The sequence below is a fragment of the Haemaphysalis longicornis genome, unplaced genomic scaffold (genome assembly GCF_048455015.1).
Source record: "Haemaphysalis longicornis isolate Haplotype H1 unplaced genomic scaffold, Haemaphysalis longicornis Haplotype H1 scaffold_4, whole genome shotgun sequence".
In the NCBI taxonomy this organism is placed as follows: domain Eukaryota; kingdom Metazoa; phylum Arthropoda; class Arachnida; order Ixodida; family Ixodidae; genus Haemaphysalis; species Haemaphysalis longicornis.
In genome coordinates, this window is record NW_027526361.1 from 191509281 (window position 1) to 191581369 (window position 72089).

Here is a 72089-nt window from a genome sequence, read left to right on the forward strand (position 1 = left end):
AAGGCGTGGCCTGAAATAACAAAGATGCAAATTTCAGTGAGATGCATAACTACGAAACGGCAGCAACTATCACTTTCTTATAGCTGTAGATAATTTCTATTGGTCTTAGAGAGTATAGCTGTAGGTAATTTCAATTGATCTTAGAGGGACCACTGGCCTGGTAATGAACTCATCATGAAGAGCAAGTGTGCATTTATGTGTGTACAGAGGTAAAAACTGCGAGAAACACGCAAATGCCTGGCCTTTGATGCATGAAGTGCAGCCAGCTGATAAGCGCTGTCGTGACAAGTGAGATTAAGGGGACAGCACTGCGGCAACTAGGTATGTGAGAAATATTTCCGAAGCTTCTGTGCTTTGCGGTCAAGGTTTGACTCCACCTTAGCAGACATTCTATGCATTAGCCGCACGTTCCCTCTCCTTCATTCAGGGCGTACGCGTCGCGAGCCAGTAGTCATTCAACAGTCGCAAACATATACACTGCACACACCCATTCAGCTCCATCTATTCCAACGCACGCCAGACACCCCTGTCCCACTCTGTCCCCACTGCCTTATTCCTCCTACCCAGGACCACATTCTGTGGTTGTGCCCCCGCAACCCGACGCAACCACACAATTACACCGGAAAGTGGCTGGCTGTTGCGGCTAGTCTCCAAGAGCAACGGGAACTGTCGGCCTACATCATCAGGGCACTCAGCGGCTGCCTGGACCGAGGCAGCCGATTCGCCCCCATCAAACCCATGAATAATAAAGTTTCTATCTATCTATCTGTCTATCTGCAGCCAAAGACTGCTGTATAAATTATTTTAGGCAGATAACTAGTGCAAATGATGTAACTCACGCTTCCGGTTGCTTGAGGTAGCGAGGCTTCATCAACACTTTGTTGTGAAGCCTCGGCTTCCGGAACCTCCTCACGGCTGATCTGCCCAGAAGGGACTTCTTCCAACACCTCGTCGAGCATTTCCTGCACCCCAACCAAGTCGCAGGCTTCGACTTGTTCGCCTGCCATTTGGAGGAGGAGAGCTGTAGCATAGTGGCGGGAACAAAAATATGGCTCAGTTTCCACTGAAACATAACAATGCCGGGAGCAACAAAACAGCATATCTTCGGCATTACCAACAGCTTGTTGTGTCCCGTCATCAACCAGTGCAGCATCAGCCGCGTGGGTACTGTCATATAGTTTCAGCCTACAATACATAAACGTGAGAATGCGTACGTAAGCGCTCAAGCTGCAGGTTTTGACAATGAGACTGTGTGACATGATGTCAGTGACAATTCAGTTCGGCATGAAGCACACAGTACCGGTGAACGCCCATTAAAACACTGCCTGTTTTGGAAACCTTTGTTTCTTCCACATATACCAAGATAGCTGCACACGGCCGATTTTGTAATGCCTATCGAAAATGTGAGATTTCACGGCTTGAATTGCTAGCATCAAACAAAACATAACGGAGCAAGTACTATCACTTACCTCCGGCTGACATGGCGTTCCAGGAATTTGTGGATTTTGAAGAGATACCACTCCTTTTTCTTCGTCTTTGGATCATTCGCTGAACCGCTTGGCATGTTTTTCTTCTTGGCCAGTTCCTTCGCGTACCTGTCGCGTAGGCTCTACCACTTCCTCTTGCACTCGTCGGCTAAATTATGGAGAAAAAGACGCCACACTCAGTGATAACACTTCAGACTCCCTGAACCATGAACGTGCGTCTTGTTGCGCGTCAGCTCTGAGATAAGCTTTGCATGTGACCCGTGCAAATTGGTTCTCCTGTGCTACACCAAGTCATGCTCAGTGACGTCCAACTCGCAAAACACTGGCAAACACATTGGAGTGAAGAGAGGGGCAATAAACTACATAACGACATATAATAAAGCCACACTTGGGACGACACACAACTTACACAACAAACACACCGAAGTGACCTTAGCAGGGTGGCGCATAGGCCACATACATGCAACACACCCCCACCTGCTCACTGGATCACCAAGACCCATAGGAGCGTGTGTGCAGGGCGTATCCGTAATGCACATGCTCATCCAATGCAAGGCACTTGACAACACGACGCAAACACTTCCCATAACTATACAGACAACACATCTCGTTACACCCATCACCCTTAGGAGACGAGCCTATGTTTTCAATGAAGCGCGGCTTTGGGTTTCTCAGTGATGTCAAATTTTTACATCTCATTTCTTATCATGCATCATGACAACCTGGTCCTTTACACCAGCCATCTTGACTGACTGTTGTTTTTTTTACGTTTATTTTTACCGAAATATTTTTAGCAGTCATATCACTCAAATGAACAGCTATTCTTTTGGCACTCTTCGCCCCCAGTCGGCCTTGCGCCATAAAAATCCAAACATCATCATCATGATTGCTCGCAAGACGGTTTTGTTGCCACCATCGGGAGCGCATGCGCGTCGGCGACATCAGAAAGCGCGCGCCGGCACGAATGACCGCGACCACCACTCATAAGCGTACCTGACCTATGTGTAAACCAAATGCGTGCCCACTTGAATGACCACGTGCACTCATGCGTGTACCCCAGCAATGTACAAGTCACACATCTTGCAAAAACACCACCCACTCGTTCAAAACGGGGTTGAATGTAGTCAAGTGCCCTTTGGCATATGCATATGTAGCGTCACGGAAACCACGGGAACCCTGCAAACACTCACCGCTAATGCCAAAATGCGCCCCAATGGTAGCCCACGTGTCGAAGCGTCTCTGCGAGTCCTTGTAGTTGCTAACCTGTGCGTTGTACAGATGAGGTTTAGCTTCGACAATGAGAATGAGGTCTTCGCTCTTGTCCGGCGTCCAGAAGTCTTCGTCGACCTTGCGCTAGGCCTGCTTTGCACTAGAAGCAGTGGGCGCCGACATTGCAACTCAAAGGGGGAGACAGTAGAAGCAGTGAAAGAATTTTTTCGAGTGTGCATTTCTTTATATATGCGGAGACTCGTACTCTCGGCACCCCAGCAAAACACACGAAAAACAAGTGCTCCGCGCCAGATGTGTAGGTGGCGTGACGCATCAGGTGTCTGCGATTCGATCGACATTTCCTTTTCGGCGATTAGTCGACGGAAAACTGTACACTCGTTCTGCACTAGGGCTGCATCCTCGGCATAGCGGGGAGACAAGTGCAAACTCTCCGCTGCACTAATATGTTGCACTATAGTGTTCTAGTACACTATAGTTGCACTGTCCAGTGTCCCAGCGAGGTTCGAGAGCAGCCAAGGATGGTGATAGTGGCTATGCCGCTGCCGCTGCTCCAAGCGCGAAAAAGCAAAAAAAAATGAGAGAGAGAGAGAGAGGGAGAGAGAGAGAGAGAGAGAGAGAGACAAAAGAAAGGACACGGAATCAAGGTGACCAGATGTGGCGGAGCTAACAAGCAAATATTCGTTCCAAAAATCAGAAACCAGCCGGAGTACTATAAATGCATAGTCTTAAAACGAGCTTGCTTGATTGCATGCTTATTTGTTTGTTTATATATTTATTTATATTTTTTTGGTTGTTTATTTCTTACTGCCACATTTTAAGAAGGGCGGAGTGGATAGAAAAAAAATGCGCGACATTTCACATCATACATGCACAGACAGGATAAACATCCGCCAAAAAATTAGCACAATGGGCAGAGAAAATAAGGAAATGTGCCATTAGCAGTGAAGAGCGGGTACTATCAGTATATGCAAAACAACCAGCAGTACCAAAAGAAGCATGTGATCCCAGGCCAGGCCTACAGTGATAGCACAGAAAACATCAATGGAAAGAGCATGGACAGTGAAATTTTTACATTTCGGAGATTGAAATAGTAACAGAGCCGAGGTGCACTGCAACAACAACAAAAAGAGATTTTAAACATGTCCATTTTACAGCTGAAATTCTTTATCTATTTTGAGTGATGTAATCGTGTGAAGTGCCTTACTAACCACGGCGCCTAAATTTCAGCCGCTCACGTTGACGTCTTTTTCGTAATGTATCCTGCTCTGATCTGTTCAAAAGCTGGGTTGCAGATATTTGCCAAGTCTTCCTTTAAAGAATTGCTTGTTTATCAATATTATTCTTTGTGCAAGGGTGCCAGATAACCTGCGCATATTCGAGGGAGCGCCTAATGAAGGTTTAGCGAGCTGTTAACTTTATTTCCTTTGCTGATTTTTGCAATGACCTGATCCAAGGTTACATATGGATTTATTTTAAATCTACGAAATGTCATTAAATCTTGCTGCACCCAAATTTTTGTACCTTTCTACAATGGAAGGAGTGTGATTATGTATTGAATATGGGAAGCTTAATGGATGCTGTTTACTTATGATTGACATGGCCACGGTCCTATCCCTAATGAAAGGGCTCATGGGTCTTTGGGACAGAAAAATTGCTCAAAAAATAATTTTTTAGGTATGACTTTTCTCTCAATTTGCACAGTTTTTTCTCCAAAAATATTATACTTGAAGCAGTACCACGTACTTATAAAAGCTACACAGGCCCGATTTCAACAAAATATTAACAATGAATTTTTTCACATGCACAACTTGCATTTTAGACTTCAGTAATGTAAACAAAGGCAAAAAGTATGAAACATGTTTGAAAAAAGTACACATTTTTATTTTCGATAATTCACAAATGTAAGAAGGCAATCTCACCGAGATGTGAACAGAAATTACTGGTGATCAACAAACCAAACAAGTGCTCTCACAACCGCAAAATGCCCAAGTTTTCTTCAAATGCCACCTAAGAAACAAAATTTTTGTGCAGCATTGTGGCAGAGACCTTGCTTTCCCTAACTGAGAGTGCTAAAGGGTCTTTCCAAACAAAAAGGCCGTTTCCATTCACAGGCATGCAAAACAAACATTCAAGTCACCGACGCAACCCCTATATTTTCAGACTTAGACAACTCTGTACCGCTGCTTCCACAAGTACTGCAGAGTGCTACCTATTAGGCAAGAATCCTAGCCACAGCAATTAGTGGCTAGGATTCTTCACTAATTGCCGTGGCTAGGATTCTTGCCTAGCCCCTGCACTCAGTGACATGTTGGTGGCCCGTTTCGACCGGAGGTTGGACTAGGCGACCTTGGTGTAGTGCGTGTTTTCAGGTTTCTTTTCAAGTCGTCAGCCGGCCCATTGGAGAAAGACTCTGCCAGACGGGTTCTGGCAGTTTTCAAAGGGGCGCTTGACTGCCTCACACTAACCATGGAGCTGCCACTTGAACGTCGCCCGAGGTTACTTGACCTGGAGCTGTCGTTCTTGGAGAACCACGTTTGCTAGGTGTACTCTCCTTACTCCAGGAAAGCCTTGCTTTCATTCGCCTCTGGTCACTCCAAGTTGGTGAAGCGGGGCATAGCGGTTGCTGCCTTAAGGAACGCCCTTGTAAGGTCCTACCAGCATGAGATACAGGTCAGTTTTGTCTCGCAGGTCAGGAAACTGTTCCAGACGGGCTTCCCTGCATCGATTCTATGCGGCTTGGCGGGAAAGCTTTTAAAGGAGCACTGACACCAATTTTAGGCGTTAATATTATTGCACAGTTCACTTCCTTCACTCAACAGAATACCCTGGCTGAAATAGGAGTGGCCTGCGACGCGAAGAACATAGTTTAATTGGATCTCGTTTATCGTGCCGACGGAGCAGTGCACGGAGCGGCACTCAGCAAATGGACATCAGCATGACAGCATTCAGTGAAAGCCAAAAGAAGTGACGCGGCAGCGCTCATCAAAAACTCGTGACGTCACTTCATGCGCGCGGCCCCACGAGCGGCGAGCGGGCGCAACACCCTCTCAAGCGGGCGCCGGTGACCTCCGCACAAAGTGGTGAGGTCAGGCAGGGAGTCTGTCATATGCGCCGTTCGGAATGAAAGCGCGGGAATTTGAAACAAACGATTTTCAGGCCGTTCAGTGTAATTAACTATCGCGCGCTGAAGTATTTGAAGTGCTGTTTCAGGTTCGCCAGGCCATTAAGCATCGATAAAAGCAATAAAAGTGTAACATAAAATTTTCGTGTCAGTGCTCCTTTAAGTGAGCAGCACTCCCAACAAACTCCCAACTAACTCGCAGATATGTGCAGGATAGTTAACCGCTGTGGACCTAGGCCACCTGTCTGCACGAAGAAGCATGCCACTACGTTTATGGAGTGTACAAAAAATGCAGTGTATGAAATTGCCTTTAAGTGCGCCCGTGTATACGTAGGACAGATCTCAACGACCTCATTGCTGCCGCAACGACCAGTTGCGGGAGCATGCGGCGACGCTAAAGACAGGAACAGGAAACGATTTGGTGCTTCACTGTAAGACGGAATGCAAGCCAAGGGGCCGCGTGCCAGCGTTCGGTAGGACCTGAGTGCTACCGTCGTACCGCAAAAAAGAAGAACGGGAAGTATTCGAGGCCTACGTCATAAAAAATGTGTGGGACCGGTGTGTCAGCAAGCTCTCAGTTGATCTTTCGAGCGAAGTGGAATATCTGGATGATTAGTAAGGAGAGTGCTGCAGCTGTACTCGTTTCACACGTAATGCAACCTAGTATTACTTGGTGTTTTTCGTGCCTTTATAATCGCTTTCAGAGTGAATAAAGCCCAGTTGTTAGTGCACCTCTTTCCTGTCAGTTTTCTTTCCTCAAGTGTGCCTGGCGCTTGCTCTGATTAGCGGGCTCTGCTCAACGCAGGTCACCCCTTATGTGACATGTGACAATCATGCTTTAAAACAGGGGTCTAAAATTCAAGGTTTGCAGACCTTTCAATTGCGGCCTGGCTTGCGAGTATTCACCCTGCTCGCATAGCCAAGGATGCAGACGACCAGAGACTGCTCAAAAACGCATGGAGGCCATGCAGGGAGGCCGCTAAACTGAGGCGCCATTAAGTTGGGTGCGCAATGTTTACACGCTACTGCAACCTATGAATTGGACAATCTAAAGTGCACACAGGGCTGGGCGAGCACAGGGTCTGTGGAAAGACTCCCCGCAGCGTTTTATGACCCTACAAATGAGGCTGCATGTTGCTAATGAAAAGCCGACGCTTTGACCGGAGTTTTCCAGGCTCCTGCAAAAATGCAAAGGTTTTAGTGCCTTGTGCGGTGTGCGTGGATATTTGTTTTCCTGTTTGCCGTTGTGTCAAATACTTCTACTGCGCTGCAAATGTGGCGAAAATGGCACAGCCGCACGTTGGGACTCTGGGTTGTGGCACCAACATGCCTCCTTGTCTGTTTAGGGGCATCTATGGCCTAGGAGAGAGGGACATCACACTGCTGAGGAAAAAACGGGCACATGGTACTTCGAAACTGTGCACTTCCACACACCAAACACCCCATATTTCTGCGTGCGCGCTAAATTGACACACCAAACTAAGTGCCTGTGCTTAGACTTGCAAGCTGTTGACAGCACTGTAGAAGGTAGGGGCGCCCTGAGCCAGTCAGGACAGAACGCACTGCATGATTGTGCTCCTACGCACCTGTTGCCCCCATAAATGCGACCGGTATGCTTGGTGTCTTTTTGATATATTTTTTTTGATGATCTGCAAACAACGAAGCTATATGCTGTAGAAGTCTAGCGGGCCGCAATGTTGTTGTCAAAGAAGACTGCAAAATGGAAAGTGGAATACGAGAAGAGGTGCTTTTAGGAGCGATGGAAAGTGTCTTACTCTCACAGAATCAAGAGACAAGGTGTTGTGCTTAGTCCGCCTCAAGACTGTGGCTGTGCCGAAGGATTACAATGTTTGATACCACTTCATGTCTTGCCATGACGAGCAGTAATTTTACTGGCAAGGTTCACAAGCACACCGTGACTCAACTAAAGGACACATTGGGAAAGTAGCAAAACCTATTAAAAAAGCGGCCAACGCAAGCGACGAAGCAGTAAGGTCAAACTTCGTTACTTCTGAACTTATCGCCAAATCGTCAAACGCCTTCAATGAAGGCCTATTCGTCAAACACTGCCTGCTTGGAGTCGCTAATGCTACCTTCCCAGCGTGACAAAGACATTTGAAATAAGCCTCTCCCCAAACACAGTCACCCACAGAACTAACGAGATCAGTGAAAACATTGAAAAAGGATAAATCGACCAATGCCACGAATTTGAAGCATTCTCAATTCCAGCTGAGAAAAGCACTAACATCACAGACAACGCACAAAGGGCTATTTTTGTAAGGGGTATAGACAAAAACCCCAACGTCACTGAGGAACTCCTGGACTTTATAACAATGAAAGGCACAACTACAGGTGTGGATATTCTTTCTGTTCTCAAAAGAGTGGTTGAACAAGCTGGACTACTGTGGGAAAAATTGGTTTGCTTGGCTACAGACGGTGTTCGATCTGTGGTGAGATGCGAGAGCGGGCTTGTTGGTTGATTGCGGACGAAACTCGCGGCAGTCGGCATCACCAATCAATTTGCCGTGGTTCACTGCATTTTGCACCAAGAAGCGATGTGCAGCAAGCTTCTTCGAATGGAAAACCTTATTAATACCAAGTTCAGAGCAGCAAACTTCATCCGTTCAAGAGCTCTTAACCACCGCTAATTTGTACCTTTTTTTGAAAGGGGCTGGCCGTGAATATGGCGAAATTTTGTGTCACACAGAGGGGCGATGGCGGAGTTGTGGAAGAGTGCCGAAATGACTTTTTGATCTCAGAGAGGAAATTGATGCCGTTATAAAGAGCAAGAACAGGGCTATTGCTGAGTCGTCAGACAGGAAGCGGCTTCACTCGCTTGCATTCCTCACTGATCGTTTGTGCTGCCTCAACGCTAAAATTCAGAGAAAAACCAAACTGATTACACAAACGTATTGCGACAATAGGGCCTTTTAATCTAATTGAAGCTTTGGGAGCGGCAGATGAGACGTGAGAAATCTGGTCAATTTCTAAACTGGATGGCACTGGAGGATGGGGATAAACTTTCCTAAAATAACTTCGGTGACCTCCTCCACGATCTACAAAAAGAATTTGAGGGGCGCTTCCAAGACATCACCAACCTCACTGATGATTTCTGAATTTTCTTGTTGCCGTTTTTGGTGCTGGCAGATGACGCTGTGCCCGAGCTACACATGGAACACCCAATTGAAGCAGACATTTCAGGACGTGGGTGTACCAGACGTTTACAAGTTTCTTGACGATTTAAGCTCCCCTGCGCCACGTCAACAGGCCGCCAGGATTATTGTCATTTTCGGAAGCACCTACTTTTGTGAACACCTGTCTCCTTGCTAAAAGTGAACAAGACAGCTCTCCAGTCAAGGATGACTAATGAACACCTGCGATGAACCATGAGGGTAGTCTCTGTGCAAAAAGTTTATATGAACATTTCTTCTTTCGTCGCAGCCAAGTGTTGCCAGGCATCAAGCCAGAATGGTTAGAATAGCAGCAGCTATATTGTGCTTCTTAAGGATTAAGGCTTGGTGACTTTTCTAAATGATACTCGCATTATTTTCTCGTCTGTTGGGATTAATAACGCTTTGTTCTGGCAAGCTACCCTCATTCATTTTTTCCGTAAGGCACCCATTGTGGTCAGCATGTGTTGAAGCATTACCGTGGTACAAAATTGTTTATATTTCAGGATCGGCATCCATATTTTAGTCATCCTGGAGACCAGTAGCAATATATTTCTGAAAGCCCGATGCGAAGTTCTATTCAGAAATGACTCGACATATTTACACAGATTTCGGAAAGAACTACTTGTTTATTTCAAAATGGCAGTGTTAGCTGTGCTTGTGAGACCCCCCCCCCTACCCCCTTCCACGTGTGTGAACCTTCTTCGCTGTCCCGGCCCTTGCGGGACTAATTTTCGTGACTGCAACCCTCTCATTGCTGTCAGTTTGAGACCCCTCATTTCAAACAATCTGAATGCTTCTAAATCAACAACAGCAGAGCTGGACAGTACCAAATGAAATGAGTAAATTCAATTGGGAAGGCGACGTTACACTTTCACCCCACTATTTTCCAGGATGCTCCCAATTTACCTAAGCAAGCCAGCTGTAGGATCTGGTTTTATTTAAAGGGGCCATGCAGACAAAATAAAAGTTTCTTTTATTCGAAAGATTTCATGTTTTATAGTGCCCCCAGAGCTTGTAAGGCAGGAAACAATTGACTAAGAAATTAACCAATTTACTTTAAAATGTTGATTCTCCCACCAAATCGTGTGTTTTCGTGACGTTTCCCATGATGTCACAGGGGCAGGTATTAAGACGAACTTCCAGCGCATTGTTAGGCTCTGGAGCATTGCTTACTGTCAACCCTCTCAAATGGTGCGACCATACGGAGCCGCTGACCGGTCTGCCTTTGCTTTATTTTTGACTGCATTTGCACCTGGCTTGCTTTTGTTATGGTAGAAAATAATCGTTTCGTAAAACATGGGGCACGCTTGACAAATAGGGTCACAGACAACGTCACTTACGCCAATCAGCCAGTATTGTGTAAGACAACTCCACAGCCGCAGACTGCTGTGCAGCTAAAACAAGCATAGTGCGCCCTGTACCAACAGCAGTGCGCATTGATACTTCAATGCTTATGTGTATTTTCATAACTTTCATTGTTTACCCCACCATTTTTATTGCTGTAAAATGAATATGACTTACATTTACGAGCAAATAGCTTCTTCAGCAAGCTTATCAGCCCTGCCTAACTTGCGTTTGCTTTTGCTGGCCTCAGCCAATCGCACAGCTGGGCACTATGACATCGTAGGTTCTGTTGTGCGAAATAAGCTAGTGGTTCATGGCCACTCCCTTTTTCCCTAATTATATCGCTTATTTCAGTGAGGTGTGCATTAAAATCAGTGTCAGTATAATTATAACGTGACAATCTTTCGAATGAACTAAACTTTTGTCTTCATAGCCTCTGAGTATAAACTGAAGGACAGCACTGAACAACTTGATCAAATAAACCAAGAACTGCAAGGCTAATCAAAATGATTTTATAAGGGCTCAACACAGCCAAAGCTATACAACATGTTCAAAAGCCCGTTTAGTATAACTGGCACATTAAACACCAAAATTTCGGACTGAGATGAATGCAGTCGCACTAAGTGGGCTAATCACATTGAATACAACTGGGCCTTCGTATCCAGACAAAACAACCTTGACTCAATACAAACAGGATGGCCAGGCGTGACTGAAACAATTACTGACCGCTTCACAATGAGCATGCTTTAACGTGTGACTTTTTACTTCAGCTTAAGTATGCTACCAGCAACACCCATGCCACCCAATACCGAAATAACAAGCTCTGTCTTTGGGGAACATCCTGAAATACACATTATTAATCCCATACTTTCAAGCTGCCAAGTTTCCTATACTCTACGAGACAGCAATCAGCAGGTTTTGAGCCTATTGCATATAATGGCCTCCTTCAGAGGAAACACCCCACAAGCATGTACAGCATGCACCAACCTATTGCGCAGCCAAGCCAGAAAGGCACACACCCGAGCCAGACACATCTCGCGACTTGACTTAAATCCAGCACGGTCCCCCAAGCTCCGTTACAAAATCTCAAGTTTAGTCCCTCTTTGCTGGAATAACTATTGCATCTGACTCAGGAAAATGCGCAATGCCACTTGCCCAGGGCGCAAAAGCATTGCATTGCAACCCAGACCAAAAAAACCATTGCAGGCACAAATGGTCGTGTACAAAGAACTGAACAAAACAGAAATGCTATTGGTTTCAAATGGGTCAATGGTGTTTTGCACAGGTCCAATTGGACTCCCAATGTTTTTTTTTTCTGCTGGGAAAAGTCTCGAAAAAGCACTGCCTTTAGTGTAAAACCATCGCAGGTCACCCGTAATGAAACTCTAACCAATTTCCATTGCAAGGAAAATTTTCATTGTTACCGTCACCGCGGCAAAGAGAAAAATTATACAAGGTGAAGCCCAATAATGAGATCAGTTACACTGAGAACACACCTGCGCCCACGCACAAAACACGACAGCATGGTAGTGACGGAAGAAAAAAATTGCTACTTGCTGCCACCTGCTACAATTTCTGTAGAGCTCTAGATTACATCAATAAATAGTTGCCATTGCAGCCGTAGACGCGGTGAAGAATAGTCACGGCGGCACTTGTCTCTGCACAAAACACGGCACATCACGATGATTCCTTGCTCGCGACACGATAAACGATGGTCGAGAGGTTTCCAGATGGGCTGCGCACGACCCCGCCTGTACAACGCATCGGCAGGAGACCGTGGTCGTAGTCGCAGCGGCACCGAGAACTCGCACTGTATATACCACGACATGACGCAATGATTCCTTGTTTGCTTCATTATTATTCGCGATCGGAACGTTTAGAAATGGGTCGCGCACAGAATCACCGGCACAACGCATCGGCGGGGACCCTGGCTGTAGTTGTAGCGGCAGCGAGAACTCACACGGACGTCCACAGCTGGTCCGCTTGCTGGTTCATAACTCCTTGATCCATTGTGGGCGCCAGCACGCACGAATGACGGTAGTGATTTCTTCAAACACATTCACGCACACACAAAAACAACGATAGGCCAGCCATCACCACAACAAACATCGGGGGGGGGGGTGTATGCTTGCTGCCTTGATGTTGCGGCACTGGACCTCAAACTAAGCTCCGTGTTTGTATGCTGCCGTCAGCACAAAGGAATGCTTCGGGAATTTATAACTCGATTAAAATAGTCACGAAATAGCCGCGCCGTAATACAATCTGCCGAAACTAGGCCTCGCGATTTTCCTTGGGATCGCCTCGACTCGCTTCGCTGGGGAACCGCCATGTTGTTGGGGCTGAAACATGCTGATAGCCCTGATTGGCCAGTAGGAGGTCGGTAGGAACCAATCAGGGTCTCGGATGATGGCTGGCGGAACGCGTCATCACCGCGGACCGGCAAAAAGTTGAAGTTGGGCAACTTCTGGCGGAGAGCGATTTTCGGCCGGAAGGCACCGCGTTCCGGCCGCCGGAATGATTTTGGCCGGAACGAAACGACCTCGCCGGAGGTACCGTTTATGGGCCTTTTAGGCCAACCAAGACTGCGAGGGAAATTCTTTTTTTCATACTCCTGCTCTGCATCGCAAGCCATTAGGAATTGCCTCCCGCCCACTCCCCCCCCCACCCAACGCCAAGTGTTTCTTCCTGCTTTTCCTTCCTCTTGTGATGCAATATATCAAACAGTGCGCGCAAACTGCTTCTCCGTGTTCGGTTTTTCTGTTCCAAGGTATCGAACAAAACGCGCTGAATATTTTTTTTTGCTTTTGTTCTTTAGAATGACGGGCTATATCCAGCTCATGGAACGCCAGGAAACGTGTTAGCAAAAGGTTAACAGCTGTCAACATTTTTTGCGGACGCTATACGGGTGGTTGCGCATTGGGTGGACGCCGGCCGGATGCGTTTTGTTCACTCAAGTAACAATTTCGCGTTAAAAAAGCCGCCTAACTGAGTTTTAAAAACATCGCGTTAAAAATTCTTATTCGGCAAAGACTGACCACAACGCACCGAGAGAAAGGCAAAATAACAACGATGGCAGACCGCGCAAACACGTCTATAGCGGAGAAGTGAGCATTAAATTCAGCGCCAGCCGGTGCAGTGGCATCGGAAAGAGCTAAGAAGAATTCCCCCGCACCTCCCCGAAGGGAATCGTGCAGAAATGCGAATGCATTGGGTGCACCGATAAGTGTGTTGCGAGTAATGGCGTAATTAATGACGAGAGTGCGAACATAATCATTTATTCATCAGCACCTGTTTGTGTTATCGTTGTACCTGACGGCCACAATCACTGCCTTGTGATCGCTAAAGTGCACGGTCAAAGGGTCTTTGAGAAGCATACGCGCGTCACAGTTTCGCGTAAAGACCAGATCAATGCAACTCCCGTGAGTGGTAGTGGGGCACGTGTCGAAGCCGGCAGAGAGACAATGCATAGAGTGCCTGGTTACACGCCCGAGCGAGCTCCTCCTCTCCCCTTGCCCTCCGCTACTCCCGCCCGAGCTACCACCTGCTCCGGTTGCTAGGCGCGCCACAGCTGTTGCTAGGGGCGAGGAGGAGCGCGGAGAGATAACACCTGCGGGCGCACGCCCACGGAGCACGACAACCCCCGACTAAGAAATGCATTCGCATTTACGACGACGATGACGACGGCGAAGTCAGAACTACGAGGCGCGCGCTCACGTGCGCTCGCGCTGGAGGAATGCAGGCGCACGCCGGCCAACGGAGCAAGACAACCCCCGGCTAATCAATGCATTCGCATTTAAAACAATGAATAACAAATTCGGCATGCGGAATCGGCGCGCACGGGGAGGTAGCTATGTATGAGGGTGGTCGTAGTTTTGGCACATACCAAATGGCGAGATCGGGCAGCATCAAGATTTTTCTGGGCCTAATTTGCCCGCGTTACGAAACTATGATTTGGAAACAAAAAAATTCGGATGAAGAAAAGCGTCCCTCCTCTAACGAGGGCCTCCTCTCCCTCTCGTCGTATTCTCTTTCTTGCATGGTCTAGTCGCCCCATTTCTGTTCATGACGATGATGGTGCCAGTACGTTATTCATTAGAATGCGGGGACACCATGCGGCTCGGTTTTCCTTTTTTGTTCTGTTATATTTCTGGAACTGATTACAATCACCCAGTTCAATATGCTCAAAGCAATGTATCGTGCATAGGCGAACTTCTACCAACTGGAAACATAAAGGACTGTATAAAAAGCAGTAGCTCCGCAAACAACCATCGTCCAGAGCAGGCCCACCTTAGGCAGCCCTGTATCGTTTCAATGGGCGATTGATTCAGAATATTGGTCATCAAGAAGATAGCTTTGCCCCCGTAATCATACACTAATTTTAGCGCACACTTCAAAAAAATAACGTACAGAACATGGGAAGCAGGTAAAGAAGTGTGGTTTCACAATATGTAACGTCGTCACAGGGTCATGATTGGGTAAGGAATAGCAACAGGACTAATCTACCACCAATAAACTCCGATCGTGGGAGCGCGTCTAGTAACTTTTGTACTTCCTGCTTGAATGTTAACATGCAGTAAACAAGCGCATTACGTGTTTTATGATTTATATTCCGTACCCCTGAGATTTTGTGGTTAGAACGTTCTAACAACGGAGGAGGCGTGTCTCAACATAAAGGCTGGAAGCAGGAAAACACTTACCCATTCTGCCCACCAACGACTTTTCTCCAGAGCCCACTTCCCCATCCGTTTGCTCTCACCCCGTTACCTTTAAGCTGCGATAAATGACACCATCGGCCCTTTGTCAACCTCCCTAGCATAAATTTCCCCAGCGCTCTCCTGATTTGTCACTATTATCCCTCGACTGGTTCACACTTCCCTGGCAAAATGTGGTGACTCTTGGCTGGCATGATTCTTGAATGCGTGTACTTTTCTGCATACGTGACGCCATGTTCTTTTGCTCTGTGAAGCCTCTGTAATCACTCGATGCGGTTCTGTATCTACGTATGCAAATGAATTTAAGGTTGCAAAAAAGTACAGACAGAAAAATTGGAACGATTTAGATAAGATTAGCATGCCCTGTACGCAAGGATGACACTTTAAATTGTGAAGTGAAGGAATTTTTTTTTCTGAGGGAGCAGCGCAAACTAGACAGGACAAAAGGGTAGGACACAACACGAGCGCTTACTAACAACTGAAGTTTTTATTAGAAATTGGAAGAACATATAAAGAAGCCTGCGTACTAACACCCCGTGACATAGGCCCATGTCATGGCCTATGTCACGGGGTGTTAGTACGCAGGCTTCTTTATATGTTCTTCCAATGTCTAATAAAAACTTCAGTTGTTAGTAAGCGCTCGTGTTGTGTCCTACCCTTTTGTCCTGTCTAGTTTGCGCTGCTCCCTCAGAATGAATGTATACCAACTGGCCCAGTTCTCGACCTTGTTGAATTTTTTTTTTTTGCAAATTTGATTGGCAACAAAATCTGATGATATTTTTTGGACCACGATCAGAAAATACATATACAGAAAGAAAAGCCAGCAATCGAAAACGCAAAGAAGGAACAGAGGATTGATTTTATCTTCGTTTTCCCGCTTTAAAGTACGCCGATATTTTTAAGTTAAAAACGAAAAGGGTGAAAATTGTTCTGTTTCAGTGGAAACCGATACCACAACCTTCCGTACACGCGTCGGATGCCATTACAATTATGCTGAAGTGTAGGCCGCGCTCCTTACACTTTGTGAGTATGGGCCAATGTAATTGCACTCCACGCTTAGGTGTGGTTACCAGTGCCGCTCAGACAAGTTAAAGTGAAGGGGACCTTTTTTTTTAACCCCCGGGCTGCAACTGGAGCCAAGTCGAGAAGTGATGAACTGAAAACTAGCAAAAAACTTACTAATGCTACCGCAGCACCTAGACTGCCAGAACCGAGAACAAATATGTGAAAGAGCGGTCAGTTGAATGAACACATAAAAAATGCACCCGTCGAGTTGAACAAGACGTAGGGAAACGAATCTGTTGTTTTTTCGTTTTGCGTTAGGTCGATTTTTTTAAAGAAAGAAAGTTGAGAAAAGCATGTACATCGGTTGGAATGGCCAGGTTCAGAAAAGCGAGTGGAAAAGACACCAAGAACGACATACGGGAAGTAATTTCCTGCTTTCGGCGAAAAATGTAAATCTGCAATTTGGAGGGAATTAATACATTTTAAGAAGCACGTTCTTGGCATTACATTCAAAACTTTAACGTGGTGGAGACGTAACTCAAATTACAAGCTGCGTGCGACTTTAATAGAGCGTTCTGTCAATGTCAATGGTGTTTTCGGTAGGTGTGAGAACGGTGTCCAAAATATACCGTGCATGCCACAAGCACATTGCATTATTTCACAGCGTACCTATTTCTCTGGTACCAGAAGGACGGCGTGCATAATAAAGACGTTCAGTAGTTACTGCTTTAGAACTCATAGGACCGAGCACAGGAACAGACCTGGTGTTAATACTAGCAGCCAGATATTTTCTTAGACAATACCTCACAAATGGATCAAGAAGTAAGGTATTAGATTGCAAGCGAATAAATTATGCCCAACAAATGCATGCTCTTAGAAACGACTAGACTTGGAAATAAAAGCTACTTAAGTTAAACAGACTTTGTCTTTTTGCTTCCTACAAGTGCATCTCAGAACACAAAACAAAATAAACATTTACACAAACAAAGTTAATAACAAAGCGAAAAGAAAAAAATATCAACCGCCCGACAAGAATTCGAACAGAAAAACAGGAAGGCAGTGCTTCGGAGGCAAACACCCCTTGTTGTGTGTTTGCGAACTGTGTGTGCTTAGTGTGTTTGCTCTGCGCGCAGGCATAAAAGAGAAACATCACGACGCCTCAGGCATGCGGAAGCTACTGTTTTCTCACTCCACTAAATTGTATTACGACGTTTCATTCGCAGTAAAAGTGCACTGCACTCACTGATTGCTACTGAGCCAGACAATTCCGCAAAGCAAGTGCAGACCTTCTCGTCCCACTACCCAAGCAGAATGAAGACTCGCCAAATACGTCAGCTTCCGAAGGACTAGAATACCGTTTTGCTCTTCAGCGAATTCGGAAGCAGAATCAAGATGTTGATACTACAGATGCTGATACTTCTTGCAAGCTGCACATTTTATTAACAAGAAAATTAGCGGTAATAATACAGGAGAGACAAAGATGAAACCGGAATGACTAGGGCGATCACCGCCTTTTTTTGGACAACTGAAATATGGCTGCAAACACACGATGACTGTTTTGATCAGTGGCCGTAGAGCGCTTCTACAATTTAGCGAACCTGTCACGAAGGAATGTGTTATAAGCTAATACACGCGGTAGGACGGTAGAGTCGTGCAAATGTCGCGCACGCTTTTTATAAATCGTAGAGATACTTAAGCTTGACAGCTTTTCCGGGGCTTTCCGAACTTCTAGTGAACCGGTAGCTTTTGTAATGCTATCTTTGGAGTTCACGATGCGCGAGTGAGGTATATTCTTCTTATCTTTGTTCATCTATTATATGTGAAGCGATACTTTTACTTGAACCCACAATCCCCGCAAATGCCTGTAGAGGAGGGCTCTAGGGTGAGAATTCATAATATTCAATATTACGAATTTTGCCAGGTCCCTCTTTTTTCGCAATACTTGTTGGTGTGTAGAGCAGTATGTACCCAAAAAAGGTGCCAGGAATGCGACCGTCTTGGTTACGGTGTGCATTGAATTGTAAAAGCGAGTTCCTGTGTACCACTTCATCCGTTACACAATAAAAAATTTTTACGCCCAAAAGGGTGCTTCAGCTTGTCGCCGCAGGATCACCCTAAAAACTCAAAATTTTGCACACTTTAGGGTGCTTGAATTCTGTCGCCGCAGGAGCACCCTTTGTGAAGCACCCCAGAAGACAGGTGCCTTATAACACCCTTTTCGACCTAAAAGTATCCTAGGGTGCTACATAGCACCCCAATCTGTAGGAGCATCTTCTGCAAAAGCACCCACCTAAAGGGGTACAAAAAGGGTGCGTCATCCTCGGTTCACAAATGGTGCAGCAGGTGTGAGACCACATATTGCACAATATGACACACGATTATGGTATGAAACGTTGGTGCTTTCCAAGCTCGGCTCTGTGAGACATTCTATTGAAGCTCAACGGCAGCTGATAATTTCCTTGAACTTGTGTCGCCGATTGTTAAAACATATATTTAAAGAGTCAGGAGCCACATCTCAGTACAGAGTTATGACTTTAGAGGTAGTTGATTATCCAAAACTTCGTAAAAAACCAATTATATTGTAACGTGGCGGCAGATGACACGAACCATGAGGCGATGAAGCGATGTATTTACAAGACTATTTACAGGCAGCCATAACCAAGCACGGCTTGGCTGCGCCGCGCACACAGCTCTTCGTCGTCATCATCCTTGGTGGTGGGCCATGGCGCCACGGGGATTGTCCGCCACGTCCCGTGACATCACCCCGCCGGTCGAGGACGACCGTCCCGGTCGACGCCGACGCAGCTTGGCGAATGAATGCGGATGAGTGTGTGATGAGAAATGCAGACGAATTGCTTGCCGCCACGGATGACGATGATGGTGTTGATGACGCCTGGCCCAGCAACAGCAACGGCTTCAGCCGCGACGAAGCGCCAAAGGTCCTGAGGCCACGTCGGACGGAAGGGCGGGGGAATCCATCATCGGCTTGTCTGCGCACTTCTGATCTCGGCTGGTCGTCACTTGGGTCATTCGGGCTGGGGATACGAGGTGGGGGACATCGTCGTTCGGTGGTCTCGATCGGCTGGGCTGGGGCTGCCTGGCGCGGCTTCGTTATCAATGGAGGCAACGTCCATGCCGATGCGGTGCGATGCTAGGACCAGGATGGGGATGACGAACCCGCACCTCCACCAAATGTAATGTGGCGGCAGATGACACGAACCATGAGGCGATGAAGCGATGTATTTACAAGACTATTTACAGGCAGCCATAACCAAGCACGGCTTGGCTGCGCCGCGCACACAGCTCTTCGTCGTCATCATCCTTGGTGGTGGGCCATGGCGCCACGGGGATTGTCCGCCACGTCCCGTGACAATATGTTCACTTTGCCGAACTGCAGTACACATCATTCGAGCTTCACTGCACAGCTAACCATGCTATGCAGTGAAAGCAATTAGGTGTGCAAAACTTCGACCACACAAAACTTGCTTGAACCTTAAAACCCTTGGCTTCTCAGTATTGCATCAAACTTCCAATCACGATAGCTACCTGCAATGTTTAGAGCTTTATTCTTGAGCTGAGCAGGAAGGTTCAGTATGAAGGAAGACCAAATGCAAAATGTGTTTCCTCCGTACTGCGGCTCATAATATAGTTCCCTCCTTACTGCGGCTTATAATCTACTTATAAAAGTTGGGTACCCAAGCCATTTATTTTCGTTTGCATTATTCTTTTTGTTTTACCAAAAAATATTCATATGGTACAGCACGTGCAAGGTTTGGTGGTATATGGAGTTTTATAACCATACATTTAGACTAAATGACCCCACATAGCAATAACAAGAACTGCAAATATCACAGAACAATGCATACAAGTTCCCTGGTGAAGCCCATGGTTGAAATGTAATGTCATGGTTCATAAAACACTATTTTATCATGAGGCTAGCTTGTACATGGTGCCTTGCATTATGTCCCTGCCGGCAGATGTGGGGTAATTTGTCACTGTTGCAAATGAAAAGCCAACAGCCGGGGCCCATTAGTTTTGGCTAGTATTACGAGGTTCCTCTGGGCAACCATTCTACGTCGATAGACTTTTGTAGAGTTGACTAGAACTGAAATCAGCAAAAGATTCTCCACAAAACATTCAGTCTATCCGCAGCTTTAGGGTTTGCTAATTTTCATATTTGCGTTTCTTCTGCCTTTCTTAACAACATTTTTCTTTTGATAAGAAGGTGCATAACCAAAAGCAAAAAGCTTTTCTGTAAACCTTTGGTAGCTATATAATTGTTACAAAATATTTTACTCTAAATATAGCAGCCTAAACTGAGAATATTTGCATTTAAAAACATTAAAATAAGTTTAAATTGATTATAAACTTTTAGCTGTTTTTACGCAGAACTGTACATGGGACATGAAGTGCACCACAGGGAGGGCTCTGGATTAGCTTTAGCAAATTTGGGGCATTTAAGGTGCACTGAAATCTCTACACATGCGCTTTTTCACTTTCTGTATCCACCAGGAAAACTGCTGCCAATTTAGACAGTAATTCTTAATAGTAGTTGACGTGCATTTTAAAATAATCTCAAACATTATAGCCACAAAATTAATGTTTAAAAGTTGTAGACATTGCGCGTTACACCAGACATTGGGCTACACTGTCATGAGCTTTGACATCTACAATTACCTCTACAAAGCAAGCTTATGCTGGTAGAATGTTTCATACCATAATTCCTGTGTGTTCAGAGCTCACGTGTGAAGTATGGATACTGCTGCTTCTGCAAGAACCGAGGATGAGCACCCTTCCTGGTTCTGAAAAAAAAATAACTGAGGAAATTCCTTAAGCAGGATTCTGAAACAGGGTTAAAAGAAACAAGAATGAACAGGAAATTCTTTCAAAACATGTAAAGCAATGCAAACAAATATTTATTTCAACTTCATTTCTACAAAAGACCACCCCATGAAGACTGCTGATGGGGTATTGGCTCAAAAATAGAGCAGAGAGCACTTATATAAATGCTACAGGGAGCCTTCGCAGCCAAAAATTGTTTGAGCACCTGAACTACTCACTGTTCAACAAACTCATAAAAAATGTTTGAATGCATAAAAAACCAGTGGTAAACACAGGAAACAGTTAAAACAGAATGACGGCACAAGTTTGTCCCGTCGTTCTCTTAGAAAATTATAAAGTAGGTGACAAAATTAAAACGACAGCAAATTGGTTGGCTTTTAATTTTAAAAGATAATATAAAAATTAATGGCGTGAATGAAAGTGAGCAGCACGCAAAGTACCATGTTGCTAGCCCGACATTCCACTTTGAAGCACAATTTCCGCTTTCAACACTACATAGGCTAAACATGCAATGAGGCATTCCTTTAGGCACACAAAATATGCCATAATTGTTAAAAAAGCTACGAATTAGTTGAAAAAACCTGACCACAACAAATTAGAATTGGTGACTAGATACAGTTTCAGAAATACACAGCGACATCATATAAAAATATATGGTTCCCATACAAAGATTGATCATAACAAATATTCAGGACATTTATCAGACTGGCATCAATGTGCAAAGCAGCTTAATGAAGGAAGACGGTCTTCACTAAAAACATGTTAATATTGGGAGCTCATGTGCTTCCCTGCAAGTTGGGTGTGTAAACCCACTGACACCCTAACTAACCCGACTGAATCATCACTTTATAGACATTGAGGAATTTTACGAATTTGTTTATTGTAGCGAGCTGTCTAGTTTATTTCCCTATTTTTCTTGGAATTTTGTGCCTAATTCTAAATTTGGTGACTAGATAGCTTTTACTATGGTCATGCCCTGGTGACAACGAATAGTTGATTTTACTTTTAAAAAATTTCAGTTTTGTTTTATTGCTCACCAGCCAACGATATGAAATATCAGAGGTGCTTAAAACGTATGTTGGCATTCCCTTCCTGCAGTGTAGTACAACTAATCATGACGTTTACCATAATTTGTTCACAAATCGTAATATTTGGAAAGTATTTAGCCGATTGAAAATGTCATTTCAGAAGCATGCACAATCAACAAGGCCTCAATGACTCTCACGACACGGTTCACTTGTTTCTGGCACAAATAATCCGAGTGCAGACACATTCCACCGAAGACGAAGGTAACATGCCCTCTTGGGTGATGAATATTTAAAAAGCCTTACGAGTAAATTAGCTGCTGAGCACATGAAATTGTGGCAGTAAAACAAAAGATCCCTCTGCGGCATCTTTCACTTGGAGGAGCGCTTGCCCACAAACTTTGAGAAGCTGGAAAATGTTCCATGAGCCGCTCCAGCCAGCAGCAACGATGCAGGACACAAGTTGGTAGGCGGACCGTTGGCATCCTGCGATTGTGAAGATATTTCTGTTTAGTAGATGCTCTTCTTTTTGTACCACTGTTAATTTCACCTTTAACAAGCAGCTGAACTCCTTAATGTTTGCATAATAAAATGCTGCAATGTGGAACAGTTAGCAGGGTTACTTCAATTTTGCTTTTCTACGAATTTTCACAATGTAAGTAATCTGCACACAACTACAATCAAAGTACAATTTTCACCTTCTTCACTGCTAACATCAGCGTTTGACTGCTCAAGCACAAATACAGGTTAGACATGTGAGCAATCTGCTAAACTTATCCCCACAAACTGAACAATCAGGCATCAGAAATCGGGAAGGAAGGAGGTGTCACCTTTAAATGGCCCTTTTTTCGTTCAAAACATAAACAACACCTGGAAGCTAGAAGCATGAGAGGGGGTCTCTCACGCTGACAATGTCAGAACATAGCTTGCTAGTGGGCACGTGAATGATGTGCACAATGTGTTTCTTGAAAATGCGTGCAAAAGCTTGATTTATGTGTAGGACGAGAATTGCAGCACGTTTTCACACAGGCCTTGTAGACGCTTCTGCCTGCTAATGTCAATGCGGATTCCTGCTAGTCGCCCTCTTCGCTTCTTTCTGCATAGAATGCTTTAGGCAGCCACAAGGACTGCATCAAAACGTGCAGCAATTACCTACGTCCCACACATCGGTGAAACTCTCGCACACATTTTCAAGAAACGCAGTGCATACATCGTGCATGTGCCCACTAGCGAGCTATGTTCTGACATTGTCAGCGTGAAAGACCCCCTCACGCTCCAAGCTTCCGGGTATTGTTTATTAGATTCCCTGCGCTGAATGTAAATCAGTGTACATTGGCGAAACAGGCAATCTGCACAGAAGATTAATGCAGCACTGGAACGAAGTGAACAAGGGCCATGCAAAAACAAGTCCACTGGCCGAGCACCCTGAGATGACGGGACACATGGTCGACTGGAACAAGACAAAATTACTGACAACTGAGTGCAATCTATCTTCTCGATTACTGCTCGAGTCCCTCATCGTTCAGACGACGCCCAACATTATCAACATAATGGATGGCAATCTGCACCATATCTATGCAAACCCATTGCGCCGCGTAATGCCCAATATATAGCTTCGTTTTCCACGACACATGCTCACCGTGAACAAGCAACAAACCGTTAAATGGCTTTCTTGACTTGGTCAGTGACCTACGTTTCATCACTGCAATAATGATTTTACCTGCCTACACGGCATTCCGTCAAACACTGGACTACACCACATGAGCCATTGCCGTTCCTAACCTGCACCAGAGTATATAACCTTTCACTACTGCTATGAGATAGACCTCTGGCGGCGCCCCAGCAGCTTGCGACGTCTGCTGCCGCAAACGGGCACGCTCCAGGAACGATGACGCTGGGGCTGAGCCACGAGTGGCGAGTGCTGACCACGCGCTTGCAGTGCGCGCTGGGCACGAGCGTGGACTAAAGGGGGGACCCCAGTTTGGGTCCACGGCGCTGTAGCGTGCATACGTCTGTCTCCTCATCTCTCTGTCGCCGTCGCGACATTGGTGACCCGGACGTTGCAGCGGAGCCACGTACTCAGAATGGACCCTCCCCGCGACGCCAGCGGTCCTTCTGTGTCCACCGCTGCCTCTTCACCTGGCATCTCCGCCGTCGCTTGCCGTTTGCCCCCCTTCAGTGCTAAGCATCCCGACGTGTGGTTCCTTCAAGCCGAGGCAAGCTTCCGAGTCAGTCACATCACGTCGCAAGAGACCCGCTTCAACCATCTACAACAGTCACTGCCTATTGAGATCGCGGTTCAGGTTCGTGACATCCTTGCCAACCCGCCTACCACGAACCCTTACAACACGTTGAAGGCCGCCATCTTGAGCCGCACGAGCCCTTCGGAACGGCAGCGTTTCCAGGGGCTGCTTTCTGCAGAGGAGTTGGGTGACCGTCGACCTTCGCAGCTCCTTCACGAACTGCAAACCCTGCATCGGCGACGCACCTTCTGCCACGCACTCCCGTTTGTTGAAGGAACTTTTCCTGCGACGGCTCCCCTCTTCTGTGCAGATGATCCTCGCGACTGCTTCTGACCTTCCCTTATCCGCGTTGGCCGCGCATGCTGACAAGATAATGGAAGTCGCCACGTTGCATCCGCCTTTGTCCACGGTGGCATCCGCTCAATCTTCCGACCATACCACCGTGGCGGCGCCTGCTACTCCTTTGCCCTCACCGCTATCCAACGACCTCGCCGCTCTCCGAAAGCGCATGCAAAACTTGGAGGAGCTTGTCGCCTCGGCTGGTTACAGCTCGCCGCCGCGTCGCAACCCTCGAGCTCGCCGGTTTTACCCTTCTCGCCGTACCCCGTCTCCGCAAGTATTTCGCCAGGAAGGCACGACGCGCCAGCCACCTCAACACCCTGATTCATTGTGCTGGTACCATCGCCGCTTCGGTGCAGCGGCGCAACGTTGCACCCGTCCTTGCAGTTGGCCGGGAAACGGGACGAGGGATCGTTAGCCGTGGCGACCGATTCCCAAGCCAGCGACAGTCGCCTCTTCTACATCACAGATGCAACCAGTGGTCAACGTTTCCTAGTTGACACTGGTGCTGAAGTGAGTGTGCTCCCCGCTAATTCCTGTGACCGCACTCAAGCACCACTGTGCCATCTCCAAGGTATTAACAAGTCCAGCATTCCCGTGTACTGAAAAAAATCCTGATGGTAAACATCGGCCTACGCCGTGCGTTCCGCTGGATTTTCCTCGTGGCCAACGTGAGTCACGCCATTCTAGGAGCCGATTTCCTTTCACACTTCGGCCTCCTGGTTGACATGGCCCGAAAAAGAATCCTGGACGCCACAACCAGCCTTTCTGTCATCGGCAAATCGTCTCCAGTCCATCCGATCGCATTTAGGCTTCTTTGCGACCTACCTTCTCGGTACCGGGAATGGCTGAATGAGTTTCCTTCCCTGACTGCCCCTCCACACTGGACAAAGCCAGTGAAGCATGACGTCGTTCATGAGATCATCACCACCGGTCCACCTACGCACGCCGTGGCGCGTCGAGTGGCTCCAGAGAAACATAAAATCGCGGAACAGGAATTTCACCATATGGTTAAAATCGGCATTGCTCGCCCATCATCGAGCAACTGGTCCTCGTCGTTACACATGGTCCCGAAGAAATCAGGAGACTGGCGACCCTGTGGTGATTACCGCTCCTTGAACGTGGCCACTGTACCCGACAGGTACCCCCTTCACCAATAACCTCAGTGGATATACCATCTCTTCAAAGCTTGACCTCCATAAAGCCTACCACCAAATCCCCGTAGCCCCGGATGACGTCAAGAAAACTGCCATCATTACACCGTTTGGCCTCTTCGAATTCACTCGGATGCCTTTCGGGTTACGCAACGCAGCTCAGACTTTTCAGCGCTTCATAGACGTCGTCCTCCGTGGTCTACCTTTTGTTTTCGCATACATAGATGACGTTCTTGTCGCCAGTTCATCGCTATCTGAGCACCTGCACCATCTGCGGATAGTTTTGGAATGCCTAGCAGAGCATGGCCTCATCCTTAATAGCGAAAAGTGTGCGTTCGGGTTGCCGTCGTTGGAGTTTCTCGGTCATTTCGTTGACTGCAATGGAATTCGCCCTCTGCCAGACAAAGTGAAGGCCATAATCGACTTTCCCCGACCTGAGTCCTTGCGCCAACTGCGCCGTTTCCTAGGGCTGGTGAATTATTTCCGACGGTTCATCCCGGACTGTGCGGCCATTGTTCAACCTCTCGAAACTTTCCTTCAAACTTCCAAGTCTCCCGAGTGCAGTCTTGAATGGTCTGAAGCTGCTGATCGCGCATTCACTACCACCAAGGAGCGCCTAGCCTCTTCTACCCTCCTCGTGCACCCGCACCACAACGCTCCCACAAGCCTGATGGTCGATGCTTCCCACTTTGCGATTGGAGGTGTACTTCAGCAGCACATTCGCGGCAGCTGGCACCCGCTCGGTTTCTTTTCGAAGAAGCTTCCTCCCACTGAGCAACGGTACAGCACTTTCGGACGGGAACTCCTGGCGGCATACCTCGCTGTGAAGCATTTCCGCTTTTTCCTCGAAGGCCGCAGCTTCGTGATCTTCACCGATCACAAGCCCCTTACGAACGCCTTCAAGTCATCGAAGACTACATATTCTCCCCGAGAGACGCGACATTTGGCTTAACTTGCAGAGTTTACGACGGACATTCGGCATGTCAAGGGAGTTAACAACATTCCAGCCGACGCCCTTAGCCGTATTTCCGCCATACAGCGCTCCGGTTTCAGTTCTCAGGAGTTGGCCGAAGCCCAAAGCGATGACGAGGAGCTCGGAACTCTACGTTCTTCAAACAGCTCCTCTCTGCACCTCGAGGACATTCTATGCCCCGATTCGGGAATCAGCATCATTTGGGACAGTGACCCGGTCTCAGGCCGCAGACGGCCGTACCTTCCTGCCTCTCTCAGGCGCATTGCCTTCAACTCTATTCACCGTCTCTCTCATCCTGGAGTTCGTGCCTCACGGCGTTTGATTGCCGAGAGATACGTCTGGCCGGGCATGAATACTGACGTACGCGCCTGGGCCCGTTCCTGCCTCGCCTGCCAACAATGCAAGGTCTCTCGGCATACCACATCGCCTCTGGCTACTTTCCCACTACCGGACTCAAGGTTCGCCACAATTCACGTGGACCTTGTTGGCCCACTACAACCATCTAAGGGCTGCCGCTACATCTTGACAGTGATCGACCATTTTACCCGCTGGCGGGAGGCTTCCCCAATCGACGATATTACGGCTGAGACTGTTGCTTCCACGCTTATGTCGACGTGCATCGCCCGTTTTGGCGTGCCGTCGGAGATTATCACAGACCGTGGCTGCCAATTTGAGTCCACACTCTTTCGCCGCTTGACATGCCTACTCGGTGTTACTCACCTAAAAACAACGGCCTATCATCCTCAAGCCAACGGCATGGTCGAGAGGTTTCATCGTCAGCTCAAGGCCTCGCTGATGGCTCACGAATCACCTGAACAGTGGGCCGTTCACCTTCCTCTTGTGCTGCTAGGATTACGGACTGTCATCAAAGATGATCTTGGTTGTGCCGCATCCGAAATGGTCTACGGCACGTCTTTGCGATTACCGGCAGACTTCCTGGTCCCTCCACAGCCTCAAGATAACCCTTCCTCTCCTGGCCCATCCTACGTAAAGGATTTAACCCGGTTTTTCAGCTATATCCGTCCCCAACCGCCACGGCCGTGTTCCACAAAACCCACTTTTATTCACCCAAGTCTTTCTGTCAGCCAATACGTTTTCATCCGTGGTGACAGTGCCCGCCGGCCACTTCAACCGCCCTACCCCGGCCCTCATCTCGTCATTTCACGCGGCGAGAAGACGTTTACAGTTCGCGTTAACGGCCGCGACACTGTCGTTTCCATCGATCACCTCAAGCCCGCTTTCACCGAGGCCGAACCGCCTGCCTTCGACACCACCATCCACCACTCCACCCTGAACACCACCACTCTCCCATCCGTTCGCAGCCCCACCCGTGAACATCCCAGCGCAAAGACTGTCCGTTTTGCCGACACTCCGTCTGAAGACCGTGGGGGGGGGGGGGGGGGGGGGGCTATGTGGCGGCGCCCCAGCAGCTTGCGTCGTCTGCTGCCGCAAACGGGCACGCTCCAGGAACGATGACGCTGGGGCTGAGCCACGAGTGGCGAGTGCTGACCACGCGCTTGCGGTGCGCGCTGGGCACGAGCGTGGAATAAAGCGGGGACCCCAGTTTGGGTCCACGGCGCTGTAGCGTGCACACGTGTGTCTCCTCATCTCTCTGTCGCCGTCACGACAGACCCATAAACGCACTTCAATATGGCCTTTATATTTAGCTCTTGGAAACATTATGTATAATTTTACCTTTAGGTTGCACCTGCTACAGCAGCTGGTAATATACCAAAAACATAAAAAAACGGTGGTTTAACACGCCAAAGCTACACTTGGGATATGGGGCGCACTGTAGGGGAACGCTTCGCATTAATTTTGACCACCTGGGTATTTTTGTGCGCATCGAAATCTCAAAACACGGGCGTCTTTACGTGTTGCCTCCATCTGAAAAGCGGCCACACCAAGCGGTATCTAACCGACATTCGCCTCCACAGCACACCACCCTAGCCACTGCAGTGGGTTAAACATGTGAAATAAAGCGAGTTTTGGAGTGCAAAGGAAAAAAATAATCACGCGTCTTATTTTCCCAATCGATGTGCCTTTTGAAATCCACCATGCAATCCCCCCTCCCCTACCGGCCTATCAAAACACCTTTGTCGTAAGAGGTAATCAGGCTGTTGTTAATGAAGTAAGTATTTACAATCCGAGACTTGCCACCGTTAAAGTCATGCACTTTGTTTTAGAAATAAGCGACATTAGCCATTTGCAGCACCAGGAGTTAATTGTGTTAAGATCAGATTGAAAGCATTGACGGTAGTAGTTGAAAGAAATTGTGTGATAAATTATAACATCATCTGCAAATAGACCTACATGGGAGGATATGCAACATGGAAGATAGACCAAGCACACCTGCCTGGGGGGACAACAAAGTGGCACGAGCAAAAGAAGTATATAGTTATTAGAAGTAAACTGCATTTGAGAAGAATGAAAATCTTTTGCTCAAGTGAGGACATTAGGGTGAAATTTGAGAAGCAGTCTGTGGTGTGCAATGCTATTGAATGCTTTAGAAAAATCGAGAAAAACTACCGCAGTTTGTAAGCCTGCGTCAATGGATCAATGTAGATCGTGAACAAATCCTGAAAGTTGTGTTTCTCAAGTAACCCTTGTGAAAACCATGGTGGTACTCGAATGTGATATTGTGATTTTATAAATACTTAGCGACCTGAGAGTGGATGAAATGTTTCCCGACCTTGCACATGGTGCTTGTTAGGGAAATTTAATGGTGATGTACCGTCTCCTGATTTAAAGATTGGTGCTACCTCGACTATCTTCCAACCATTGAGATTAGTGCCTGTAATGAGAGACTGCGAAAAAAGCGCTGTCAGAATTCTACAGACTGCAGGATGTACTTTTCGGTATAGTATGATTAATACCAGTATGATCTCAAGTAGACCAGTTTGTATTGCAAGTTTAAAACCATATCGAAAGATCCTAAATGTTTGCTTGGCTTGATTACATACGAATACTTGCTTCAAAGTCAGTTCAATTTCTCTTCTTGCCCTTTATTCGTCGGCCCCAGATTGTCTTCAATATCTCTGCTAAGCAATGACACGCTCCATACGCACAGCACTGCTTCATGAAAATGTTTCAAATAATCAGAGGCCACAGCACTGCTAACAGGTATACATCATGGCAGGTTCCACAACATGCAATAACTAACCTGAAAGTACATAATCGGTGGGTGCACCGATATGGCAGCAGTGCCTGGACCGATGTGTCGAGCAAATGCGCTGACTTCTGAACGGGTGGTCCTAGCGGCCAGATGATGGATGAATGACCATTCCTGGCGGCAAAGCATACGGAGCACCAACGAAAGGCCAGGCAGTACTTGGGTACAGCAGGTGCAGTGTCGGTTGGCCAAGGGAGGCCCTGGCAAAGCCTTTGAAACTGGACTGGAAGGCAGCTGACCCAGGACAGCCAGCAGCAGCACCTGCAGGTGCATATTCTGTGAGTGTGCTGACACTTGTTGAAATACAAGAAGAGCACACACAAAGCACGAATGCTTACATCAAGTAGATTTTTAATCGTTTAAAGGCAGTAACCTCCAAGGCACTAATAAGAACATTCCCGGAACACCCCAAGTGAAATTTAGGTCACAGTAAGAATGTATTTATTAGACCCGCAGGTACTATGAGTGGGGTATGCATGATATATGCAAAGCTAGCTACTCAGCTAATTTGCATCGAACGCATGCTAGCAGCTCATCTGTATCCCTCACTTTCAATCGGAACTGGTGTGTGATAGTTGAGGCTCCTCCATTTCAATGTCTGACTTGTATCTGCACGTTCAATTCTCCAATATAAATCGAGTTGAGTGAGTGCCTACAGCTTTCTTGTTAGTCTTTGTATGGCCTGCGGTTTTGCGAAAATGAGAACTTGCGAATTGGCTCAATTTTCTGCACTAATTTAAACAATACATATGCCTCTGATATCAAGCCCCAGACTTCCCGAGAGCTACTCTTGCGGAATCGGCAGGCGCCTCGTAGGCGTTGTGAAATCTCCCCCACTACCCCGAGACTATGCTAACTCCCTGCGATGCCACATGCGCGCATTTCCCCTTCAATTTGCACGTATGTGAATTCTATACCTCTATGAACTCTCAGACGGGCGTCGTCATATTTGTGCCGGACTCGTGAAGCTCGGCAACGTAAATTACCGCATTCTCTCGCTGGCACCCGGCCCGAACTCTCTCACCGTTTCCTGCCCTAGCATACTATTTTCTCCCCCTTGCACTTTGTAAATTCTCATCTGTTTAACGCGGCCCGAACTCTCTCACCGTTTCCGGCCCTTGTATACTATTTTCTCCACCTTGCACTTTGTAAATTATCTTGTTTAACTACACCTCGTGCGCCCTCATCTCTTGCCTGCTTTTCTTCCAGCACAACTCCATCAGCACCCGGTCGACGCGTACGCTGTCGGGGCGCGTTGGCGAGCGAGTGCGGCAATTTCATGACGTTGTTGTCGAGCTTCACGAGAACAGCACACATATCGCGGCCCGAAGACCGCGAGGCGTACGGTCGCCGGTCTCGCGAGCGCAATAGCTGCGAAGCGCACTGCACGGAATTCGTGTAGGGGGGGGGGGGGGAGAGATTTCACAACATCTACGAGACGCCAGCCACGGAATCAAGTGTACGCTTTTTCACATGCACTTCCAGGGAACCTCCTGTTCATGTTATTTCTTGGTATACCGCGGGTATTCACGAGGGAGGACTAATCACAGCGTTGTGCCACTCACGCGAAATTGCGACTGCGATCTGCAACCGCAAAGGCACTGTTTGAGAGACACATAAACAAACGCCCTGGTGTTAAAGAGCCTTGCGTGATGTGAAATTATTAGCAGCCGTGTACCATAGCGCGAGCATCGTAGCCAAGGTCTAGCTTCAGCGTAAATTGATGCTGACTTCCGCGGAAACGGTGGACTGGGCGCCAAACAAGTATACTAACTCACGTAGACTCTCAGAGCAAACGAGATGGGGTTCAGCGAATTACTGACCCATAAACACCAGAACTCGTTCCAACCAAATGCAGAATAATAAAAAATGCGTACTTACCCGAGCAAAAACGATATTTCCAACGTACAATTCTCCTTCACTGTCGTGTTCATCTCGCGGACACACGAGCACGCTTTGTTCTGATGCAATGTCATCCACTTTTGACACGCAGTATTTTATCCGCGAATGATCGGTCTTCCGGGGTCCCCATGTTCAACACACGCGTATGTTGGAAGGGTAGACATCACCCATCAAGCTTCTAAAACTATGATTTAAGCTTGAAATAGATAAAACAGATTATATCACGCCACCAACCACTCGACACAAAACGCCATAAAAAAACCCACAAAAAGTGAGAGATAGTTGCCAGACTTCAAATGCAGCACCTCTATGTTTGAAGAAAATTGTGTTAGTACTGTAATGTTGGTAATTATCTTTCTGCTTTCAAATTCTGAAATGTGTTTATAACTTAAATTTAAGCTTTTTAAACACAAAAAGTGAATACACATAAAGTAATTGATTTATATACTGATATTGCAAAGTGGTTTGACGTTTGTTTTTGTTTTGTTTTCACGGCGGGCTTCTCAAGACAGAACGTGCGAGAAAACGAGCTACTTTGGGTTTAGGAAGAGGGCGGTAAATGTCGGCGTGATAGAAAGCAAGGAACAGGCGCTTACCCTGGTCGTAAAAAAATGAGCTAATGAAATCCTCACCTAAAAAAAAAACCACGTTCGACGAGGAATCGAACCATTGACCTACAAAACAGTAAACGGACGCGTTAACAATCAGCTATCTCGGCGGGCGGTGTTCGAGGCGCCTAAAACAACTCTATACTTACGTAAGTTGTCAACGAATATTATCGCTTGTGTCTAGTTTATGCTGCATTTTTGAAATTCTGGCTGTCCTAACGCTTGTTTCTAACGAACCGGTCTTGCAGACGAGGCCGCATTGCTAGCGCTGCAAGCGATTGAACCAAAGCTCCATTATTTGACTCAAGAAAAGGTATCGCAGTCAACCCGACCTTTTCTGCGCAAGCCACGGTAGCCACGAAATAAAGGAATGTGCCGTTAGAATTATGGCGTTGATAACGCTTGTTTGACCGGCACCGTCTTACAGACAAGCAACGTCGCTCTAATACTACAAGCGATGTCACTCCTGGCACGTCAGACGCATCAAACCCATCGTGTAAAACGACTGCTAACAGTGCGAAAACCTCTGAGTTTGTAACAAGTGGGGATTTGCGGTGGCGGCGACGTAATAGGTACAGCAAGCAGGTAGGCAGAACCGCAGCGTAGGGTTACCACCTTTCCCCGAAAAAAAAACGGGCCTTCCGGGGGGTGGGGGGGGGCAAGGGGGGATATGTTTTGAAAAAAGACGCCATGTTTTTTTACATGCAGTGCCATTTATTGTAGTGTTTTCTTAGAGAGAAATTAACATAACGTTTGTACTGAAAGTGATTGAGAGCTTGGTTAATCGCTCTGCATGTGCTTCACTGAAAAGTAACCGCAATTGCTGACCGCGGCGGTAGAATTTCGTTATTTTGTTCTTCCCTTAGGTCCCCCTCCATCTGAGGCAGCGCGCTCGCCCGCGTATTTTCTCTGCTCGCGTGTCTTTGCGCAGCTTGTCGACACGTATTAATCGTATTAGTTGTTGAATTGACGCTTATAAAACGCCAAAAAGGACATAATCACGGCACAAAAGCCAAAAAACCGGCTGATTACGGCTGGTTTTAGATATGGACCGGCAACCGGCCCGCTGTTTAAAAAACCGGTCGGGACGGTCCAAAACCGGGAAGGTGGCAACCCTACGGCAGCGACCAACGAAAATGATTTTACACGACCGCCCCCGTCGGTCTGCGCAAAAAAAGGAAGATAGAACACCTGCATACACGCCCTCGAAGACAGCTGTACAGCCGATTCAGTTTGTTGTGCACGAAGAGCAACCGAGGCTGCAGCCACAAACGATCGTGCTTGCCGTGGTATGAGCCAACGCATATCTTCACATCGTAATGTTATCGTCCGTCTGACTGTTACTTATTGAAGGGAAAATTCAGAACACAAACGTTGACGTCTAACGTCTATGCCAGACATAGACGCTGCTGTTTAGGCCCTAAAAACCACCTTCAGGGCGTCTGTCAGTTCTGTCTGATGGCGCGCTCGCGCCGCTGATTACGAACAAGGCGTCTGTTGGCGTTCACTGATCGTGTTGGCGAGCCGGTAAACGCCATCACGGTTAAACTCCCTGTTGCAAGACTACGCTGTTGGTACGATAGAGTGCCGACAGAGCTTCTTATTGGCCCCACAAACGCCATCAAGGTTAAGCTCCCTGTTGGAAGACTAGGCTATTGGAACGATAGAGTGCCGACAGAACTTCGTATTAGACCCACAGGCGTGCTGTGAGCCCAACAAGAAAGTCTTGTAGGACTTTTTGCCCGGGGCATAATAATACGGGAACAAATTCTTAGGTAAATTCGATTTCGTTGAGGACACGGATGCCTTGCGTAAAAGTTTTATTTATAGGACTACAAGAGGCATTTTGTAGCCTTCCCTTCCCGTGCACCCAGACATCGAAACGAACCTTGTGATACACTCGAAAAAGTAGATTAGTGCAGAGTGGATTTTAAGCATTCAGCACGTTTTGTTCAATTTACGAACAGCAATTTTAGAGCATTTCCCTTGGTCTATGTGGAGAATTCATATTTAAACCTCTCAACGGGAGGTGAAATAGTGCAATGTGCGGTTTAAACATTCAGCCTGTTTTTGTGCAATTTTGCATGCTTGCATTCACACACCGTTCTTTTAGGCACCCTAATGATAGGGTGCCGTGGTAACACCTCAATCGAGAAGAAATACTTTTTAGCACCCCTTTAATGGTCATAGCACCCTTGGAAACTGTTGATTACACCCCTAAATTTTGGCACCCTCGAGGTGGGGTGCCCGAGCAATAGTTGGGCGCTTGAAAGGTGCAAAAAGGGTGCAAAATGTTCAGTACACCCTTCTAGCACCTTAAAGGGTGTAAAAATGTTAAGATTTACATCCCTTAATTTGTGGCACCCTCATGATTGGGTGCCGGAGCAATGTTTTGGTTCCTAAAAGGTGCAAAAAGGGTGCAAAATGTTGAGTGCACCCTTTAAGCACCTTAAAGGGTGTTAAAAAGTTTAGTGTGTACAATATAGGGGCCGTGTCATTGCCATGCATAGAAGGCTCGCTGTTCTCGCTGAGCAATTCGCGTTATTCGAAACATCGCCATCGCAAAAAAACATTCCACATTTTATTACACTTACACAAGAGATCCATAGAATTATGTACTTAACAGCTGTTATGGACCAAGACTGCAGCAATCCGTATGGGCAGATAATGACCGGTATGCAAAGCCGCAAGTGAGTGCCACCTGCACGGAGGTTTCAGGGCTTTCAACACTTGCACTGTGTAGTATTGTAAAAACAAGTTCGCATTCCCCTTTTTAACGCGAAAAATAATGCTGTTCCACTAAATGCTAAAGCTGTCGGAAGTGCAGAGCAGTGATTCGCCATAATAGGCTGTACCACCGTTATCTGCTTACTGCTACCACCCCATGCAATTTAAATTTCCCGCCTTCGCAGTGCTTGCGCGCCGCCTGCCTGAAACTGCGCCAGCGGGAGTTTTGTTTTCTTTTTGCGTTTCTCCCCGCACGCGCCAGCGTTGCACTGACACATGTGGCGTTTACTATCGTAGAAACCAACCCAACGGGCGTCCTCAACTAAGGGAACACGGGCGCTGCCGCTCAATTACGTATATTTTTCCTAAATAGTACCTATATTTTTCTTTGCACTAAACAACGGGAAGATGTATGACAAGCGCCAGCGTTTCACGAGTTTCGAACGCTTATGACTATATAAACCGCTTGCCTCTCGAAGCGTCTGTGGTACGCCGCGAACAACAGCGTTAGCCTTGGTGCTGCATATGCGTGGGTCCAGCGAGTGAGCTAGGATGACAAGGCGAACGCGTAAAGTGCCCTGCACCTAAATGTGCGCTCCAATCCAGCCAGTGGAGGTGGTTATGAAGCAAAGCTTTATACACCACCTACCACGGGGGACCACGGCCCGGTTGCGTTAATCACACGTTAAACTGTACGTGTAACACGTTCTTTATTATTTCCTTTCAGCACGACGTTTAGAACGGCCTTATGATCAGGGTGATACACACCCAGACCTCGCGTTATCACCGCAGTTATATTTTTCGGGAACGTTAGATCATTGCACGTTCCACGGATGGTAGTTGGTTGGTTGGTAGCGGTGTTTCACACGAGTCCAAACTGTTCAAAGACGAAATGAACAAACCACTGATGCGCACATGGCCGCTACACCTGCGGCGCGAGTGGTCGCGGGACCCTATCACGTGGCATTCAGCGAGAACGCAGAGGGTAAACCCGCTGCTGCGCTCGGTAACCACACCGTCTGTCTCCCACGTCTCTGCATGACAGAAACGATAGAGCACGGTTTCCTGCATTGTTGGGCTGCGGTATTTTTGTGGGATGTTCTCCAGAGGACCCTTCATAGAAACTTCCGGCTGAGCCCACATGGAATACGCTTTCTAGGTGTAGAAAACGAGGAGGGGGCGTCCTTGGACCTCGTTACATTGTTGGCCTTGCAAAGCATATGGCGCTCGTGCATGGCCTCGCGCCATGGTGTTGTGAACGCCCGCCCTACGCGGCAACGTTTTCGTGGGCCCATATTTACAGGACGTAGAAGAGCAGAAGCGCAAGGCTTGAGCTCCTGAGTGGCTGTCGAGGATAGAACCTTTGAATACGCTTAGGAATTTTTGGAGAGACATCAGCCCTCACAGGTTGGTGGCTTGCCGGTAGAGTTGCTTATGTAAATAATTTTGTGTTGTGTTTCTCTATTCTGTCGAAGACCGGCATTATAGGGAAAAATCGCTCGTACCTCAATTAGTAAAACAACGGGCTGTGGCTAAGTTTCTACATTCGGTCCAGGTTTTATTCGTGGCGGTGCTAGTAATTTATTTTATTTGTTCGCGGGAGTTTTTTGTTTTTGTTGGTGCCGACAGTCGTGACAGAACCCTTGGCTGGTAGAGGTACAAAGCTTCTCTTTAAAAAAGAAAAATAACGACAATAGCATAACAACGTATACAGCCAACAAGCACCGTAACAAAAGTAACAGTAAGGGGGCCCATCAAAAAGAACCAAAACCGGCGTGCTATTTAGCAAACACATTTTTCTATAAACGTTTGAACACACATGTCGTGGAGCGCAGATAATATTTTCAGCAAGGTATTTCCGATATGTATTGTAGGAAAGAAATTCTGCTTTAATATGTGAATGAAAGGATAGGTACGTTAGTAGATTTAGGTACGACTCTTCGTAGGATAACATCCCCTGTGCATCGTCAGACATCGCAAATGAGAAACCTCCATCACAATAAAAGGAAAGCAGCTCTACATTGCACCGCTTCCTCGAAACACGCACCGCGTGTACGACACGGGGCGCAGGGAAACAAGAGCCGAGGCCATCTTACGGGAAGGAACGAACCACCGCATATACGGACCCGTATTCGTATCCCGGCATAAGAGCAATGACAGCCCTGCACGGTTGTCCCGCAAAATACGCATCTCATCAGCCGAACCCTACCCGCATGCGACCCCCGACAAGCGGAAGAAGCGTCTATCACTCCCTTCATAACGCAAACTACCACAAAAGTAATGAGCACAAATCCGTAGCAAGCGTGCCGTAACTTCTCGTGCGTGCGAATTGACCGGACAACGCACTACATCATCTGCCAGTGTCTAGCAGACAGATACATCATGATCATATGCGCACCCACCAACCCTCCCGTCCCGGGCAACAAAACCACCCAGGTGTTGGCCCGAGAGGTATGCCGCCGGACCGCGTATTTCCCAACGCTTCGCTGCACAGATCACTCACGTGACATTTCTGTTCGTGCGACGCAGAACGGTCATTACATGTCATCATTAGCTTTGCCCGAAGCCTAAAGCGTCCTAAAATATACCAAATCCCTATTAATAATAAAAAAAACACGTAGATTTGGGTTTAGAAACACCAAATAAATTTAGAAAAAAAAGGTAACCAAAGGAAAAAAATGAGAGAGACCTTCAGTGGCTTGAACCCAAGCCGTCAGCGCCAGTGCTTAGCACTTTACATCGAAGCCACACAGCTCTTTTTTTACTGCATGGAAATTTTAGAAAAACTAAGCCAAGGCAATTAACGCACTACATAAACACTAAGAGACAGCAAAGGTAAGCACGTCAGTCTAAAAAAGGTCGCCATCATTTCATAGCTCGGGCAAAGAGACGCACGCATCCAAAAGAGGCAGCCACTCCAGTGGATCAATCTGCGCCGCACAGACGCTCCGCACCAATACTACCTGTTCCCGAAAAATTCACTTGGTTGGCCTAGGGGGTTCCTCATGCCGATCAGAAATGCGGCACTTCCACAAGCTACATCATTCTAGGAAAAGAAAAACGTCACATGGCACCCGATTAAGGACTTCGAATGGTAAGAAGCTAATGGTGTACGGGGTGATATCAATGTCGTTTTCTAGTGCCCGTGGCACAACGTCCAAGTAAAACACCGCGTCATGGCTCAGCCCAAAACCATGGTCAATAGTGGGCTCCTTTAATAGGCGCTCAAAAGAAAAGCACGCGCAGTGACATCACACATGTCACTTGAGTGCTCTGTGCAGCAAAGCGTTTGGAAACACGCTACCGGGCCCTGGAAAGCGAGCGGGACGGGCCAACCCCGTTGATTACATATCACAAAATAACTCAACACTATAAGCTAGAACGTCTCATCTATCCAGCACCGCATAAGCACATAACGAAAGAGGAGGAAAGGTAGCTCCGTGAATGCTTGAATGCCTTTCCCATCCCACTAAATGCCATACAATGCACCCCACCATATACTTCTCCGCTATGCGGCTTCTGCTAAGCCGGGTGGCGAGTTGGGCGAGTTGGTGTACTTGCATCTTGGGGAACAGCGCGAACTAACCGGGACACAAAAAGAAAGAAGTGGACAGGACTAGCGCTGAACTAGTTCTGCTAAGCCACCGGGACGCTGTTTCATATGGTAGGGGGATGCGCCAAGGCCCAACTGTATTCGCGCAATCCCCATCGTTTTCTTCTTACGAGCTTTGGGAGAGAGCTCTGACCAACTCCTACTTTAATGATCAGCGCCTCCTGGTGTTGAGGGTTGTAGAGGCTGGAAAAGCCCAAGGGTGTCTTTGGCTGAGGATTCTTTCCCATTACTTTTCGCAATAAACACATTTACTTTCTTTCTCTTGTTGATGTCATTTTTTGAGTAGAATGTACTATAAAACAACAAGCATCTAGGTATTTACGGCTCTCTGCAAGTAGAGGCCATCCAAATCTGCTGTAAATGTCAGCTGATCTTTTGTAGAAATCACAGTCACCAGTTAGGAAGCTCTTGACGCAAGCCTGTATTCGTTCAAGTGCATCAGCATATGTATTTTGGTAGTGGTCTCAGACTGCGCCATTATATTTTACAATGGGACGAATATTTGATGTATACACGTCCCCTTGACCTCAGTCGGAGATTGTCTGAAACTGCGTTTTTAAAAGATTTAGCAAGCGGCTTGTTTTCACTGTCAAGTTATGAACGTGGTGATTCCGGGATAGCTTAAGAGAGAGAAATAATCCTTTTTATTCGTACTCTGAGGCTACAGGAAAACATGCGCCACCCTTAGAGTAGCTAACAGGTATCCGCTGCTTTACGATGGTGAAATTTGCAAGGTTAGATTTGGTCAGATTGATGTCATTCCCCACGACTGGCACCACGAAAAAACAGAGTTAAGATCGTGCTGCGACAACTTGGTATCTTCTGCGTAGGTGATGTCACGATAGATACATTAGTCATCAGCGCATGTTCCAGTACGACTAAAAGTGAAGTGGAAAGGGTCTATAATATCAAAAAAGGAGTAGGCCTAGAAATCATTCCTGGAGAACACCGGCAACATATAAATACTTAAGGGACTCAGGCCTTTAAGCTCAACAAACAGTTTTCTTCCGAAAAGATTGGCATCCAGATACTTCAACAGTTCACTCGGCTTGCTGAAAACACACAGCTTGCGCAGTAACAAGGACGTTTAAAAGCCTACGTATAGATATACCCTACCAGACCTAAAGTGGCCGGGCAGGCAAAATACAAGTTTGTTTTATTCGAAAGATTTTGTGTTTTATAGCGACCCCAGGACTTGTCCGGAAACAAGCGACGCTTTATTCACTGAGAAATTATTCAATTTACTTTAAAATTTTGGTTCTCCCGCCAAATCGTGTGTTTTGCAACGCCTGCAATGACATAACAAGAACCGTTCCCCAACCGAATGCGGAGCCTCATTTACCGTTAGTAAACCTACATGGCGCCACCATACCGCGAAGGGCTGTTTTCTGTCTTTGCTTTGTTTATGACCGTACCTGTACCTTACTTGCTTTTGTTAAGGTAGAAAATATTTGTTTCATGAAACGTGATATTCGCTCGACAAATATGGTCACGTAAGACACCGTCGGTTACGCCAATCTTCAGTGTCGCCTGAGACAACTCCAAAGAGCTGCAGTGCCGTGCACCTAAAACAGGCATGTTGCCGCCGTACCAACAGCAGGACGCATTGGTACTTCTTTGTTTACGTGCACCATTGTTACTGCTACGAAAAGATTGGGCCCTTAATTTAAGCGCAAATGGCTTTTTCCGCATGCTAGTTAATCTTGCCTAATTTGCGTTTGGTTTTGGCGGCCTCAGCCAATCGCAGAGCTGTCGCGTATGACATGATGGGATCTGTTGCGGGAAATGAGCTAGTTGGTCTCATGGCCATTCCATTTTTTCCTAATTATATAGCTTATTACAGCGAAGCTTACGTAAATGTGGTGTCAATAAGATTCTGATGAGGCAATCTTTCGAACGAAATGAAGTTGTGTTTTACCCCCCGCACTCTAAGAAAAATGGTAGTCAGTAGTGACTCATTTTACAGAGTCATTGGCTTGCTACAGAATTGACTACCTTTGAACTCTTATGGGGAGGGTCACCAGACTCTCTTTCAAACAGAGTCCTGGGACTCTTAGGGAGGGAGTCGTGACGAAGAGTCAAGAGTGAGTCTGCAGGACTCCTGAAGATTAGTCACGGCGACTCCGATATAGCAAACAAAAAGAGTCCGCTTGACTACGTTATGACCCAGTAATAAGAGTCGTCCTGACTCTGTTCGGAAAAGAGTCTTGTGACTCTGTTAGACCGAGTCAGAAAAGGGTATGCAGGACTCTGTAAAAGAAGTCACCTCGACTCCTAATTTTCAAACGAAGAGAGTCGTCATGACTAGTTTGCGACCACTAAAAGTAGTCACACATACTCTCCGTTTGGCTAGAAAGAGCCCGCTTGGCTACTTTGGCTACTACATGACCCCAGCCAAGTTGCCCTGACCTGCTGAAAGGGAGTCGCGTGACCCCAGAGATATAGCATGCAGGACTCTGCAGCACAGTCACCGAGACTCAAAATCTGCAAAGAAAAAGTCCAGTCGACTATTTTGCAAATCGACCAAACAGGATCCCTTGAGAGTCGAAAGGGTATGCATACATGCAAGAAACATCAATGCAAAGTACCAAAAGAACTATTTTATTGAAATAAAGCCTACAACCTTTTAAATAATGCATTGGCTCAATGACTAGAAAAAATGTTACAAGAAATAAAAATCACGGGTTTTTGTATATACACACTAGAAGAAACTGAGAAATACAAGATTCAAAATTATCACCTTAGACAACATTTGTCTCAAATAACAAAAACTTGTAACATTCAACGGGACAGGCAACACTTGAGCTCACATATACAAAACACAACCCTACAACAGTGATCAGCTGATAAGTGAAATGAAAACACCAATTTTCTTAAAACCCCATTAGAACAAATATTCGAAAATGTCACTTTAGACAACTGAAGTGAAAAAAATTGTAGAACAATACAACTCACAAGTCGAAAACACGGCAATAAAATACACAAAACAGAGTTCGGGAGTGTTATTCCTTTATAAAATAGTAATCTTGAACACATTCATATTTAATGCTTACAGCTTGGTTCGGCTTAATGAAACGGCCACTTTTACCACTCATACCCAATGCAAATGAACATTAAAAAGAAAAACGGTGTTAAGAAATTCCTAATTGATGATTGTTATAGTTTTCTGAGAATATTTTGTTCACTTTAGAACACAGAAATTTACTCAGAAACTATATGTTGCAACGCTCACCACTTGATTTGCTGGCACTGGACAATGTATTTATTTGCTAAATAAAGGCACAGAAAAACGCGGGAAGAGAAGAACCACACAGGACGAGCACTTACTAACAACCGAGTATAATGAAACCAAAAACAACAAATCCCGACACAGCGCACCCTTGTGCCGCATCATACACACAAAACTGACGTACTTCAACAGCAATCGGGAAGAAATCAGCAATCACATGCGCCGCAACAAATTGCCCGATGATCCGCGCGAATGTTAACAGATCGATAACATCAGCACCGAACATTGCGAATCCAAGAAAATTATTGCCTTTTCACTGGACGCTGTCTTCAAGATAGGCGAATTCCTCATTAAGAAGGGCGACGGATGGGGCGCTTACACAAGTTACATTCTTATAGCACAAAAAGATAGATAAAGTAAGCCACTGCTACCTCGGGTGTACGTTGCTGAGGGTGCCCAAACAGGACTTCTGTTTTTTCCAGCAGAGGCACACACACATGCTTCCTGCAATGGTCAGATAGATGGGAACATGGGGTCCTCTTCAAGGAAGACGAGTGTTCTCGAAGACGGATGTTCAGGCACCTGCCCGTCTGGACAACATAGGATCCACCGTAATCAAACGGGATTCGGTAACCAACGCCTTTCGCGCATTTTACGAATTGTTTTTCATACCTGACCCCCACCTGTCTGCCCGAGTTTCTTTCGTTTGGTTGACTTTTCTTGCAATAGCCCCACACAAAAAGGACAATTTGTTTGGTGCCGAGAACACTACCTTGACATCAAACCTCCCCGCGACCTTCTTTAATCGGTGAGCCACGCGGGCGCTTGATGTCTTTTACAACGCGTTGCAATTTATTTTCACACAAACTGCCATGTTCACCCTCTGCCGTGTTCCCTGGCATCACCTAAAGAAGAGAAAAGGAAACAAAAACCGCAAGAGCAATTAGCCACTTAACAAAAACTAAGAGCTAGATTCATTTGAACCTTTGTCTAATAAACAGCCCTATTAGAAAAGCCTATTTCTTAGAACACCTTTGAAATGTGGGCCCCGTCAGCTAAAAAAAAATGTGGTTGATCCCTCTCATAGGGGTCGGTGAACTCCTCATATGGAATCAGTAAATCGGTAATCAGTAAAACATAAAAGTGATCGACACGATCAGTTGAAAGTCTGCATCAATATGAACTTGCACATCGTTATTTATATTTCTTCGGTATGGCACCGTCAGCCTTATCAACCTGGATTGCACACAGGATTGGACACTGGATTGCACCCAAATGAAACCACACATGCTCGCAAACCATGCGAACGAAACCGAATGGGTTGCCAGCGAAGCGTTTTGCCAGGTGTTTTGAGAGTCTGGCTTTTTCGCATAGCTTGTATCGCGCAGAAAGCAACAGGGTGTGTTCAGATAAGGACAGCCAAAGTGTTGCCATGTCCATTTTTTGTTTGAGATGAAACTTTAATACTGTGTAGAACATTGTATTTTCACCATGGAACTGGCATTAGTTTAGTGAGAAACACCATTTTTGATTTATTAAAAAATATTTAGAGCGCGATCGGGCCGGGCTACTTTCCACATTGCTTGGTGTGCCAACTTTGGGGACCCCTAACACGAATCGAAATTTTTTCCAAATTTTTCTCATTTTTTAAACAAATATTTGCAAACTTTTCTGCTGGATTCGGGAAAATTGAATTTTCGATATTTATATTTTTTGGAGAAACCTTAGTAGCGAGAGAAATGTCGTTCAAAAGTGGCACTTCTAAAAAAATTTTTTTTACGCATCGCCCTAAAGGCTAGTTTTTTAGACGTGTTTACAAGGGGCTGCTGAACACCTCATACCCTTCTCAATGCTTTACAAAGAAAATTTATCAAAATACCGCTTTATGAAATGCGACCAAAAATGAAAATTTGGAAAAAAAAGTCCACACCTTTCGACGTCATTTAAAAAAAACGTTTCTCAATTTTCGCTATATTTATTGATTGATTGATTGTAGGGTTTAACGCGCCGACGCAACGCAGACGATGAGGCGCGGCATAGTGGAGGGCTGCGGATTAATTTTGACCACCTGGGGATCTTTATCGTGCGCTGAAATCTCGTACACACGGGCGTTTTTGCTTTTCGCCTCCATCAGAAAAGCGGCCGCCGCGGCCAGGTATCGAACCCGCAACCTCATGCTCAGCAGCGCAATGCCTTAGCCACTGAGCCACCGCGACGGGTTTTCGCTATATTTACACAAAATGGCACTCAATTCCTGAGTATTCTAGAAAGCTAAACATTTGTTGCATTATTTTTGTTCTGAGAAAAATGAGGTCACATTCAACACATTTTTTAATGTCCAATCAACGGTTGAGTAGCAGTTCGCAGTGAAAAAAGACAAATAATTATGGCTGTTTTTTGCAGTTTAGAAAAAGAAAGCGACTGATATAAAGAAAACTGATCGTAGTATTCATATTTACCCTATGTTCAACTTGTTAGTTGCGGTAGACATTAAAATAATTGTGAGGTTTTTGAGCTTGTTTCTTCCATCAGACTAAGGCTACCATTTTATTTCGTTATCGCATTGCCCTAGCTGTGTCATAAACCCATATGTTTCATATTTCTGACGCTGCTTAATCGCACTTTATTGGTAATTTACCCCATTTATAAGCAAGTAACCTCACTGCTGTCACTGAGAATATTTGACATGCGATCGTCATAGTCAAATGTGTATTTCTGTTCTACCTGGTACATGCGAAGTGCTAACTGCAAAACAACTTCGTCTTCCCAACTGTCCGTCTTTCAGCCTCCCGGGGATAATAAATAGATGTGCTTTTTGAACATTTTGTTTTTAGCTGTTGGAAAGATAAACTTTTATCCCACTACAAAATCTGCCAACCTTTACTTTGGACACTTCAAGGTTAAGGGGAAGGTGCAGCTTTCTAGTTACAGAGATCTTCAAAGATCCGACAAACAGTGGTCAGAAGCTTTGCTTGTGCTGTAGGAATTACTTCCCGACGAAGATAGAGGATACCATTGCCCAGAGGCAAAAAAGTGTGTTCACGTGCGTTGCGATGTCGAGAAAGACTACGACTCTTTGAGGAAGCACAGCCTTGATTCGGCTCATGCATGCTTGGGGTTGGTCGAAATCAAGCGACTTCTTGAAGAGCATGCATCAATATGCGCTTTAATAATGTGTATAAATAACGGTGGTGCCACCCTATTTAGGCATCAGTTCCTCGAGGTGCACAGAAGTGAATGTAGGGTCACTAGTGTGACAAAGTGGCTTTTCTCTGGAACCAGACATGACAAAAGTGCGTACAACGGTGTGGAAAGCCTTGTGAAGCAGCTGCTGTGCATATATTGCGTTGACCTTCAACCGAAGCCGCACAAAGTACGAAACAGTTCGTGGACAGCATCCTGAAAAAGTGAATTTCGTCGTGCTATATCTTGACGATGGGTGTATTGCGTTAACGTTTGTGTTTGGTGGGTTGGTGGTATCACGTGTACACCACGCAGCTATCACGCCGCTGAGTGGCCAACCCACGCCGCTGACGACGTAGCTTGAATGAGTCAAGGATATAAGGCGTGTTCGTAGCCTTTGATTCTGTGTCGATTTTGTGGGGCAGTGGGAAGAGCACCATGTACCTCGCGTTCCGCCCACAGGTAGTGAATGTGTTGTATCAGCAGCTTCTTGACGTAGTTTGAATGAGTCAAGGATATAAGGTGCATTTGTAGCCTTTGATTCTGTGTGTTTTGTGGAGCAATGGGAAGAGCACCATGTACCTCGCGTTCCGCCCACAGGGTCCTGGGATCGAAACCAGGCGCCCGTAACTATTATTTTTTTTTATAGTGTAGGGGGAGGCTGGCTGCGGACAACGCCGAGGGACGACGGGTGACAGTGCGAGTTAAAGAAATGCTCTGCATTTAAAAAAGTATGGGGTTTAACTTATCAAAGCTACACCTGTGCTATGTGGTGTGCTTTTGTGCAGGGCTTCCAATTAATTTTGAACACCCAGAGACATTTCACACGGTTCTTTTTTAACAGTCATTGTTCACACAGTTCCTTTGAAAATTAGATCTGATAATCTACCGTCACGGACAGCCTAAGCTGAAACGGCAGTATGGGAGCCAAGAGATGCAAAGTTGGCAGGACGTAAGAGAACAAAGTAAACCCCACCTTGTGCCACCAACATACACCTATGGGTTGCGGTTTATTTTGTTCTTGTTCTCAGTACTTTTCCTGCGCAAATATTAAATAAAATACCTCTGGACAGCCATTACAGCATTCGTTGCTGGCTCTGCAGCTGTAGTCAAAGTGCAAAATTCGCTGTCATATGGGCAGGGGCCCTGTAATTGCTCTGGGGCAGTTACTGGTTCCATTTAAAAATTGTTGTTTAGGTCGTCAAAGTGCAGTGATGTATCCTTTGCTTTTTTGTGGGTCATAAATGAGCCAGCTGACTTCAGCACGCTGACACAGCCTATGAAAGAATGCACAACAGACTATCCTGTTCTTGAAGTGGTCCACAATGTGTGGGATGGGCTTCATACGTCTTGATTCGTGGCTCCCACATGACGGCAGAGAATACAAAAATGCAACATTGTTTGTTCGTCCATCCTGATTTTTTTTTTGTGTCTGAAAATATGGGTTTTGAAGGCTTTGTATTTCCTGAAAACCACACCGCGCAAGCTAGTGGGACAAGGCATAACCCTAAGTCCACTGCTGTGAAATGCAAAATGTTCAAAGCAAGCGAGACACGCAGGAAAGGTTTCTCTACACCAGCTGCAGCTTTTCATCCTGCATTGCTATCTGCACATGACATTATTATTTAAATGTAAAAAGCACTGCAGCCTGTATATGTTCTGTTCTTCTGTACATGTTCAGTACGTGAGCACTTTTCGACACCTGGGAGACATTTAGCTGCATAGTTACATTTTTGGCGCCCCTGTACCTGGGTTAACACAGAAATGTGTTGCGCTGGTTCTGATAGTGAGCTACGCCTTCGACGATTGAAAGAGATTCGTAAAATCAGAACCGGCAGCTTGACTGCCGCAAAAGATGTGCGAGTAAAACTTATTAGGCAGTTGTAGCATATCGTTACCGTGTTTACGTTACCGTTTACCGTGTTTGTGGGAGTCGAATGCGCAGCGCGAGAGTTACCGCGAACGGTAAATTACCGGCACAGGCTTCCCCGTCGCCACGGCTTCCGGTAACACGCTAACGCAAACACGGTAACGATATGCTAAAACTGAAGAAGCAACAGCAAATACTCGCCGCATGCTCGTAAGCGTGCTTCTCAAAGGACTTTACACTGTAATGAGAACTGAACATGAATGTGGGGCTCGAACAATTTTACTGGACTGCAGAAATACACCCGAAAACTACGCGACAGTTATGGCCAGCGTAGGTTTGAAATGGACGCCAATTACAACCTACGGCTGTTTAGAACCGCCAACCAATATGATATGCTCTCCCGTGCCAGATGAACTAAGCCCCATAGGCGTGTTTTACAGTACAGCTTGTCAAGTCATTTCATGTTTCATTCGCCCAATTATGGCCACGACGCCGATAACTCGTGTGAGCGTGCGAAGCTCGTAAATGTCCCGCTTGCACCACGACCAGCCTCTAGGGGAAAGTCTTAACACTTCAAGGAAAGAAAAAAAGCGCGCTCACCTTCTCTAAATGCACGAAGGGTGTCTCGCGGCGACGTGTCAGTCTCCGCGCGCCAAAACACGGCTCTGAATTAGGGGAGAACAAAGCCAGGTTCAACCAAAGCGTTGGTTCAATGCGCCCCGCGACGCAGTACTTCAAAGCAAGCAATGAAATGACGCTTACCTGCTGTCACGCTATCTGCCGACCGAGCGATAACTGCGAACGTGCGAAAGATATCAAGAAAACACCGCAAACACAGCGCGAACAAAGACTTATCGCGTCCAAACTGTCCAAACTGCCCAAACCCCATGCCACAACCGCCACAGGAAAAACAACACATACCACGCGCGATGGACGAATGCGGTGCCGTGCGCACGACGAGTCCTTGAGAGCAACCGGTGATGAAGTGCGGTAACTAGCGCCACCGCGATTGCAGGTCACGCTTGAATTTTGTTTCTGCGACGCATTGTAGACAAAAGATACTGCCGCGAATTATGCATTGGATATGTTTATTTATGTTTTGTTTTTAACGATCGGCTGTACCCGTTTGTGTTATCTGCATCCCAAGATAAGCGCGTGTTCCACTCTTTCTTATGCCGTGCGGGTTATCCGATTTGATCAGAGAAATTCATTGCCGCACCTTCCTTTTTAAAACATCTTTTTTCCCACGCACAATTGGCGATTGGAATAAGCTTCCCGAAAACGTCGTTTGCGCATCTGGCGTTAGATTTGACACAGCTCTAAGGTGTTATCTGCGTGGCGACATTGAAACAGGTGTTTCTTGAATTGCCGTGATCTTGTTGCTGTCAATTATTTGTTTTTGTTTTTTTTATTCATTATTGCTGCTGCGTGATGCTGCCCACTGCAATGTGCGATGACCGCTGTGACTCGTTTTATAGAATGTCCATTTTTTTTTAAATCTCGCCTTTCGTCTTGTTTACTTTTCTCTCTTTTATTTATTTTGTTTGACTCCGGCTCTGTGGTCGTTTGATGTTGTACAAGGTTCTTTGCTTCAAACTTTTGAAAGACGCCTCTGTTGATTTTTATTTTCGTATATTACGAGATTCGTGATCCCGTTTCTGCGCTGGACACTTTTTATGTACCTCCTACAACCATAGAGTTTCTCATTAATTGAGAAACTCTATGCCTACAACAATGCCCTCTGAGTGAATGTAGTAAGCTGAACAAATAAATATTGATAGGGAGAATTTTTCGCCCTGACGTCACTAGCCTACAATAGTCTTCTTTGAGCTACAGGGTTCTCCATGTAATTCGACGGTTCCAGCAACGCTTGCGCCATAAGATAAATGCCGCAGAGCAGACGCCGCGGCATTTGATTCGGTGACACTCTCCTGCGACGTCACGACGTCACTTTGTTGACTGCAGCTTCACCGCTTGTGTATTCATCGAGTTGTTAGGGGAGCACAAGTTCGCTCCAATAAACCGTTTTGCCTTCAAGACAACCGAGTCGTTTTTGGCTACGTGACAATACATTTAGGAGGTCTCCATCACGACTGCAGGTGACGCAATTACGTTCTGCTAATATCTCCATTAGGCGAGATTCAATTTTGTTTTCCTCACTCTTTTTGTTAAATTACGGAAATTGCCTTCGTTTTCTAAAATACGGAAGCTGTTTACGTTTGCTTATGGACACTTCCTACGTTACGTTTTTTTCACGTAGGCTTTGTTCGTAACAATACGGAATTTTTTAACAGTGTATGCCGAAATTTGGCAATAAGATAGACGCCGGCTTCACAACGCGAGATACTCGACGTTTGATTCCGTCGACGTGAAGCGCTTTTTACTTTCACTTCAACCAAGATCATTCATCATCATCTTCACAGAAAGTTGGCTTTCGTGCAGGGCGAATTGGCATACAACGGCATCAGTTAGGGCACTGAGGCTTCGCTTTCAAAAAGTCTCGAAAACATTGAAAACACGAATAAAAAATCGTGAAAGCGAACCAACTGCGTAATGCCCTGCTTTCGCACAAAAAATACGAGTTCGCGGAGTTAACAGGTGTAATCGTGATAATAACGTAAATGAAGACCATTTATAGAATCATCCATCAAATATAAAAAAAAAGATACGTGAACATAAAAATGAAATGATAACAGTGGAATAACGAAGTAACTGTATGCATATCTTATACACGTATAACCCGGAATGTACGTCAAAGCTCTAAAACATGCATATAATATGTATGCCGCAAAGTATGCATGCATGCGAGATTCTTTCGGAAGCAAACGAGTCAAAAAAGAGTCGATGAAACGACGACTCTGTTGTGTGACTACCTTTAATCGTTTACCGGAGTCAGCAAGTTCCAAGAAGAGTCGTCGTCGCTTTGACTCACTTTTGACCACCCTTTTTCTTAGAGTGCGCGGTGGCTCAGTGGCTAAGGCGTTGTGCTGCTGAGCACGAGGTCGCGAGTTCGATTCCCGGCCGCGGTGGCCGCTTTCCTGATGGAGGCGAAAAGCAAAAACGCCCGTGTGTACGAGATTTCGGCGCACGTTAAAGATCCCCAGGTGGTCGAAATTAATCCGGAGCCCTCCACTACGGCGCGCCTCATCGCCTGCGTTTCGTCGGCGCGTTAACCCCTACAATCAATCAATTAAAGTTGTGTTTTGTCTACATGGCCCCTTTAACTACGCTTCCGAAACGAATGCTGGTAATCATCACAGTGAGCCACGCAGAAACAAAATTTTAACGGTACGTAAGAGGAAGGAGGCATTTAAAAATTTGCCCCCACCTAAAGCAATTACAAACTGCAGTCTCCCGTATCCCTTTATGCGATTTTCAAAATAACACACCGAAACCGACGGAATGGTATGTAAAAGTCTGGTAGTGCCTTGTATATTTTAATGAAAAATAAATATATTTCCGCCGATTCATAAACATTACCTGTGGTCTCCTCGCTATGTAAATTGCTGGCGTATATATTACTCCACAAAAATAGTTTATCTGTCCCATTAACCAGGGTTGTAACTAAGGATATAATGTTACGAGCCTTTTGAGATGATGTTCGGTCGGGCAGTGAAGCTTCCCAGCGCTGCAAAAGAAGCGTCGCCGGTTTTTTTAGTGAGGAGGGTTGTAGAAGAAATCGGTAAATTGATTAGGGCCCTTCAATAGTGGTTACTAGCTAACCCGTTTCAATTTCAATGGACGGGCAATTACTGGGCCACTACAGAAAAATCTGCCGTTATTATTACACAGTGGTAGTCTGGAGACTGGCCGACAGTACAGAGGAAAATCAAGTAAATAAAGGAAAACAAAGGTAACTGGGGTCCTAGTTTCCAATCCCGGTTGCACATGCAACCACCGCACAATTGACGAATGATTCCTGGCGCAAGTTTACTTCAGTTGAACCTAGTGACCACCCTGCGGCTTTCGAGTTTAAATGTTGTTTTGTAGACACGAAAGGTGCCCGCAAGAATAACTGGTGGATGGTAATGACCGAAGTAGCGAGGCAGATTTACGGCCATTAGCATATATGAACTGCAAGCGAAGACGAAAACAAAACAAACACAATGGTTATCCTGGTTTATTGGTACGCAGCAAGACAAAGATGGGCAAAACGACGAGCACAGAAAAGGGTTTGCACGATTGAATATGAGAACACATGCCACCATTCGAGGCCTTCAAGAGCAATTCAGTATTGAAATTACATAGCTAGCGAATAATGTTGTGCTAGTAGCGTATAAATGTAGGGCTAACAGGACGATTAGCTAACTTCCCTGGTAATAGTCAGAGATACAAGACAAAAAATTAAAAATATTCACTACAATGGTAACGAAAGGGCGCAAACATACCACGGAACACGCTTCCTTCGTTGGTGCTGTCTCTAGTGCGATGCATCAGGAAGTGTTTTCTCAGTGGCAGCTGTGAAATGTCGTTACCCAAAGACGTTCTCTCCGAGAGCAGGTGCAGGAAAACAAGAAAATGTTTCAAGGCGAGAAAAAGGGCAGACGCTTCTACTACCGGCTGACAGCCCAGCAACTTGTACGGCTGAACCATTACATGCCAAACTCTTAGCCCTCTGGTTATGAAGACAATGCAGCGGCAGGAGATAACGTATTCAAAACATACCTACTATTAGACATGAAGAAGCGCATAGGATGAAATAAAACCTGATCCTCTCGCATACCCATCTTTGTGCATTGTACTCTGTCCGAGTATTTTAAACCCGCGTTTTCTTGTTTTGTGTAATAAATCAGTCGTTTGTAAATCAGGGGACCAAGAGAAGTTTGTTGGAGACTTTCGTAGGTTTTTATAGGTTACCAGCCTTCCATTCACTTGAAATACGTTCGCGCTATTACCTATCAAAAATCTTCTTACATGTCCATGCAATGCGTATACGATGTAAAGCCTGTTAACAGCAAACCAACTCCTGCAAAAATCAAAACGTGTATGTATCTTCGTATCCCACACAATAATAAACATTTAGGGGGCAGTGTCCCTAAACAGTCGACATAAAACACTCCTATACCCCAAGCACTTCTTAAAACAGTCGTTTTTAACTGCAAATGACGCCAGCAGTGTAAACTTTACTCGGAAATGTTGTTTAAAGGCAACCGCCTTTATCGGATTATGGTCGGTACAGCTGGGAAAAGCTTTGAAAGGTAAAAGGCCCATATTTTGTCAGTTTTTTCCAGTGATTTTGCAGTCAAATTACCCGTCATTACATGGCAAACAGAAAACGTGAATAACAGATGAAGGGCTATTGTGCAAGATCATGAACAATCGACGTAGCATACCTGTATATCCCAAGTACTTCTCCAAACACTTGTCTTTTCCTGCAAATGACGCCAGAAGTTCCAAAATTTCTCGGTAGAGATTTTCCAAGAGAATAGACTTTATCTGATAATGGCCGCTACAGCTGAAACAGTTCTGAAAGCCCAATATTTTACTGCAAGGCAGTATACGTCTCAACCCCCCCCTGTCCCCCCCCCTCCCCCCCCCCCCAGTTTTCGTTTCGCTGACGTGGAATTACTCGGCGCCGCTCCGGTGCTCCTCCTCGCCACCGCCGACCCCCCATTTTACAACGATTATCACTATGATTATTTCCCTCGACACCACTGATGCGTCTTTCACAAGTTGCGCAGCCGGCTGACAGCGGCCGTAGCGCCGTTATCAGATGATTGCTGAGCATCAACACCAGCGCGAATGCGTGTAAAGGCGCCGACAAGCCCCGAAATTGTAGCGGCGGGCGTTGCAGCTTCAAATTTCACCTCGAACACCAGCTGCGCGCCTCTGCCGGTTGAAAGCAAATTGCCCCGTTGGAATGCTGCGTGAGCACATTATTCTTTTTTCGCTTGAAAGCCGTTCTTAGCAACATCGTCACATCGGCAGTCCTCATTGACAAGCTGGTCATAAATCTTCTTGCGGAAGAATAATAATAGATCTTTGTCTAGTCGATTATAAAGTCTTTCTATCTCCATTTGCCTGTGTATTTCACGCTTACGTATGCGCCTATCACCCGTTGCCGGTCTAGGCCTGCACGGTTTGGGGGTGAAAATAGGGGGCCTGCACACACAGCAGTAGTTATTGCCGCTACCGATGATGAACCCTTTCGGGTGTTGGGAGATTTAAACGTGGCAGTCTCATGGCTCAATGTGCCCAGTCAGCTGTCCTCCGCAATCATGCGGTTTGGGTATGGAGGAGTGTGTTGCACAGGCAGTGAGGTACCTACGACTGGGCAGCCAAAGAAACACCCACGTGTGTGTTCACTAGTGTAGAGGTCGAAGCACTCGAGGAGTTAACTCGCTATGGGACGGACGCATGTCGCTCGCTTGGAGGAAGAAGAGCGGAAACTTAAGAAGCGTCCGCCCGAACAGAAGCGTGAATGTGTGCGAAAACCATGGAAAGCCGCCGCCGCCACTGTTGCCGCCTTATCTTCTACCTGGACATGTAGCTGCCAATCCCTCCCGGATGAACACCAACTGGCCCGCTTGGAACCCCGACGTGGGCCAACATCACTCGTTCAGCTCAAAGGGCTTTCAGAGAGGCATGTTCGACAGTACCTTTAACTTTTAAGAACCCGCTTATGACCGATTGCCGATTTATGCGTGCACGGGTTGGGAGAGGTGCATGGTAGGTGGCGGGGGGGGGGGGGGAGGACGGAGTGGGGAGGGGGGGGGGGCACGTGCGGGCATTGGTTTCATACTCTTACTGATGACATGTCCGTTGTGTTGGCGTGAAGTTCAACGGGGCCGTCAAAGAGCCCAATGCGACCGTTCCGGTGTCATCTGTGGTAGGGTGGATTGGGTTGGCGAGTTGCACAAACAATAAGATGCCTACTACGCGGGAGGGAAAGGGACAGCTGTACGTTTGTCCGCTAGGATAAAGTTCGGCTCTGTTCCAAATTTCATTCACGTATGCTGGGAAGTATGCCCAGTCATAATTAGAAACAAAAGTGTTTTGTTTTGTTGAATTCATGGATGGAGTGCTGCTTTGCAGGTCATGCTTCATCACAGAGGGGAAGGGCACTAAATGTTTTGCGAGTTTTTTAATGACTTTGCAGTAAACTTACCCGCTATTAGACGGAAAACAGAAAACGTCCTTAACCGATGAAAGGCTATTATGAAAGAGCATGACAGTATTTTTATGCATCTGTAATGCTGTCTTTCTCTTAATTAAAGTCATAGTGATGTTGCTAATTATGTTAAATAAAATATTCGAGGTTTAGCCATCATGTGCGCGAAAAATTAGAGTTAAGTGGGAAGCAAAGCTAAGCAGCCATAGCTCTTTTTGCTAACCAACTGGGCCTGCAGCTCGGCCCTTGGGTAGAACTACAACACCTGGGCAGTTGACACGGCTTGCACGGGAAAACTCCCCTATGGAATGCGGCGACAGCAAAAATGCGACAACTTTAATCGCAGCGATGGCTCCGAGGCACAGCACTCATCTTGTATGCGGGAGGTTCCGTGTTCGAAACCGCTTACCGAATCGCACACACACCTGTTTCTTTAATGAGTACAGAAGTCCCTGGGAATTCCCACACGGAAAGCTGCTTTTACCCCTGCGACGAGCCCCTGAACCTTTCCAGTCTGACGGGGCCCCCTGCCTTCTACAACACCGCATTGCCAGGGGTGAAAGAGTCTGGCGGCATGTTTTGCCACAGGCCGTTACGTGTTGAGCGTCCACCCTGCCTGTAGAAATCACCATGTGATGTGCAATTCGTGGCGTGTGCCTTCGTGGCGTCTGCCACCCACCTGTAAAATAGGTACATGCGACCCCCGGCCTGGTGCTCCGCCCTTGTGCGGGACTCCAACGCTTGGGAAATTGCCCCAATGGAATCGGTCGGCTGCTAAAACGCAAAAATTCGTTTTTTTTTCAGAGCGGCCATACATCGCAGGGTGCTGGTGGTATTGTGAACAAACGGATGCGAGATCCTAATCTAGAGACATGTTCAAATGGAGCTGGAGAGGAGGAGTTGAACCCAAGTTATAATTTTAGCGTTAGCGGCACTGATAACAACAGAAGACCCTGGTTATCTTTGTCCGAAAGTTGTACAAGTGCGAACTCTACTTTTTTGTTGCCATTTTAACCTACTTTGAGCGGTGCGTTCATCACCACGCAATAGCCAGAGAATAGTGCGTCGCTTAAAGCTCCCGCCCAAGAAGTGGCAAACCAGTTTCTGATTAATTGATTGATTGTGAGGTTCAACGCGCCGACGCTACACAGCAGATAAGGCGTGCCGTAGTGGAGGGCTCCGCATTAATTTTGACCACTTGGGGATCGTTAACTGGCGCCGACATCTCGAAGAGAGGTGGTTTTTTTAAAGCAAAGCTTTTTACCTCTACCCCCCAAGAGTTCAAAGCTTTTTACCTCTACCCCCCAAGAATTCTTTCGCGACCGTTGGTGTCACCAGAAAACTCCAGCGAACAAATAAAATAATTTACTGGCACCGCCGGGAATCGAACCTGGAAATAATAGACTAACAAAGCGAGAGCCCGATGTCTTACCGATTTAGCTACGAGCCCACGCGAAGACGGGGAAAACAGGTGGTGTACTCACCAAGCACATACAAGTTTACCCCCTGCGCTCTCGCTGAATGCCACGTGAAAGCGTCACGCGACCACTCACGCCCGTCTAGCGGCCCTGTGCGCACCTTGCTCATGTGCTAAGAGTTACAAAAATAAAAAAGCTCACACCAATGTATGGCATCTCACTTCTAGTACGCCAATGTGCTAAAGCCTGTGGCCTCCAGTGTTCCCGTAAACAATCACAGCTCCACCAAGAAGCGAGGTCTAAAGGAATCCGGTACCTTTCGAATAATTGAAGCTTTTGTCCTCTCGAGAGTCACTTACGTCAACCCCCTGTCTTCTTCTCGACAAGGAAGACATAGAGATGCTTTATATAATGATTAGAAATGCACTCGAGCAGGCCATTGGTCTTCTAATGAGTGCGTCCACACAGAGGCTGCTTAGTACGGGGCTCCACAACACGGTGGAAGAGCTGATGGAAGGTCATCTTTCTAACCAGAAGGTGCGACTCAGAACTTCGGTAGGTAACCGCATGCTTCACCAGATTGGCTGGCCAGCCCAGGATGTCACTCCGCTTGATGTACTCCCAGACTATTGGCGACTAACACTAAATATGCTCCCTTTGCTTAAAAATATGAACCCCTCACATGACGAGGGTCATCGAAAAGCACGGGCTGAAGCGCTAAACACCACCCTCGGTGGGGATCATGCAGTTATCTACACAGACGCCTTCAAACAACGAGGGCAGCAATACGCCATCATTGTGGCTACCTCCAGAACAAACCTCCTTACGTGTACCTCGCTTAGGACCCAAGAAATGACGGCAGCAAAAGAGGCAGCCATCACCTTGGCTCTCACTCAACCAGGGGTTCGGAGGGTAGTCACCGATTCCCAGCAAGTCTACTGGAATTACCAGTAGTTTTGGGTGTCCTGACCTACACTGCGCGTGCTAAAAAACCGCTCCCCAAACAGTTCCATTCAGCTCATCTGGACACCCCCTCAGGCTTCAATGGAGGGTAGCAAACACGCCCACCCAACAACCCTCCGCTTTTACCTCCCGTGCTATGGAGCTGCACGAGGGCAGTCACCCGCTTGTCACATTCAGGGAGATAACCCAGCATTATCGCCTTCTGAGACCGACTGTACCTTCGCCTTACCCTGACCTTTCCAGAGAACAACAAACTACCCAACGGCTCATGCAATCCGGGCTCCTTCCCACAGCCTACGCGTCTTCACTTAATGTATCCGAATCGCCACGACGCTGAATGTAAATTTTGCTCAGAAGTAGGAACACTCCGCCCCGTAATTGGGGTGTGCCACTTTAGCCCTGAGCACCCTTCTCTCTTTCCGTCAACTACCCAACAAGAGCAATGGAAGATGGTGCTGTCCAGGCCCTCTCTACCTACCCAGCTTCAGCAGGTGGACACAACACAGGCCACGCGGACTGCATAAGGGCCACACAGAAGAAGGAATCACTCCCCAGGGCTGCACTATGGGCCGTTCAGAAATCTGAACAGAAGTATTTCTTCCTCCTCCTTTTTCTCTGCCGCAAATCTCGTCGCCTGCGTCCGCGGAGCAGAGATGGAGAAGTCAGATCGTCTAACACTGGGTTGGAGCTTACTTTAATTTTATAAAAAATGTTTCCACCCTTGTGCTACACCAATACAACTCAACCAAACACCGTTCATGCATCATGCATTGATTTAACCTTACCAAGAATTTCTCTTTGAAGTAATGAATGGTGTGGTTAAGCGCATTCCACTTCTGTCTGGTTTTACTTTTTGTAGAGCGATGTGAGGGAATTTAGGTGACGTCGCATGGGTGATGGTTATGAGTGCCGTTTACAGCTTTGCTTTCCAACTACATTCACGGGGTGGATTGGCGCGATTTTTTTCCGCTGGCCAACCAGTTTCTAGAATTTTGTGAAGCTTGGCAGAAAACACATATTCCCGGTGAATTCAACGATAGTTTATGTAGTTGACAACGCAGTGTTTTATTTTTATTCAACCTTTAGTAGACCACTGAAAATAACCCGTAGTTTCATGAAACACTGCCTGTGCGCAGTACCGCAGGCTTCCGTTGAAGAAAGTACAATTGAACTTAGTATCAACTGAGCTTTACTTCTGTATGTGAAAACGCACCTCGAAGCCGACCGCCCATTTGAAAACAAGAGCTTGTAGCTACACCCAATTGGTTAGCCACGGGCAAAAAAAAAAACACCATGTCGAGCTTCCTATGTTCCCGTACTCTGGGACAATGGAGGGCTCCCATTGCACTGGTTATGCTTGTACGCCAAAAACATAACAGCTGAAACCTACTTAAAGGGTTTCTTGTCGACAAAAGGGCATCGATGCGGGCCGTAAATTTCCCCTTTTCCAGCGAAATGAGAGATGTCCAGTGTGTAAATAGGTATGTGCAGGCTATTAGTACCGGAACAGCTTGCAATGACGGTGTCTCCACCCCTGTACAAGCAAAAGACCCACCCGCGACGCCCGCCCTCAGGCAAAGTCATGATACTATACTGCATGTGATACAAGCTGAATTTGTATCCAGGAATGTGGCCCATTACAGTATCATCGCAGACGTTTGCGGTGAAACAAAGTGAGAAGATGGTTGTTGACATGAGCTGTTTGTGCTTCCTAAAAGACGGCTCGCCGTGCATGTGGCCGGTGGCAACCCAAAGAAGCAATAAAAAACAATCACGAAGGTGAAAAACAACATGCGCTGGACCTACTGACAAATTGCCCTGGAAATAAAGTGTGCAGCCAAAACTGCGCTGAATCCCCGAGGACACCGATAACGTCTGCGGAGCTCCAGATTGCCCAAGGCAGAACCTATACTTACGCGAATCGGGATAGCGGTCGTAATGAAATCGTTGTTCAGTGTGTGCGCTTTGCATGTCTTGGTGTTTATGCTTTTTTTTTCTGGGCCACTGTACTTCACGGAGACAACGCCAAACGTTTGTTAAAACGCGCCAACTTCCGTTCCGTCTGCTAAACCCAGTGAGTTACCAGATGACGCGGTGCAAATCTTTACCCTTACGTCAAGCGTAAATTTCTTTATTACGTTCATAACTTACGTCTCAACCTTGCTTGTGCATGATTCCCCTGTCTGTCCTTAGAGTGGACCCAACTGGAGCGCTCTTTCCATTTTGCAATGCGTTGGAAGCGAGAATACTCCCAAACGCTTTCAAAGCGCAAATACCCGGAGTCCCGAAATTAATTCTCGCTGTTCGGAAGTGCTACCGTTAAAGTTTTTTCGTAAGTTTCAAGGCTTGCATTAAAATATACAATGTGTAAAAATTAATGCTGGATAGTGTTTCCGTAACTGGACACAGCTACATCTGAAAATTTGTTATTATTGCGCATTGCTATTACTGCTACTGCAGTTAATTGTCCTTTGGTTGGCAGTTCTTTCGCGTTTGTTCAGCAAGGTCAATGTTCACTGCACTCTCTGAAATATGTCGTATTGAGACAACGAAACCCCCTGGTTGTTGGTATATTTTAGGTTTTCGTCTACAAAACATCATGACTACCTTCGCTGGCATTCACGAGCGCAGGCGACCGCGTGCTCATGCGGCTTATAAGTGAAGCAACCTAATTTATTTAGGCCTTTTTCAAATACCTCCAAATATTAGTGCACCAACTTCAAACGTTGAGGTTTGGTAATATTCAGGTATCAAAACCTTGCAAACGTGGCTTAATTATATCCTAAGTAGTCTATCTATCCGGTCATCAAAAGAGCAATGCGAACACCTAGATAGGTGATGGTGGAGGGTTTTGGCAGCAGACCCTTTTCAACGCATCGAGAAATCACACGCACACACGCTCACGGGGAGGTCAGAAAATATGAGTTCGAGTGTCACGGGCAATGAGCATCATCACTGGTTTGTAAATTTCCAACTTGCCCGAAATGTCTACCTGAATGCATTGTAATAAGCATCGGCAGCGGCCTCACCAACAGATGGTAGCCAAATGCTCTACACGCTTGGAGTCATCAGCTAAATTGGCATCCCAATTTTCAGGAATGATCTTGTACAGAAAATGAATGAATTACGTTGAGAAGAAATATGGTAAATTTTGTAAATATGGTAAACATGGTAAATAAAATGTGGCCAGGAGTACTTCGCCTTGCTTTTTCTAATATTGCGAGTTGCGCCGAGTTGTCCTGAAGACGCGTCGTCCGGGACGCTTGCGAAAATTTGTCACGAAGGTCTGCGGGAATGACAAAAAGATAATTCGTTCTATTTATCTTTGGCGACATTAGTCCTTGCGACTTTGCGTCCTTCGACGTAGTCGATCATGAAGCGTAAGTGGGGGTCGGCATGCTGCTGGGTGGCTAGGTCACTCTCCGTCACGACTCCGAATAACGCGTGATTTTCATCGGTGTCTAGTGGTGGTGGGTCGATGAGGGCGCGGGACAGGTAGTCGGCGTCGGAGTGTTTCCTGTCGCAATCATAGACGATTGTAACGTCGAACTCTTGCAGGCGGAAGCTCCAGCGCCCAAGATGCCCAGAGGGGTCCTTCAAATTGGCGAGCTAACATAGCGCATGGTGATGTTCGTCGCAGCTTTTAATGGTCTACCATACGCGTATGGTGGAAATTTTGACGTGGCCCATATAATTGCGAGACACTCTTTCTCAGAGGCTGAGTAGTTTTCCTCTTCCTTCAAAAGACAACGGCTGGTATAGACGATTACGTTTTCGCAACCGGTTTGCTTTTGACGAGAGCAGCACCTAAGCCTATATCATTGGCATCCGTGTGTATTTCCGTTACGGCGTTTTCGTCGAAATGAGCGAGCACGGGCGGATTTTGCAGGGGTTGCTGCAGCTGAGAGAATACTTTTTCTTGGGCGTTTTCCAAGTGCTGAAAGGGGTGGTATCTTTCGTCAAGCGCGTGAGCAGAAGGGTCGATATGGCCTAAGACTGGACAGCTGGCAAAAGAGAGGGTGGAGTCGAAAAACAGCGTATTAATAATCATAGCCCAAAGCATAGTGGGAGTAGTTCTTCAGCAATGTGGTCATGGGTGATAGACGGTTGCCGCGGTAATGGTAGAGCGTCTGTTTCGGGGCCGGCTGGCATTGCATCGAAGGTTGGTGTGAAAGCATCAAAGTCATGTGCCGGCGCAGTCGTGGACATAGACATGCCTCGAAAAAGATCTTGCGGAGAGATCCCAAAATTGAGTACTGGAAGTTTGAAGACAGTTCATTTTTCGTAAGAGTCAAAACGATACGAGGCAAGCTGAAACTGTGCAGAAACACCAACTCACGTATCAACCGGCAGAGGTAATCCCTGTGGATAATTTGAGGTTTGCACAACAATAGGACATAGCGGACTCCTCGTGAGGCCAAGGATGGTAGATCAATATTTCCGTCATCCCAGGTTGAGATTTCCAGCAGCGGGACAAAATTCCCATAGAAAAGCATTGTAAATTGTGAGGAGGAATAAAAAAAAGGCCCCGAATAGCCTTATCAATATAGATAATATTTCATTGCAATCAATCAACTGTGGATGAAAAGTAATCATTGGGTAATCAAAAGTTACCTAGGAGTTATTATTACAATAACACAAAAGTCTTCTCAGCGGAGGCGGCCGCTTTGTAACGTTGCCGCCTAACAAATATTTCACCTGACAACTCATTGTTGTAACCACGTGTTTTAGGGTACTCGTGGAAAGATAGCACCCGGGAACATGTAAAAAAACAAGAAATACAGGAATGCTTTCAGGCGATAACATAACCGGGAAAACGTGGAATTTAGGCAAATGTGTTGGTGTAATAAAGAAGCATGGTTTCTCTGCATTCTGTGAAGACGTCAAGGATAACACGTGATACAACATGGTGACCTTTCAGAATATACTCATTTTTTTTCTCTCACACAATAGTTAAATAAACTACGCGAAGAGTAGTTTTTGCTTCAACCTTATACTTCAGTTTCTAGGGCACAATTTTTTTCTATCATTTCATCAATCACGGTGCGGCAGGTTTAACATCATTGATTGAGAAAGCCAGGCGTAGGAAATGTGTTTGAGGTTCAGTTTTTGATGATAGCCCGAATATGGTGAGGAAAGGAACAAACCAGCGACTAAGGTTTAGGCATTCCTCGCGTGCATTGGTTGCATGCTTGCCAATTTTTCCCGAGAAAAACAAATGGACGGAGTTTCTGTTCTGCGTGTACATTCCATCCTCGCTTCCTCGGTTGCGAGAAAGCTTTCTCTGCACGATCGCACAGCGAAAAAACGAGAAACTCGGTGTTTGCGGAATGCCAGCACCGAAGCCTCCTAAGGCTTCGACCCGAACTCAGAACAAAAGTTCAGGAGGCTCGCAAAAGGCCGGGAGCATAACAACGTGACCCACAATGACGACGAGAGCCTGAGATGGGTCACAACGAAGACGACATCATCCGAACGGGATTGCAAGAGACGTGAAATGTCGTTCTTTGTAATGAAATGGGATGCTAATATTTGTGCTTTTTTCAGTGAGCTTCTGTCGCTCTAGAAAACGAGCCTGTTGTTGCATGCGCACGGAAAAGACCCTTGTTGTAAATACCAGGCTCTTTCTAGCAATTTCGTACTTTTTCGCATATCGAGATCTCACAGTAATTTAATTTCATTTCATTACATTTATTATACCTTTAAAAGCCCAAAGGCAATACATGAGGGGCCCGGGGTCATGGAACATTGTTCACAGCCATACAAATGAGCCTAGACATTGTTGAAAACACACAAAAAAAACACAAAAACACAAAAGCACTAAATCACCAGAGTTCGACATATTGACTAAGGTAGGAACATCGCAAAATATTTGTTACATAATTTTACAGAGTTAACAATAAGTCGAAACAGCCCACACTGAACACGTTAAACAATACACCTTGCTCAAAATATCTGTTACAGCAGTAGATCTTGGGCAGTAGGGCTCATGTTTTAGAATTCCTTCCTGCTCTTATTTATGCTCATACACATTTATTTGACCACTCCTGTAAAGCACGCAATATTGGGCGGCTTGGCCGCATGTTATATGCGGCATTTTTAACACGAAAGGGTTTGATGCCGGGAAGAAGAGTGTTTTACGCAAGTTTGTTAGGCAAGACCTCACCGTCGTCATGTCTGTCACGGAAATGACATCGCCAGAAAAAGTTGTATTGATGCGACGGCACTAGGTTTTGAGCCCACGATCATTCTGCCCATAGCGGGAGGTGAGAGATGCTCAACCAACTGGGCTATAACTCTTTTTTTTCTTTATTTCCTTTTAACTGGGCTACGACTCACGCCCGTTTAGCTCTACGGACGCACCATATAGCATTCCAAATAAGATTCTCTATTGAGATGGTGCTGTCGTCTAGGAGAAGTGAAGTGAAGTACTCCGTGGTGACGCTAATTAGCGCCTATAGTTGGCGCTACTGCTGCCGGTGTGATGGACCCGCGTAAGAAAACTTGCATTATGGCAGAAAGGCAATGGCGCCGACTGGCGAATTACTTTAGTGAGACGAGAGACACGCCAGCGGGAAGCGGAACGCGTTGACGCATTCACCCTCCAAGCTGCGAACTCTGCCTCTCGCGTTCCTCAAGCTGAGTTCGTCGCAACTCAACCGTCTGCCGTACACGGCACGGTGCACTAACCAAGTGGTCGCACCTTTGCGAAAGCGACCCACGAGCATGACTTCGGTTTCCAAGCACACCCGGAAGACAGCGCCTGACCCGCAAATCAGGCTGCTTTCGTTGCAGTGTACCGTGAGTTCACCAAACGATTCGCTGACAACCAGTTCGGTTTCGTTCTTGCAGTTTGCGAGCGCCCGCGGTTTCAGTCGGATTTACGCAATGCTCCTGCGCGTGTAATCCAGTGTATAATAATGATGCGTCTAACGGTTCCACACCAATTAAATATAAGTAGCGATGTGCAAGTTTACATCGATGCACAATAAACAGTGAACTACTCCTGTGATGCTTTTCATGGCTGCTTGTGAACGGTCGTATGCCACGTGCAGGTCGGCTGGTTTTGGTATATAATCAATGTGTTACTTATTAGAAAGTTAGTTTTTAGTCAGCCCTCGTCCTGTCTTATTTTTCTTTCTTATTTTTCTATGCGCGCTTCTGTGCGCGCTGTTACTTAGTCATGAATGTATAAGGCCTTAAGTCTGAGTTTGCTTCTTTGATTATTGACTAACTGTTTTAAGGAATAGACTGGGTTAAATAAGGGCGGAAAATTGACCTGAATGGCAACAGTGCAGTAAAATTATGCCACCCTTCGAAAAATGTGTTGCTCTTGGGCCTGAGTTTCGCAGCCATCCACCATTGTTTCGTTGGAAGGCGGCTCGGTGAAAGCCTATCGACACCGCAGCTCCAAGACGAAACTTTGCGATTAATTTTTGTCCACTACTTGCAAAAGGTGAAGGCACAAATTTGTGGGGAGATTTCAGCAGTACGGCTTAAGCCGTCAGTGGGACGTCTAAGAATGTATTCGATAGTTTCGCGTATGGCAATACTAACGTGAAAAGTGTTGGCCATGGTGTTGTCCGAGGATTGCGAAATAGTGGCAAATTGTCCAAACGTTTAGATGCGACGCAGAACGGATTGTTATTGGAGGGTGAGAGCAGGAATATGGGACAGGGACGACCATAAAGATATCCGGACCGCCTGTGACGTTGTGCCATACACACCACCTTGTGCGTGGAAGTCCAATTACCTCGAAGAAACACTCAAGTGATTCCTTAATGTATTGAGATTATTTGCGCAAAATATTGTCTGGAGTCTCTAGACAACGTTCCTACCTCTCTGGGTGCGTTTACGCGACTTTATTTAACCACTGGCCCTTGGCAGCGGCAGCAGCTTCATCCCACTGATTCCCAGTGGTTTTGTTCCACTTTGCAGACTGTTTCCGTGCAATTTCCATTCGTGCCTCTCCAGTGGTGGCTGGCGAAGAACCAAGATCATCGTTTCCCCGGCGAGTGTCTGCGTTAACCATGGATGCGTCTGCGTCTGCGTCAACTGAACCACGCTGCCTGTAAAAGCACTGCATCTACGGACGCGCCTGGCACTACCACTCGGCAGCGGCAGCGGCTTCATCCCGCTGATTCCAAGTGTTTTTGTTTGACTTTGCATGTTGGTTATTTTATCCTGCCGTGGTACTTAGTATTTCATGCACACTGTATTCTCTGCTGCTGCTAGTGCTGTTGGTGCCAATATGTCAACCTTCCCTGAATTCAAGTGTTTGGTATGTCAGGACGTTGTGCCTTAGGATAGAATGTACTTGACGTGCACAAAATGTGACTATGTCTACCACCTGGGTAAATGCTCCGGCGTATCTGCTTCTAGCTTTCGCAATAAAAGTGAGCCTCTTAAGGCAACATGAATTTGCGCGACATGAGAAACGGCCGAGAGAAAGAGTGGCGTTGTCGCTACCCACTATGAAAGCTCAAGCTTTGCGGCTCAATGACAATGTCGCAAGTTTATTGCGTATCATAGGTGAAGTCAACGCACTGGCTGAACTTCTCGTAACAGTTGGAAATATTGAGACTTCTATGAAGTTTCTCTCCGAGAAGTGCGACAGCGTGCTCACTGAGGCTGAAACACACGACTCTGATATTGCTGCTCTGAAGAAACGTGTTGACCGTATTCAATCTGGTACCACCCCGCGATCAGGCAAATCAGGTTAGAACTAAAAGAGATGGAATAGTATGGTCGCCGGCAGAACTTAAAAATTCTTGGGTTGGCTCGAGAAGAACGTGAGGACTTGGCCAAGAAAAAAATTACACCATCTCCCCGAAGGAAACTATGTGGTGATGCAAAGCGTGGGGGTTCCGTCTAGGTTCAACACCAGAGCAGAACCAGCGCAGGCGGTGTCGCGGAGCAGACTGAATGCCGCGCAGCGCGCGCACCTGCTTTTATACAGCTGGAGGAGAGGAGAATGGAGGAGAGACGCGCATGCGCAGCGGGGGTGTGGACGGCGCAAAAACAAGGCAGGGACATAGCTCCCACCATGAGATGGCTCCTTGAGCGACAGTGTCACCGGTGTCTTCCTGGGCCGCCACGAGACGAGCACGCTTCCCTTAAGGGCCCAAGAACCAGACATGCGCTTCCTTGATAATCTCACGCCTTGGAATAAGCGGCTGTTGCGGCTCGCGTGGGCGAGAGCAGAGGAAGTGGGTTATCGTTTTGCGTGGCAGTATAGCGGACGCGTTTTGGTTCGAAAGGATGAAGGTGATAAGGTGATTCGAATACAAGATGAGTGTGATCTGGAAAAAATGGTCTAATGTGGCTGCACTAGCTGTAATATGTTAGTACAGCAATGGCCTTCACACCTTCTGGCTGTGCTTACCATGATGTTGATTCTTTCACAAATAATATATGTGGGAACAAAACGCACTCAAAATTTTTTTCGCTCTTTCACCTTAACATACGTACTTTTAGAAATAAAGACTATGAAATACACATTTTTTTGTCCTCTTAGGGTCACAGTTTTGATGTGTTGGCGTTCAGTGTATTCGGATGCTGCTAGCGTAGTGAATATAAACAAATATAAATTAGAAAATAATAACCGAAGAACCAAAACAGGCGGCGCTGTTGCCTTGTCCATGAAGGATAGCCTTTTGTATGAAGTCGTCCCTGAATATACTCTGATGAATTCGGGTATTGAATCGCTCTTCAGTGCCACAAATGCGCATGTTCTAGGCGTTAATTATTTGCCCTCCTTCCGGACCCCCCCAATTATTTCACGACGCTTTCAATGCAATCTTACAAGAACTCTCAACTACAAAAAAGCAAGTGGTAGTGAAGGGCGATTTTAATAACAATTTACTCTAACCATCGCCTTTGAACACTGAATTCCAAAGCCCTGTAGATGTCAATGGCTTTAAAAATTTGATTGATATACCGACAAGGATTATATCTCACAGTGAAACACTTCTAGATGTGTGTTTATTTTGAGAAAGAAGATACCATAGCTGGTGTGCTTATTAGTGACATAAGTGACCATTTACCTTTCTTTTGCTTTATTCCAAGGCTGATCGAGCACAAAACTCATGCCTTATGTGCACCTAGAATCTTCAGCGAGATGAATAGCGGTAATGTAAAGCCTTTCCGCTAGCTTGTGTCGTCCATAGATTGTAGTGGCCTTTTCTCAACATCAAATCCCGAGAGGTTTTATGACTTTTTTATTAACACGATCATTGAGGCCTATAATAGTGCATTTCCTTTTATCACTATGACTAAAGCCACAAAGCCTTGGATTACGCTTCAATTCTTAAAAAGAATAAAAGAACGCAATAAGTTGTTTGATAAATTTGTTCAATCCCGGGATATAATGGTCCTGATGGATTACAAGAAAGCTAGGAATAAATTAACAAGGGAGAAAAAGAGAGCGCGCCTTCAGTACTACTCAAACAAATTTGCGAGCACTCACTTTGATCCCTCAAAAACTTTGGCAGTGATAAAAATTTGCTTCGGAAATCAAGGGTTTCAGTGCGAATTGAAGTAAAAATAGGAGAAGATACCTTCAGTAGAAAAGCCCTCGCTAATCTGTTCCACCAACCCTTCCTGTCTTTCGGGGTGCCCACTTCACGTAGCTCGGATCTAAGCGCTTATTTAACTCAAAATGTGTGCAGCTCCATGTTCCTCCATCCTACTACTACAACTGAAATTACCAATGTGGTAAATAGTCTAAAAAATAATTGTTCTTACTGCTTTGATGAAATTAAGGCTGCACCAATCAAAGCTGTGATAGACCTGATTGCTGAAGGTTTGTGTCACCTAGCAAATTTATATTTTCAACAGCAATCTTCCCCGCTAACATGAAAATAGCAAAAGTCATTCTTTTACATAAAGGCGGTGCGATTGATGAAATAAATAATTACTGGCCAATTTCAGTGCTACCCATTTTCTTCAAGATCATAGGGAAAGTTATAATGCCTAGACTATCCAGTTACCTTTAAAAGATAAATTTCATTTCCGGAAATCAATATGATTTCAAAAAAAAAAATCTACTGAACTTGCTTTAATTAATATTAAGGATAGCCTTATTCACAACACAGAAAAGCGTCTTGATACTGTAGGAATTTTCTTAGACTTTAATATGGCTTCTGATTCAATTAAACATGATATTCTTTCTCTTAAACTGCCACATTATTGTATAAGAAGAACTTCACTTCAGCTTTTCCGCAGCTACTTATCAGACCGTGAGCAATTCGTCTCAGTTCATGATGTTCAATTCGACAGGTAAAAAATATTGTATGGTGTACCACAGGGCTCCATATTAGGGCGAATTTTATTTCTTTTATACATGATGTTATTGATTCGATTCCCTTCACCCAAGATATTGTTCTTTATGCTGGCGATACGAATGTTTTTTTTTTATTTTGTCCACTGATTTCGTATCCGTCATCGCTACTGCAACTCCTGGTTACAACGGCTTTCCCTGTGGCTGGATACGAATGAATTGCAGATTAATGTTAAGAAAACAAAACATATTTTCACGTCAAACAATAGGCCTACGAGAATTCCTTGCCCTCTCACCTTTCAATCCCTTCCAATCGAAGAGTCCAAATACACAAATGTTTAGGCGTTTCCTTTCACGAAACTCTTCTTTGGAATTACCACGTAGGGTTTGGTAAACACACGACCGCAGAACTTATTGGAGTGTTAAATAAACTGCATCTTTTCTTACCAACACCTGTAAAGCGCCAACTGTATTTTTCCCTGGTCCATTCTGGATTGCAATATTGTCTTTTGGTTTGGGGTGTTACTTCCAAGTCCAACCTTAACTTTCTCGTTTCGATTCACAAAAGGGGTATTCGTTTTATCAGTACCTTACCTATGGCTGTTGATACCTTACCTTATTTCTCACCAAATTTGATTGTTAGTGTCCAATATACGTACGCATTTAGGTTATCTGAGATAATATACCTAACCTATGTAAGTGACCACGAATGCTACCTTTTAAAGTACACAGACTCTCGTCCACACTAAACTTTTCGGCATACTTTTTCCGAGGAAAACAGGATCAGGACAAATTGCGGTACCCAATTGTCAGAATGGCAGATAAGAAATCTTTTAAACTGTCATCCCGATATAATAGGCCTTAATGATTGTTGTAGCTGTTTATATTCATTCAAAAAGGGAATTAAGCTTTACTTTATGAATTTAGCATGACTTACATTGACCTGATTTGCTACCTTCATGCTCTCTCTGCATCTGTTTATTTGGTGTTTATTCGGATTGTAAACTGTGCACCCCCTTTTGTTTGCTGGCTACAATGTATGTATTAGTGTAATCCTGCTGTTTCTCCTGTCAAATGTTGGCTATTGTAAATAAAATGATTGCGCTAAAAAGGGGGACACGGACGGAGTGAGGACAGACACACACGGCGCAAACTTCCAACTACTTTTTATTGCCACTGTGTCAACTTTATACACTTTGCAAATGACGATCGCGCATGCGCAAGCAAAAAGAGAGATTAAACGTTCAGTGATGCGGCGGCCAAGAAAACCAATTCCTTTTTGGTAAGAGCCAGCGAGGTCTTGCTAAAACACTTATCACCGAGAATTGCTATCGCCTCAGCCTTAGTGATTTCTTGCAAAAGTTGTTTACGACCACTACATACAATTGCACACTTCTCACAGATAGGCTTGCAGCTACATTTCAATGTGCCGCCAAGAAACCACCAGTGCCAGATTTTATATTGGCGGCACATTGTTTGAGATGCGGCTGTAAGCCTATCTTTGAGAAGTGTGCAATTCTACCTCCTGGTCGTACGCAACTTGAGGCGATAGCAAGACTCGTTGAGGCGATAGCAAGACTCGGTGATAAATGTGTTAGCAAGCCCTCGCTTGCTCTTACCGAAAAGGAATTGATTTTCTTGGCCGCCGCATCACCTAACGTTTAATCTCTCTTTTTGCTTGCGCATGCGCGATCGTCCTTTGCAAAGTGTATAAAGTTGACACAGTGGCAATAAAAAGTAGTTGGAAGTTTGCACCGTGTGTGTCTGTCCTCTCTCCGTCCGTGTCCCCCTTTTTAGCGCAATCATTTTTGTTAACAATGGAGTACCAACGTGCCTAGGACGCTACCCTAATTGACTATTGTATAACTCTGTGTTCTATCTGATTATCCCGTTTTTTCTTTACGTTCTTTGCTTTTCCTTTCTCTTTCTTTTTTTATGTGAAACGTTTATAAGCTTAAAACGCTGTCTGTGCTGCCAGTGTTACCGTGAGCCAAAGGTCAAGTCAGGCGACATATTCGTCGCCTTTAGCCTCGGCACCATGTAAACCATTCTGCCAAAATAAAACTTCAAACTTCAAAAAAAACTTCACAAAAATCATTTCGAAAGTGCTGTTCCTATCTCTCCATCCTCCATGACAATTTCCCGTGACGTTTTGTATGACTCATACCCTTGTAGGCTCAGCTTGAATACACCTTGTTGCGAACCCGGGTGGTGTGGTCGAAGTTGACCGTGGTTGATGTCATGCCGGGGCAGTCATGAGGACGAAGTTCAAGGAGAAAGAAATATATGCTTGATCCCTCTTCCATAGGAATCGGTACAACAGGAAAGTTAAATGTGCCTTCACAGGAGTAGCTGAATGTTTATTGTGCATCAATGTAAACTTGCGCATCGCCAGTTACATTTTATCGGTGTGGCACCATTAGACGTATCATTATTATACACTGGATCATACGCGAAGGAGCATGGAGTAAATCCGACTGAAACCACAGGCGCTCGGAAACCGTGCGAACGAAAGCAAACGGGTTGTCAACAAATAATGTAATGAAGTGACGGTCCACTGTACCGAAAGGAGCATAATTTGCTCGTCCGCAGCTGTCTTGTGGGTGTGCTTGGAGACCGAAGCCCTGCTGGGGGGTCCCTTCGGAAAGGGTGCGACCACTTTGGTCACGCACCATGGCGTGTACGCCAGACGGTTGAGTTGCGACGAGCTGAGCTTGTGGAACGCGAGAGGTAGAGTTCGCAGCTTGGACCGTGTATGCGTGAACGAGGTCCGCTTCCGCTGGCGTGTCTCTCGTCGCACCAAAGAGCAGTCATGAGGGCCTCATTGGCCAGTCTGCGTCGTTGCCTTCCTGCGTTAATGCAAGGTTTCTTTTTTGCGCGGGGCATCGCACAGGCGGCGCTAGCGCCAAATATCGGCTCTTGTTAGCGTCACAACGCACTACCTCACTTCACATCTCCTAGACGACAGTACCGTCTGAATAGACAATCTTATAGGGAAGGATACAAGGCACGTTCGTAGAGCTAAACTGGCGTGAGTCACAGCCCAGTTGCCAGAGTGTGTCACACCTCTCCTTGCGGCCACAGTGATTGAAACCAGGTGCCCCCGCGTCCGTGGAACTTTTTCTGGCGATCTCACTCAGGGACGGATGTGACATCGGTGCGGTCTTTCTTCACCCCGGCATAAAAGACTTTCGTGTTAAAAAAACTTCATAAAACTATTAATACTTCCATCTCAGGAAACTGGCAGTGCACTCTGGTGAGCGCGAGAATAAATAAACGAATAGGGACCGTCCCCCTTTTCCCCTCTCCTCAGCTGTGGTCAGGAATGTACCAATCCCGGCATCCTTGGCGCTGAGAGCGGTGCCCCAACACACACACACATACACAGCGAGGGACATGTTCCTCTCTTGCACAGGTGAGCTTTAACTTGCTTCCGCTGAGGCAATCAGCCTGGGGTCGAATCTCCCTTTGTCTTTTGGATGTTGAAGCGCAAGGAAGGCGTCTGCGTTTCCTTCTCGTAATCTTCGTCGAGTGGCTCTTTGAAGACGACATATACAGCGTTGTCAGACGCTCCAGAAAGAGCATGACAATGACGTGAGCCACGCAGCCGAAGCCTGCTGTTTAAAGAACGGGCGCCGAGCGATGATTCCGACAGCACCTCCGCTGGCCGGTTGGTGCTTGAGGGGCGCCGAGGTCGCTGAAAGGGGTATTGTCCAGCGGCAGCATAGTTCGCCATTGTGGAAACGCTGAGGCTTCGAACGTCGATGAGGGAAGGCATCTGGAAGACGGCAGACGGTTGGTTTTGGTGGTTGACAGGAACGAAGAATACGGATTTCGCCACAGCACTCCCGCCGCCAGAGAACGCATCAGAAGGACGATCTGCTGATTGCAGCTAGGCTGAACAGATGCGGGTGGTCTGCAGGTCCATCCATGGCTCGAGGCGGAGTTCTCCAAAATGTTTGTTCCTTTCCCCGGGCTGCTCCATGAACCCCCCTAAGGCACAAGCAAGGCTTCTTTAGAAATGGCGAAATCGACAGGACAACTATTGTCGAACCACACTCGATGCGGAAAGAATCCTCTGAACACCCATCGGGCCACCAGATCTTGATAACAAAACGACACGGAATAAACCTGACTGCTAAAATGTTCACTCTCTTACAACAATTCAAAGCGCTCATCTTGTGGCAAAAGTTCAAAATCAGGCCACAATTGGGTTGCTGTTATAACAACTACAGCAGTGCAATTGAATCATGACTGGGCTATATGAGCTCTATGGGGCAGATGACGCAAACGAGCGAATAAGCTAACAGAAAGTCAAAAGGCCCATTTTTCTTTTCCCATGACCGTTTGTTAAAGCTAGTCCG

The 72089-nt window shown here is 46.2% G+C and overlaps 2 long non-coding RNA genes and 1 other non-coding gene across 3 annotated transcripts; 1 reads left to right on the plus strand and 2 right to left on the minus strand.

Annotated features, from left to right (window-relative positions):
- Window positions 1-15374: 15374 nt before the first annotated feature.
- On the plus strand, window positions 15375-15477 carry LOC144180775 (U6 spliceosomal RNA). Its single transcript, XR_013324556.1, has one exon. It is a non-coding gene; the product is annotated as a U6 spliceosomal RNA (small nuclear RNA).
- A 5566-nt stretch (window positions 15478-21043) lies between these two features.
- Window positions 21044-31817, minus strand: LOC144180725 (uncharacterized). Its single transcript, XR_013324527.1, has 3 exons — window positions 31702-31817; window positions 29812-30081; window positions 21044-22425 (listed from the first exon to the last, which is right to left on the minus strand). It is a non-coding gene; the product is annotated as an uncharacterized LOC144180725 (long non-coding RNA).
- A 9438-nt stretch (window positions 31818-41255) lies between these two features.
- Window positions 41256-47852, minus strand: LOC144179600 (uncharacterized). Its single transcript, XR_013324295.1, has 3 exons — window positions 47715-47852; window positions 47553-47617; window positions 41256-42804 (listed from the first exon to the last, which is right to left on the minus strand). It is a non-coding gene; the product is annotated as an uncharacterized LOC144179600 (long non-coding RNA).
- Between the last annotated feature and the right edge of the window lie 24237 nt (window positions 47853-72089).